Source organism: Anas acuta, chromosome W (genome assembly GCF_963932015.1).
Source record: "Anas acuta chromosome W, bAnaAcu1.1, whole genome shotgun sequence".
NCBI lineage: Eukaryota > Metazoa > Chordata > Aves > Anseriformes > Anatidae > Anas > Anas acuta.
This window is the reverse complement of record NC_089016.1, coordinates 5,059,046-5,128,906: the sequence shown is the minus strand read 5'-3', so window position 1 is coordinate 5,128,906 and position 69,861 is coordinate 5,059,046. Positions and strand designations below refer to the sequence as shown.

General features: G+C 49.3%; 6 protein-coding genes and 1 long non-coding RNA gene across 8 annotated transcripts; 4 read left to right on the top strand and 3 right to left on the bottom strand.

Moving 5' to 3' along the window:
* The first annotated feature begins 3,375 nt into the window (after positions 1–3,375).
* LOC137847275 (olfactory receptor 14A16-like) lies at positions 3,376–4,409 on the top strand. Its single transcript, XM_068665566.1, has one exon. It carries the CDS (start codon positions 3,394–3,396, stop codon positions 4,354–4,356), a length of 963 nt encoding a protein of 320 aa, XP_068521667.1. The 5' UTR covers positions 3,376–3,393; the 3' UTR covers positions 4,357–4,409.
* Positions 4,410–10,377: 5,968 nt separating this feature from the next.
* On the bottom strand, positions 10,378–11,649 carry LOC137847274 (olfactory receptor 14C36-like). The gene has a single exon (XM_068665565.1). It carries the CDS (start codon positions 11,575–11,577, stop codon positions 10,618–10,620), a length of 960 nt encoding a protein of 319 aa, XP_068521666.1. The 5' UTR covers positions 11,578–11,649; the 3' UTR covers positions 10,378–10,617.
* Positions 11,650–15,332: 3,683 nt separating this feature from the next.
* Positions 15,333–21,872, top strand: LOC137847084 (uncharacterized). Of its 2 annotated transcripts, none has more exons than XR_011090787.1 (2): positions 15,333–16,155; positions 19,112–21,872. It is a non-coding gene; the product is annotated as an uncharacterized lncRNA (long non-coding RNA). The 2 variants fall into 2 exon arrangements; XR_011090786.1 differs by having other exon boundaries at positions 15,333–16,159.
* A 2,347-nt stretch (positions 21,873–24,219) lies between these two features.
* On the top strand, positions 24,220–25,206 carry LOC137846813 (olfactory receptor 14C36-like). The gene has a single exon (XM_068664925.1). The coding sequence runs from the start codon at positions 24,223–24,225 to the stop codon at positions 25,204–25,206; it is 984 nt and encodes a 327-aa protein (XP_068521026.1). The 5' UTR covers positions 24,220–24,222.
* A 10,472-nt stretch (positions 25,207–35,678) lies between these two features.
* Positions 35,679–36,665, bottom strand: LOC137846812 (olfactory receptor 14A16-like). The gene has a single exon (XM_068664924.1). It carries the CDS (start codon positions 36,663–36,665, stop codon positions 35,679–35,681), a length of 987 nt encoding a protein of 328 aa, XP_068521025.1.
* Positions 36,666–55,712: 19,047 nt separating this feature from the next.
* On the top strand, positions 55,713–56,692 carry LOC137847540 (olfactory receptor 14C36-like). The gene has a single exon (XM_068665822.1). It carries the CDS (start codon positions 55,721–55,723, stop codon positions 56,678–56,680), a length of 960 nt encoding a protein of 319 aa, XP_068521923.1. The 5' UTR covers positions 55,713–55,720; the 3' UTR covers positions 56,681–56,692.
* A 4,644-nt stretch (positions 56,693–61,336) lies between these two features.
* On the bottom strand, positions 61,337–62,296 carry LOC137846811 (olfactory receptor 14A16-like). The gene has a single exon (XM_068664923.1). The coding sequence runs from the start codon at positions 62,294–62,296 to the stop codon at positions 61,337–61,339; it is 960 nt and encodes a 319-aa protein (XP_068521024.1).
* Between the last annotated feature and the right edge of the window lie 7,565 nt (positions 62,297–69,861).

Genomic DNA, 69,861 nt, shown 5'->3' with positions numbered 1-69,861 from the left:
TCACATTCCAGGGTTAAGAGAACAGCAAGGGCAGCAAGGGAGGGATTGATGTTCTGCTCAAGGTGTCTGTTCAAGGTTTGGGATAAGGGTAAGATCTGATGCTTTTAGTTTAGGTCTGTGTTGAGGGCTAAGGCTGGCATTTTACTCCTTGGTAAGGCTTAATCATCTTTCTGTTTGCCCTTCTAGTAGAAGATGGTTTTGGTGTCTGCTTTTTCCAAGTCCCAAGGAACGTCTCTGATCAATATGCCCTTTCCAAGGTCTTTGAGATAAGTCTTATGATGACGTCTGCAGCTCCACCAGCACCCCTCTCAGCATTCCCACACTACTGCTAAGCAACCTGGGGTCTGACCAGGCGGATGATGAGGGCTTGGGAAAGGGCTTGATCGAGATCTGTGAGGAGGACTGTTCTGCACTTCACATGGACAGTGATGATAGTGCCATAAAAAACAGTGACACTCCTGAGGACAGAAGAGCACGTGGATAAGGCCTTGGGCTTGCCAACACAGGATGAACACACATGAACACTACATGAGAGGAAAGAGGAAGACTCAATCCAAAATAGAGATTCTGAAAGCAAAGACCACGAGTATCACCATGTCACTGCAGGAGACCTCCAGCAATGGGGCAAAAGCATAGAAGGGGTCCACAATAGTGGGGCCACAGAACTGTAGCTGGGAGGAGGAGAAATGATTCCTGTACATGAGAGAAATTCCCCTGATTTACTAACAGCTGCCTTCTGGAGTCAGACCTTCTACTTCACAGCTCTTCAGGGAACAGAGATGGCATACAGCCCAGGACTGACCATAGGACATGGCCCCCAGCAGGAAGCACTCACTTCATGCAGAAGGTGCAGCTGATAGCGCTACCACCTCTGTGAGCAAAAGAGGTGCAGTCTCCAGCCAGGAAGCTGGCCAGCATCTGGCACAGGGTGGTGGAGCTGTACAAGGTCTGCAAGGAGGACAAATCTTCCCCAGGAAGAAAGCCAAAGGCATCTGCAGGTGTTTGCTTGTAGGCACTAGCACAATGATGAGGGTGTTCCACATCCCAGTCACTGTGCTGGTCATGCAAGTGAGAGGAAGAAGAGGCTTGTCTATGAGTAGAGGTCCTTCCATATGGACCGCAGGGGAAACTCAAGCAGTGATGTCTTTGTGTCCCATTCCGTTCATAGAAACCATTTGAGAGCATTCTGGTCCCCCCTGTCTTGTTAGGACACCAATGAGCAAGATGTTTCTTTCTCGGTTTCTAAAAGACATGGCAAAGGGTGTTCAGAAGGGTGAAATGATCCCTGGCTGTCATGCCTGAGGTGACCTGCCACACAGTGAGAACACAACAGGGGTTAAATGAGGAAATCATTTGTGCTCGTGTTTGACAAACACACTTTAATAGCACTAATCTCACTTCTAAAATGCATCTCTTCTGTGTTCAGAGAGGAGCAGTCAGTGATGACTTCAGTCTGCTTCAAACACCACGCCCCAGCAGAAACCCTGCTGCTTTCAGGACCTGCCAGCACTGAGGCCTTGGGGACACCTGGAGGGACCCAAGGGCACAGAGCAAGTGATGCCATGGTCAGATGCTGTGCTGCTGAGCTGGGCCGGGCTCCTGGGCCCAAGGGGAGCTCCTGGCAAGCAGGCAGTGTGGCAAAGAGACAGCTCTGCCCAGGAGCAGCTCCTCTGCACAGCGCAGCAGTGCTGGGGGCTCTGACCGCAGGTGGCACTGGGAGAGGAGAGAAGGGAGAGAGAGGTTATGGGCTGAGTGGACTGAGCGTATAGTAAGAGATCATTGGAGATTTAATGACTAAAGCACATAATATGGTAAGTTTCTAGCAGAAGGAAAATGCAGAGAGGCCAGGCCCTGACGGCTCCCTTGTTGCAGGCTGGCTGCAGGCTGTGAAGCAGGGGGTGCAGGCAGGGGTGTCCAGGGCTGTGGTGCAGAGCAGGGTCCCTGCTGTGCCCCAGGGGCTGTGTGCCGGGAGAGGGCCTCTGCCGCCTGCCAGGCTCAGCACTCAGCCTGCCCGGGGAGCTTCCCAGGGCGCTGCGGAGAGAAGCTGTGGATGGAAGGAGCCCCCCCGGCAGGGCAGGGTCCCGCTGCCGGCGGGAGGCTGCTGCCTGGGGCAGCCTGCTCACAGTTCCATAGCACAACCAGGGTGTATTCAATCCGCCTTGCAAGAGAGGAGAGAAGGCAGGAGTTAGCTCCTTGGATCTCTGCTTTCCTGTGCCTTTTCTTTCAGTCTTCTGTTCTTTGGATGAGTGGGAATAGAAATAGACACTGTTATTTCCTAGAAAAGGCTATCATTTCTAAGCCATCACAAGGAGCTTACAAGGATCCCCATCAAGTCCCTTTCTTGCCCCTCAACCCATAGAAAGCTCCAACACCACATGTGCAGGGGCAGCAGGGTCTGAGTAACCAGGGTTCTAGGATGTGCCTCCAGTGAGCTGCCCCTGGGCAGAGCCCTGCTGCCAAGAGGTGTCTGAAGGGCATAGCTGAGCACCCAGCGGGTGGAATGGGGCTTTGAGCTGAAGGCAGGTGTGGGGACAGGGAACCAGCTGCAGGCAGGGACAGCTGCAGGCAGCACAGAAGCTCTCTGTGGGAGTGAGAGGGAGCTGCTCCTAGAAACACCATGGCAGGGGAGATTTGGACATCTCTCTGACATCTATGCACTGCAGACACCTTCCCTGGAGCAACCCCCTTCTCATCCAGTATAGTACTTCAGACATAATGTTTTGGGAACTTGGTCATGAATTTCCTTTGGATTTCCTGGGGTGGTGGTGTGAGAATTCACACAAATTCAAACCTGAAATAGGTTTCTCAAGTGAAAGTTCAAGCTATGGTCTACCTCCAGGGTAGAGGCACTCAATCCTCTATTTGATGCCCGACAGGCAAGCCAGACTGTTGGTAATGCAGGAATAGTGTTTTTATTACAGATTGAGGCTCCTAGAGCATTGCTCTGGAAAAGGTCTGCATGTCTTTAAAGAACCTCAACGAGTTCTTTCATAGCCCTCAGCCTACAGCCAGTGCCGCCATCAATTTTATTGTTTCTTGAGGGATTATCTGACCTGCTGCTCAGGATCTGCAAAGAGGGAGATGCCCCTCGCCAGCAGGCATCTGAGGTTGCACCCAGTTCCTATGCCTTTGGCTGCAGAGCAGAACTGACTCTCCCCGTGCCAAATGGCAGTTTCTCCTGCTCACAGAAGGAACATCACCAACAGAACCCAGCCAGAACTCTGGCCAGGGAGTTGCACAGAGGCCTTCCAGAAAGGAGTAAGGCAGTGCAAGTCTGTTCTGTGTTGGTGAGAGAGAAGTAACTTAAACGACCTATGCAATAGATTTTGTAGATGTTTGACTTTTCACTTGTTTTTCCTTCCTTGGACAGAACCCAATGTCCACAGGCAGCACATGTCCAACAGCAGCTCCATCACCGAGTTCTTCCTCCTGCCATTTGCAGACACGCGGGAGCTGCAGCTCCTGCACTTCGCGCTCTTCCTGGGCATCTACCTGGCTGCCCTCCTGGGCAACGGCCTCATCCTCACCGCTGTAGCCTGTGACCACCACCTCCACACCCCAATGTACTTCTTCCTCCTCAACCTTGCCCTCCTCGACCTGGGCTGCATCTCCACCACTGTCCCCAAAGCCATGGCCAATTCCCTCTGGGACACCAGGACCATCTCCTATGCAGGATGTGCTGCACAGGTCTTTTTCTTCTTCTTTCTGATGTCAGCAGAGTATTTTATTCTCACCATCATGGCCTATGACCGCTACGTTGCCATCTGCAAGCCCCTGCACTATGGGACCCTCCTGGGCAGCAGAGCTTGTGCCCAGATGGCAGCAGCTGCCTGGGGCAGTGGGGTTCTCTATGCTCTGCTGCACACTGCCAATACATTTTCACTGCCACTCTGTGGAGGAAATACCCTGGACCAGTTCTTCTGTGAAATCCCCCAGATCCTCAAGCTCTCTTGCTCTGACTCCTACCTAAGGGAAATTGGGCTTCTCACATTTAGTGTTTTTGTGTTTTGGGGGTGTTTTGTATTCATCGTACTGTCCTATGTGCAGATCTTCAGGGCTGTGCTGAGGATGCCCTCTAAGCAGGGGCAGCACAAAGCCTTTTCCACGTGCCTCCCTCACCTGGCTGTGGTCTCCCTCTTTCTCAGCACTGCCTTTTTTGCCTACCTGAAGCCCCCCTCGCTCTCCTCTCCATCCCTGGATCTGGTGGTGGCAGTTCTGTACTCGGTGGTTCCTCCAGCAGTGAACCCCCTCATCTACAGCATGAGAAACCAGGAGCTCAAGGATGCACTGCGCAAAGTCATGAGTGGGTGTACATCAGAAGTAATGCACTGCCTGTCTTCTGCAAAGCACTCATAATAGAACTCATGATATGCCAAGCTTGTCTTTTGTTCTTTGGTGGGTTTTGTTTGTTATTAATGAGGGCAACAATGTTTTCCATATAAATTGTCATTATTGATCCTACTCATGTGTTTAAACAAAATAAAGGAACCTGCACTGAAGAGTGTGTCTGAGATGCTTTTTCTGAGAATTTTGCTGGGGGTTCCAGGGTAATGCCCATGGGTGGAAATGAAGAGGAATATAGAGACCCACCATAGCAGCACTGCCAAGAAGCAGCAGGGTTTTGTCTGCTCAGAGCTACTTTCATTGCACTTCCACACTCTCCTTCTGAGCCTTTTCTGTTGGCATAAGCCTGATTGTTCCTGCAGCTTGGTCACAGTACTGCTGTGTGGCAATCCTGTGACCACAGGCAGGGACTGGCAACGGGCATTTTTGTGGCACAGCTGGCCTCCAGAACAGCATTTCCAGGGTAGTGCCTGGGGGCTCAGGTCTTCCTTCACAGTTTCTGTCAAGAACGTTGCAGTCCAGAAATAGATTCTAAAGGGGGACCTGGCTTTGCCTGTTTCTCCATGGGCTCAGGGTGAAGTGATCAGAGCCCCAGCTGGGTGTTTGAGGGTACGGGGGCTGGCTCAGGTGTTGCTTGTTGGTGTCCAGCACTCAGGCAGATGGTGAGGAGTCTCCAATTAACCTGCCTGGGGCACTACAACATGAGCTGGGGCTGGTGGCAGGTGAGCAGTTTTTGGAAGGAATCAGGAGAGCCCAGAGGAGCTGCAGGGACAGTGTGTCCCAGGGGGTCAGCAGTGAATGGAGCCCACAGAACATGAGCCTCTTCCAGGTGGAGTCCCCCTGCAATGAAGTGTTAAATCTGGATGTGAGCAGGAAAAGAAGAGCCCCGTGACCCAGGGGACATAGCAGGAACAGGGAAAGAAGTCTGGTGAGCGAATGTGGAATGTGAATAGTGGAATGCCATAGGGTGCAGCACCCAAACACTTCTTGTGGCACTGGAAAGAAGGCAGGCTACCTCTGAGCACCCTCGACAGCCACAGAAGAGCTGGTGTGGGAAGCAGTCAGTGGAAGAGCCTCATGAGCTGTCTCTGCCTCCCAGCCTGCCCAGCACAGCCCTGTGAGTGCCCCTGTGTCCTGGACACCACAGCCCCCTTGCTCTGCAGAGCATCACCGCCGGTTGGGACTGTGGGGAGCATGGGGAGAGGGTGCAGGAATGGCTGGCCAGGCCAGCGCAAGCATGCTCCTTCCTGGGAAAGGCTCTCTGTTGATGTGGAAAGTCCTGGGAGGAGAGTGGGGCTGTGTGTGTGCAGGGGATCCCTAGAAAGAAAAACCCCTCGGTACTTATGGAGCTTGGGGCAGGCTGCCAGGGCTCAGCAACAGCAGAAGTTATGTGAGGAGTCCTGGGACTTGGGCTCTCAGCCCAGCTCAGAGAGGTGGTTTATTCCTCCATATTGGGACACAGAATGGCTCAGTCAGAAGTCCAGATGTGCCTGGTACAGTTGAGGCTTCAGCATGCACAGTGTACATGTGCTGAGGCAAACCTGAGTGAGCACAAATGCCCTCAGCCAGTGTCCATTCCTTATGCCGTGGAGGACTGGGAGAATTAAGGCTGGTCAGCCTCACCTCAGTCCCTGCAAAGGTGATGGGGCAAGCTTTTCCACAGCCACCTTCAGGCACTTGAAGGAAAAAAAACAAACAGGATTGCTGAACCCATAGAGGAGGGGAAGGAAAGAGTAGCAAAGGGAAGAGAAGGTGCCTACCTGTCTTTAGCAAGGCCTTTGGCTTTGTCTCAGAGAATTCTTATAGCCAGAATGGTGCTATGTGGATTTAACAAATGAATGAGGCTGTGGGTGGGGCACTTTGCTGGACAATCAGGCTCAGATATCATCCATGACACATAGTGCTGTCAGCCAGTTCTTAGCATCATCCCTCAGTGATCAGCACTTGGGCCAGCACTGCTGAATGTCGTTATGAACTCTCTGAATTACCGGATGGAGCACACTTTCAGATCTTTTCTGGATGCTGTCCAGCTCGGAGAAGCCCTTGAGCAATCTTATCTATATAGTCTACCTCGATCAGAAGAGTTGAAGAAGATAAAAATAAGAGTTCTTTTGGAACATTTATTTAGTTGTTTATTGTGATTCAATGACCTTTCCTTCGGAGAGCTCTCTGAAGACATAACAGGCAGAGGAAGAAGAAATGAGAGAGATTGAGAGGCAGAGATATGTCTTGTGTTACTATGACCACAGTAGATCCTGCATAGAATTATTCTATATTTGAAGCAGTGATAGAAAATTCAATTCATAAAGTAAGGATAGAAAATTTACTTGATAAGCTTACTTTTTTATCTCCTCAGGTCCTGGCAGACACTGACAGTGCCAGGTGAATAAGTTGAGGTCTGTGGTGCCTCAGAAACTTAACAACTAGTAGGAAGCCTCTGGTCACCTCAGTCTCTGGAGCTGACAGGCCAGCAGCAGTAACATGGCTGGGGACAAGGCCTGTGAGGTGACTTCTTCCTGAAGCAGCTGCTGTGTCAGCCCTTGCCTCCTGGCTGACATCTGTGCTTTCCCACTTACACCTGCCAACATCCCTGATAAGCCAGCAGAACACACCTGCTTGGCACACTGGTTGTGAGATGCCCTCTGTCTGAGAGCCTGACAGGCCCCATGCAGGAAGAGGCCTTGGGTGTGGGTTTTCACATCCCTTCTGCCTGAGCACATGGTGGGACAGGAACGGGTACACAACTTGGTCACATATACATGAGAAGCTGGAAGGCCAACAGGAGGCATGTGGCATCGAAGATCCTGGTGAGGATTCTCTGGTGGTAGGAAATAGCAGGAGAGAGTCACAAGTGGGACAAAGTGCTGCTTGGAAGGTGAAGAGTGGGAATGAGGAGGAGGAAATGTCACTGAAAGGGTAGTGCTGTGGGACCTGAATTCACCCGGAAGGAGTCTATGGTCAGCCCATGCGATTTTGTTTCAAAGGACAGCCAGGGAGGGTGGGAAGACCTCAGTGAAAGTAAGGAAATGCCAGGGTGAGAGCAAAGTGGAAAAGTGAAGTGCATGCCTATAGCCTGCAGGGAGAATAGGGCAAGAATTGGACAGTGCAGGATAGCCTGTGGTGATGAAGACCACATCTTTGTCCCCTTGGCTATGGCAGTTGTCTCTGCTACTGAGGCTCACGAGGACACATGCTGTGCTCATGAAAATGGGGCCTTGTGGCCTCCTTGAAACCCAGTGGGGAGGCCAGCAGGTGTCGTAGCATTGTCCTTCACACAGCATCACACACCCCACATCCCACTGCCCCAGGAAGAGCCCTGAGCCATGGGTGAGGAACAGAACCTCCCTGCCCAGGGGCTGGGGGACAGGGCTTGGCCTTTCTGCTTCAACAAACAAACCAAGGCCTTTACTCAGCATCAGAGTCTCCTGCACAGTGCCTTTGCCTACCTGCAATCATGGCCTCCAATTGTCTGTTCTAACAAGTCCATGGGGAGGCCTTGTCAGTAATGACCCTCACTGGGGCCCATTAATACTCCTAGACTCTTCAAAGTTTCCTTCTGACTTTAACTTCTCCTGCAGTTACATCATTCTCTTCTCACTACCTGAAGTTTATGGACTCAGCACCAAATGCACCATGGGGCTCATTACAGTTCAGCCATTTTCATCCAGTCTTCCAGACTTGTACAGTTAATTAGTGAGGTTTCAAGAGTGCAGTTTAAAGAGAAAGTATTCAATGACCAGATTTCTAAGAGCATTTTCCTTATTTAAGATTATTTTCCATTAGTTTGGAGTTTTCAGAAGAACTGCTAACATCATTCTCTTGTTGTCATAGATCCAAAGTGTCTCCTAAGGAGGTCTGTATGGGTGGAAAAGCAGTCCCTTGAAGTCCTAGACTGTATGGACAACCTTGCTGCTCAGCTCTCCATCCCCACCACTTCTCTCATCAGCCACCTGGGACTTGCATCACTTTTCCTTACACCAGACTTCTCCACTGTAGTCCACAGAAGGGTGTTACAGCATCTTTTCACCAAGACCCACCTCCTTTCTTCAGACAACTGGCTGCACACAGGCAGTTTTGGATGTTGTTATTAACATTTAACAACAAACAAGCAAACCCCATAGTCCTCAACAGTGAGCCAAATTCAAGTTGCCTCCGATGAGGTGCACCTTCCACAAGGGATGACTATACAAGAAATGTTTGACATAGATAGGAAATGATGAATAGAAATGCAATTGCAGAGTTGGGTATTGGGATGATGTGATAGAAAAGTGAAATATGGGCATGGTTGAAGATCCCCCAGGTTCTGAGAACCAACTGTGCAGGTGAGAGGTATCTGAATGATCTAAGAGTGAGGGGAGGGGAATCTGGAGAAGAATGTGGAGTGCATATGTCCAGAGAGTATGCTGGAAAAGAGACTTCCAACATGGTTTGTTTCATAAAGCCAGGTGGAAATACCAGAAAGACTAGGGAGATGACGTGCAGTGCATAAGAGACAGAGTTCTGGCAATGCTAGTACAGGGGAAGATCGGTATTTTTTCTCTTGCTGTAATAAACATCCAAGAGAAAAAAAAATGTCATGGGACAACTCAAATATTGTATTAGGAGTGTTCAATCATTTCAGCTGATTGAAGTGTGCTGATTGAAGTGAAATGTTTGAAATGGTTAAAAAAAATTGGAGGCAGTGGGCCTACAGCCCATCTCAGGTCTTTAGCCTAACTTGGGCCTACAGCCATAAAATGACGATTTTCTGTCCTGCATGGAGCCCAGTTACCACAAAACACTCCCTGCCCTGGAGTTTTCATGCCACCCCTCACTCCTTGCACAGAGCAAATCTGTGACATGTCGACCTCTCCTGCCTGTTAAAGGACCAGATGATGTAGGCAATGGTATCTGAATTACCAAATGGCAAAGGCCTCACTGAAATCTAGGTAGACTATGTGAACAGGCTTTCCCTCATCCCCCAGACACGTCACTGTGGTGGTTTTACCGTGCTGGGCAGCTAAACCCCACAACCGCTCTCTCACTCCCCCTCCTTTAGATGAGGAGGGGGAGAAGTAAAGCAAAGAACAACTCATGGGTTGAGATAAGGATAATTTAATTAAAGGGAAATAATTATAATAATTAAATAAAGACTACCATGAACTAAACAATTTAACTAAGGGGAAATAAAAAGGGAAAGGGAAAAAGGGAGGGGAAAAGGAAAAATAAAAAGAAGGGAGGAAAACAAACAAACAAAATAAATGAAGGCTATATGGAAGTGCAGAGGAAAGAAATTACTCTCTACTTCCCACAAATGAGCAATGATTGACCACGTCCTTGAAGCAAGGCCTCAACACACACAGCCGGTGTTCGAGAGGAGGACCGACATTTTCCCAAGAAGAGCCCACCCCTCCCCTCTTCTTCCTGTTTCCACCTTTTATTGCTGAGTGTGACATCACATGGTATGGAATATCCCTTTGATTGGTTTAGGCCAGCTGCCCTAGTGATGTTTCTCTCCTCACCTTTTGCCCACCCCCTAGGAGGGTTAGAGAAAGGCCTAATACTGTGCCACTGCTGCTCAGCAGCAGACACAACACTGGTGTGATAACACTGCTGTTCCAGCTACAAGTACAGAGTACGGCACTGTATGGGCTGCTGCCGGGAAAGTTAACATTCCAGCCAGACCCAGTACAGTCACTGGTCATAAAAGGAGATGAGGTTGGTCAGGCAGGACTTGCCTTTCCTGAACCCATACTGACTGGGCCTGATCCCTTGGTGGTCCCGCATATGCTGCATGATTGCATTCAAGATGACCTGTCCCATCACCTTTCCTGGCACCGAGGTCAGGCTGACAGGCCTGTAGTTTCCTGGGTCTTCCTTATGATGTTTCTTAGAGATGGGCATCACATTTGCAAGTCTCTACTCACCCAGAACCTCTTTGGAGGACTATGACCACTGACACATGATGGAAAGCATCTGATAGGTGACGGAAAGTGGCACAAGCTTCTGGAAAGCTTGGTAACAACCTTGAAAAAACATCCAAGCCTTCAGACAGTGCACTGTGGAGATCCCATTTTATTTTGCAGATGCTATGTAAGAGTCAGCTCTGACCTTCTGTTGGACACATATTTGTAGAGCCTCAAGAGCAAACAGAGAAGTGTCAATCCTCAGCAGAAGTAGGCTGAAAAAGAGATATTACTCTAAGAGCATAATAAATCAAATGATACCAAAGAGAACAATGACAATATTGACAATGAAAGATGGACCAGGATTGAGGGGAGGTACCAAGTTAAGTCATTTCTGGAAAAAGAGGGGAAATTTGTCTGTATTCAGAAGCATCCATGAAATCACTTTCCTAATAGCCCACTTGAGCTCCCTGTTTCTCATGCTGTAGATGAGGGGGTTCAATGTTGGAGGCATCACTGAGTACAGAACGGCCACTACCAGGTTCAGGGATGGAGAGGAGATGGAGGGGGGCTTCAGGTAAGCAAAAAAGCCAGTGCTGATAAACAAGGAGACCACAAACAGGTGAGGGAGGCATGTGGAAAAGGCTTTGTGTCGCCCCTGCTCTGAGGGCATCCTCAGCACAGCCCTGAAGATCTGAACATAAGAAAAAAGAATGAAAACAAAGCACACGGACGCTAACCAGACACCAACCACAAGCACCCAAAAACTCCTCAGGTAGGAGCGTGAGCAGGACATCTTCAGGATCTGGGGGATCTCACAGAAGAACTGGTCCACAGCATTGCCTCGGCAGAGGGGCAGGGAAAATGTATTGGCTGTGTGCAGCAGAGCATAGAGAACCCCACTGCCCCAGGCAGCTGCTGCCATCTGGGCACAAGCTCTGCTGCCCAGGAGGGTCCCATAGTGCAGGGGCTTGCAGATGGCAGCATAGCGGTCATAGGCCATGATGGTGAGAATAAAATACTCTGCTGACATCAGAAAGGGAAAAAGAAAGACCTGTGCAGCACATCCTGCATAGGAGATGGCCCTAGTATCATGAAGGGAATTGGCCATGGCTTTGGGGAGAGTGGTGGAGGTGCAGCCCATGTCGAGGAGGGCGAGGTTGAGGAGGAAGAAGTACATGGGGGTGTGGAGGCTGTGGTCATAGGCTACAGCAGTGAGGATGAGGCCATTGCCCAGGAGGGCAGCCAGGTAGATGCCCAGGAAGAGCGCAAAGTGCAGGAGCTGCAGCTCCCACATGTCTGCGAATGGCAGGAGGAGGAACTCGGTGATGAAGCTGCTGTTGGACATCTGAACCTCCTGGACAAAGGGGACTACCTAAGGAAGAAAAGACAGTGATCATTAGGAGAGAAAACCTATTTATCTTCCCGTCCAAATACCCCTACAGTGACTTTCCCCTTTCTGAGGCATTTCTTTTGCTCCCTTCCCTGAGGTCTGGTTGGTGCTGGAGGAATGTGGCCGTGGGAGCAGTGGTCTCTGCTGTGTGTGCTGGAGGATTCAGACCTGTCCTACAGCTCTACATGAAAAGAAACCAGGAGTGATATCTGATTAAATCTCTCTCTCTGTTGTATGTGGACTTCACAACATTACCACTGTCAACACTCTTTACTGATGAACAGTACTTGTGATTTACTTTGGTCCAGTTGTGTCTCCCTCAGAAGCATTTTTAGAGGGTAGAAAACACTGGCATTTGTAAGGTGTACCAGGTGAGCTCTTGACAGGCAAAGTGACTGTCCTTATTGCAGTGAGGATAGCCAGTCTGCTATCTACCCTGGTCTCAGACAGACTCTTCTAGGGCTCAGTCGAGTTGCCCACATTGAGCTGCTCAATGATTGTGAAATTGGAACAAAATTCCCTGGAAGGAGATGCAGCTCTCTCCCTGCCTCATTGCCCAGAGCCCCACAGGTTAGAAGGGGAACTCTGGGCACCTTCCTCCTACAGACACATCTGCGTGGTGGGACCCAAAGGGTCAGTTCTTGAGCTGCAACTGAAAGCCCCATCTCCTCATCTGCAGGGAGCCATAAAGCAAGAACAGCAGCTGCAGGTCTAAGAAGAGAGAGGAATAGCACAGGGCTTCTGCCAGGGAAGGCAAGGCGAGGGACCAACACGAACTCAGAGGGGTCTGCTGTGAGTGAGGTTCTGCTACTGAGGTTATGAGTCACGTCCTGAATCCTGTGGGATAGAGGGCAGACAGAGAGGTGCCAGACTATTCTGTTAGCACTGTCCTGCCATTCCCTGCCCATGGCTGTAAAGCCTGCAGATGTCCTTGCCTGCAGCTGGGTCTCTGTCCCCACGCCTCCTGCCTGCAGCTCACAGCCCCCATCCCACCGACTGGGTGCTCAGCTCTGCCCTGCAGACACCTCCTGGCAGCAGGGCTCTGCCCAGGGGCAGCTCGCTGGGGACATGTCCTAGAGCCCAGGTCACACAGACCCTACTGACATTTCAAGGGTGGTGGTGGTTACAAGGAAAGTGTCCTTGTAACCCTCACTCTGACAGATTGTGAGTCTCAGACTCTTCTTAGAAACACCAGGGATTGCCCTCCATGGGACCCCTAATTTCATCCTCCTCTGGCCATCTGGCATCCACGGCAGCTGTGATGGAAAGTCTGTGCATGCCCAGGTTCTTGGCACGAGGTCTGGGACAAGTCTGAGTTTGGCCCTTGTGCCACAGCTGAGGTGCTGCAGCCCAGATGTGCCCCAATGCCCTCAGCCTGGGGCACAGGCAGGAGGAGCTGGATCCCCGCCTGCTGTCACAGGGCTGGGACATTGATGGAAGAGCTGCTGCGGTGTGGGGGGACAGGTCCCCCAGCTTGGGGTGCTGTGCTGGATGGGGGCAGATTCTTCAGAAGAGACAAGCACGAATGAGAAACAGCGAATACGTTTGCCATTCCCTCATGTACCACCTCTGCCTCCTGCATGGCAGACCGGGGGACGGTGCTGAGGCCTTCTGAAATCTCAGAGTCCCTTGTGATATCTGGGAAGGAAGGCCCTGGCATGCGCTGCAATTCCTCCATATAAGACCTACTACTTCTCCAAGTGAGCGACATGCAGTGAAGAGGAATTCAGGTATACTGAGGGCCTGCTGCATCCCAGGTGCCTTCACTCCCATCTTTTGAAAAAAGCCCAGTGCCAGGACAAGCTTCAAACCCCAACTTCCTGGGAGGGCTCCCAGAAACAGAGGCATGTTGGTGCAGGTACACAGCAGGGACTTCTCCAGTGCTCCACTTCCTTTATTCCGTGGGTTTTGTCAACATTTGAAGATGCTCCTGGCAGATTTGTCAGGAAATGCTGGAATATAACAGGGTAGAAAGGAGGTATTTTTTTCTCAGGAGAAGAAGGCAAACCCCTCATTTCTCTCCCAGGTTGTTCTGTCTCCTTGCTGCTGACCTTATAGGACTTCAAATGACACGTGCTGATGTCACAGGGGGTGCACTGCATCACCAGGATATCATCACTGGAGCAGCGGCAGTGCCGGCACTTCCCTGCAAGGCCTGGTCCCTGCTGGGCACTGCTTGGGTGCTCCCCAGCGCTGTCCTTGTGTGGCCAGGAGTGGGGTCAGCAGGCAGCAAGCTTGCACTGGGCAACCCTCACTGACGGGTGGAGGAGCAGGGGCACCTTGCAGAGGAGCTGTGGTTGAGGAGCCAGGGCGGGCATCCCTTGTCCTGAGCTGAGGGCCAGCAGCAAGCGAGATGGAGGGCTGCTGGAGCGTGACCATCGCCTCTGACATGAATTCCTTGTTCCCAGTGCTCCTGCATCTCTCCCCCAAAGGTGAGGGTGTCAGGAGCCCCTTCCCAAAGGGGTGGTCCTGTGGCTGTCAGGTTTTGCTGACCACTAGAGCAGGCTACCCAGAGATGCATCCAGCCTAGCCTTGAATGCCTCCAGGGATGGGGCATCCTCAGCCTCTCTGTGCAACGTGTCTCACCTTCCTCTGAGTGAAAAACTTCCTCCTAATACTTAACCTAAATCTCCTCCATCTTAGTTTAAAACCATTTCCCCTTGTCTTATCGCTATCAACACATGTAAACAGGCATTCCCTCCCTGTTGAGGTCTCCCTGAGCCTTCTCTTCTCCAAGCTAAACAAGCTCAGTTCCCTCAACCTTTCTGCATAGGAGAGGTGCTCCAGCTCTCTGATCATCCGAGTGGCCCTCCTCTGGACCCGTTCCAAGAGCTCCACATGGTTCTTGTGCTGGGGACCCTAGGCCTGCATGCAGTATTCCAGGTGGGGTCTCACAAGAGCAGAGTAGAAGGGGACAATCACCTTCCTCTCCCTCCTAGCCACTTTTCTGACCCTGTCAGGATTCTTATGCATTTGACATCACAAAGAAAAGGTGGTGTCTCCTTCCCTGTGAGGAATAACCCTAAGCACCAGTACAGGCTGAGTAGAAGGGGAGGATCACCTCCCTTGGCCTGCTGGCAACACTTTTCCGAATGCACTCCAGGATCCCGTTGGCCTTCTTGGCCACAAGGGCACACTGCTGGCTCATGGTCAGCCTGCTGTCCCCTGAGACTCCCAGGTCCTTCTCTGCAGAGCTGCTCTCCAGCAGGTCATTCCCAGCCTGTACTGGTGCTGGGGGTTATTACTCCCTAGGAAAGAGACAGGACCCAGCACTTGCCCTTCTTAAACTTTTTGGGGTTCCTCTCAGCTTATCTCTCCAGCTTCTCAAGGTCCCTCTGAATGGCAGCACAGCCCTCTGGGGTATCAGCCACTCCTCCCAGCTTTGTGTCATCAACAAAGTTGCTGAGGGTGCACTCAGTTACATCATCCACTTCACTGATGAATAAGTTGAACAAAAGAGAGGAACTTTGGCACATCCCATAGCCCTGCACACCCAAGTAGGGCACTTCCTGCTACAGGAATCAGTCAGCACAGTGTTTAGAGAGGGCCAGTCAGTGTTTGCTTTGTCTGCTTCCAAGTGTTTTCCCCAGGAGAGACCCTGCTGCCATCCGGGAGCCGTGAGCCCTGGAGCCCCAGGACCATGTGCAGGGAGCCTGGTGGGGGGCAGAGCAAGGGAGGCCTTGGGCTGGGCCTCTGCTGCTGAGCTGGGCCGGGCTCCTGGGTGTAATACACAATAAATGTTTGTTCATTGTCTTTTGTAAAAACAAGGAGTTCTGTTTGAGGAACGTGAGTTGTGAAAACTCCCTGCTGAAGTAAGGAGCTGTATAATGCTTAGCTAGACACTATGAAAATTCCTTTGCTTAATGTAACAAAAAAGAGAACCCTCTCCCCTTCTCTCCTTCTGCATCTCAGTAGCCTCTTTTGTTCAAAAAACACTGCTGCAAAGTTCATGTAACCATCTCCTGATAAGTTGCTCAACTAGTGTATCAACATCTTGCTTTCCTGTCTCACGCTGGGCCAACATGACCAAATAAAGAAAGAAGTTGAACCACAACGCCGAGGAAGACTACGGCCTTCATCTTCACGACCACCAGAGGGACAGAGACGACCCCCTAGCAACAGTGCGCGCAGTCGCAGAACATACCCGGACGTGCTGCGTAATCCTGAAATCACCAAGATATAAAAAGGGACCCTGGGGGGGGTGAGGTGCGCGCCGTTGGCGGAGCCGAGACTCCCCGGCCGCCCAGCGCTGTTTTGCTTGCTGTTGCTTACTCAATAAATTCCTTTCTATTATTAATGCAATGCTCTCTGAAAATTAAGGGGGCAACTTATAACAAATTTGGTGCCGTGACTCGGATGAAGGCAATCTGATTGAAAGACCTTCGGAGGGGGCGCCCCGCTGATTTCAGCGGCCTTCGCTAGGATTACTTTCATTCAAATCCTTCACCGACGAACCCTAAATTCGGCAGCAAGCAAATAAAGCCGGCAACCCCTAGTAATCTTTGTGCACGAAGACCGAACGAAGACTCAGGAGTGAGTAAGTATAGGCCGGTGATCCGTTCGGTTGGGGTTGGGTATCCTGGAGCGTAGCGTTGTGAGACGTCCAATTGCGGACGAAGCGAGTGCGGACCCCTCGGTAGTGCGGTTCCCACATCCCGCGAGGGACTGGGCCACGAAAAGGGGGAAGCGATTTGTGTGTGTGTGTGTGAGGGCGCTCCAGAAGATGGGACAGAAGAAGAGTAAGCCTTCTGGTCCCATGGGCGGGGTAACGACAGATGTTAGGTTACCCCGGGATTAATGATTAAAAATTGGGAGGATTCCCCTTTTAGGCGGGGAAGGAATAAAGTAAAAATGATACATTATTGTGTTGAAGTTTGGGGTGGTAAACAGATTCGAGGAGACCACCTTTACTGGCCTGTATTTGGGTCCTTTGAAGATTGGGTTTGCCAGGCCCTAAATATCTATGTAAACTCAAAGGAACCTTTTAGTTTGGAAGAAAGTGAATATGCACATTTGTGGATCAGCTCGGAAACTCGAGCCAATTTATATCCTCTAAAAGAAAAAGGAGGGGATGGGAGGCACAAGAAAAAACGAGAATTAGAGACCCCAGCCCCACTGCCTCCCTATATTTCACCACCACCACCTGCAGCCCCTCAGACTCCCGGGCTTCCTAATCTGCAACCCCAGGGAGACTCTGATAGCGACTCTGACTCTAGCGTTCAGGGACCAGTGACTAGGAATATGTGGCTGTCCCCATTAACTCTGGGGACGTCCAAGATTTTAAGAAAGACAGGAGGAGGGTAAGCGAGCTTTAATGGCAACTGGCATAATGTTTCCAGCTGCTGAGGAATAATTCTAACTGGAATAATAACTGTACATTGTATATTGTATATATAAAAGCCCGGGCATTTTTGTTAAAGTGTTCTTTTATACATATGTTAATATGTAAATATGAAAATATAAGAACTGCCATTGAGGTGTATGTTTAAGGGAACAAAATTTTCCCAGGCATATTATCGGCTCATCAGGTTTAAATGTTCCCAGTGTAATTGTCTACAGGCAGTTAATTTACAGTGGTCTGATTTTACTTGTGTATCTATATATTGTGGATTTTGGAGGGATTGGGATTGACTAGTAAAGAGCTTCTAGGAAAATGGTGGAATATTAACCACTGCAGATTACAATAGGAAAAGTTCAAAGCAAAGAAATCCCGAGGAAAAGCCCCCTAGGATGTATACTAACACATTGGAGGGATATAGTGGGATGAGAGGGTACAGAGAGTAAAAGAACCCTTATCAAATATTGTAATCAGTGGTGGCCACTTTATAAACTAGAGGATGGAGCGGAGTGGCCCCTAAATGGAAGTATTAATTATAACACCATATTACGGTCAATGTTGTTTTTGTGGAAAGAAGGAAAACAGGATGAAATGTTGTATATTGATGTTGTTTCAGCATCTTGGAGGGAAAAGGTACAGAATTAAGTTGGCCCCTGACTGAGCCTTTGATGTCGGCATTAGAAAAGTAAAGGCTAGAGAAAGATAAAGGAAGTGTTAAAAGGTTTGTTGAAAGTGTTAAAGGTATTCGAAGTTGAATGAGCAGGGAAAGGTGATGTAGGCATTATCTAAGTAACAGTCGAGAAGTTTTGGTATATTTGCATATTTGCTGTGGTGTTTGTTCAGTTTCCCAAGCATCGGGGAGGGGGACGGTGGGGGGGGAACAGCCTGCTTCACCAGGGGCCTCTCCAGCGGCCGCAGGGGGGCTTCGGCTCCAGTGCCTGGAGCGCCTCCTCCCCCTCCTTCTGCACTGACTTTGGTGTCTGCGGGGGGGTTTCTCGCTCTCCCAACTGCTGTTACTTGTAAAGTATCAGGGATTAAATTAACTAATGAAACCCTAAATGTGATGGGGGTAGAAGGGACTGGGATAACAGTGCCACTTTTGGGGGATACCAAGCTGAGACTAGGGGATAAAATGATCACTGGGCAATTATTGTATATATCCAAGGCAGAGACTAACTTGTTGGGAAGGGATTTGATGATTAAATTGGGCATTCAACTAGTAAATTGTTAGACTGGAATAACAGTGTTATTAATGGAGTGCTCTCTGGCCCTGAGAGCAAACATACATGTATATTCACCTCTGACTGGAAAGACCCTGAAATGGGGGCGAAAGCAACAATATAGATGGACAATTTTACCTCAGGGGTTTACAGGGCCACCTATCTATTTGGGTAAATTCTAAAAAAAAATATTTCGGAGCAATTACAACTTCCCAAGGAGGTATTAATGTTACAAATATGTGGATCATTTTAAGGAAAATCGATACTCTCTGATGGGAGAGAAATGCTGAATAAAGTGATAATGAGGCAAATATTAACTGTTTTACATCAGAAGAGTCATTGGGAGGTGCAAGCAATGTGTGATGTTGTTCTAAGAAAGCATGTCTATGTAGGAATATATACTTTAGAGAAGCACACATGCAGAGGATGTACTATATGTCAAAAGGTAAATAACAAGGCCTTCTGTAACCTGTCTAGAGGGGGACGGGAGCCAGGGCTTTGACCTTTCCAAAGTATACAGGTAGACTTTACTGAGTTACTTGTTTGTCCTAATTGACCACGTGACTGAATGGGTGTAAAGCTTTACTGCAAGGATCAAAGCAGGCCTTAGAGATTGAGTGGGATTTTCACAGCCCCTGGCACCCCTCCTCTTCTGGAAAGGTAGAGCGAATGAATGGTGAAATTAAGAAACAACTAACAAAACTTGTGCTGGAAACTAAGGCTTCTTGGGTAAAATGCTTACCCCTTGCACTGTTAAACATATGGACACAGCCCAGAACTGATGTAGGAATTTCTCCTTTTGAAATGCTATATGGTATACCCTATGACTTGGAATTGCCACTTGATCACCCTCAATTCTAATTAAGACTTGGAAAGAGACTGCTTTAAAACCACGATGGGGAAGACCCCTATGTTGTTTTGCTTACCACAGAAACGGCTGTTCGAACTGCGGAGAAAGGATGGACGCATGCCAGCCGTGTGAAAGGACCAATCCGGGAAGGTAAATGGGAGGCAGCTCCAGGCCCTGACGACTTGAAGCTGACACTAAGACGGACTCGATAAGTATTTTATATTATCTGTGTATCGTGGGAAGGGGAGGAGGCCCTGTTTCAAAGGCTCCCTAGTAGGTTCCCCTGAAGAACACTGCTGCTGCCAAGAAGAACTGATACCTTGTAGTTCGCTGCAACCGAACTGACAAGCGAGGCAGAGAAGTGAAAACGGTGGGGGACTGAGGGGCCGACAATTTAGATGGGCTCCAACCACCTCCTACGATACATGGGAGTCAGTATCATCGTTTTGGTCAGCTATGGGTCTGCGCATCCCCATCAGCCTTTTAAATGGAGCTTGATCAGATGGAAGGATCAATTCGTCATCCAGCAAACGACAGCGGGTGCTCCCAGTTTCCGCATCACATTATGTGACCTGGTGTCAGTGCAGCCATGCTTTAACCGATCAGGATTTTATTTCTGCCCAAGTTCTAACCCAGGAAAGGGGTACTGTAATTACCCGAACATGTATTATTGTGCATACTGGGGGTGTGAAACCATTGCTATGGACTGGACACTCGGGGCTGGTCGGAATAAATTCTTACAAGTGGGATATAGGCTGCAAGGTTGTAACCAACAAGCAGGTCCCCGTTACAGGTGGTGAGGGCATGGTATAGGGTATACAGGAACCTTCCATGGAAATAAAGAAATTTGCAAGGTTCTATATATAAATATAACAAACTTGGATGATACTAGCTGGGTACTAGGAAAAATGTGAGGTGTCAGATTTTACAAACACAGAACAGATAGAGGAAGACTCGTACTAATAAAAAGGAGGATGCTGATAGGCCCCAGGCAGTAGGACCAAATGAGGTATTGTCAGAAAATGTCCAGGGAATCCAGCTTGCGGAAAATACTACAGTGCCAACCCTCGGCAGCCCTACGAACTCAGGTAAAGCCGAGAATGATAACATAGCTGAGAATAACATATGGGGGGGGGTCATGAATGCCAGCTACCAATTATTAAACAAAACAAACCCAAGTGTAACAAAACACTGTTGATTATGCTTTAGTATAAGGCCTTCATATTATGATGCTATTGGGAATCCTGGGGAGCCCTCCCGCACAAATGAGAACAGCCCTCTACATTGCAGTTGGGGAAAAGACATAAGGGTAACACTAACACAAGTCACTGGAGGTGGTAGGTGTGTGTGCACGGTTCCTAGTGGGAAGTGTCACCTATGTAATATCATGGAGAATGGAAAATAATCAGCCAAGTGGTTAATCCCAGCCAACAATGCTAGGTGGGTTTGTTTGTGAGTGGGCATAACTCCTTGTCTATCACTAAAACTCTTTAGTGTGTCTCGTGATTTCTGTATACAGGTGATAATTATACCAAGGATTCTATACCACCCTGAGGATTATATGTACACCCAGACACAGTGGAAAGTCATCATCTGGAAAGATGGGAACCATTCACGGCTCTAACTTTGGCCACCCTAATAATCCTGGGAGGAGCTAGAGTGGGGACCAGGGTAGCCTCATTGGTTAAACAAAATCAAGAATTTACTTCCTTATGCATTGCTGTGGACGAGGACCTGACCCAAATTGAACGATCCATCTCGGCCCTGGAAAATCTATCAGGTTGCTTTCAGAGGTAGTGTTACAAAATCATAGGGGATTAGATTTGGTATGTTTTTTTACAACAGGACGGGCTGTGTGCAGCCCCGAAAGAGGAATGCTGTGTGTATGCTGATCACACTGGAGAGGTAAGAGATACAATGGCAAGACCCAGGGAAGGGTTGAAAAAAAAAAGGAAACGGGAGAATGAAGCCCGACAGAGCTGGTACGAATCTTGGTTTAATTATTCACCTTGGCTTACTACTTTATTATCAACAATAACAGGACCTTTGTTGTTCTTAATAATAGCACTAACTTTTGGACCATGTATTTTTAATAAATTGATTGCGATTGTAAAGGGACATTTAGAAGCGGCACATTTAATGCTCATACATGCCAGATACGAGCCAATAAGTACCAACGAAGGAATCGAGGAAACATTAGTTCTTAGTAGCCAGGCATTGCAGAGCTTCAATGAACAAAATGAGTAACTAAAAGAAAAAGGAGGGATTGTAATACACAATAAATGTTTGTTCATTGTCTTTTGTAAAAACAAGGAGTTCTGTTTGAGGAACGTGAGTTGTGAAAACTCCCTGCTGAAGTAAGGAGCTGTATAATGCTTAGCTAGACACTATGAAAATTCCTTTGCTTAATGTAACAAAAAAGAGAACCCTCTCCCCTTCTCTCCTTCTGCATCTCAGTAGCCTCTTTTGTTCAAAAAACACTGCTGCAAAGTTCATGTAACCATCTCCTGATAAGTTGCTCAACTAGTGTATCAACATCTTGCTTTCCTGTCTCACGCTGGGCCAACATGACCAAATAAAGAAAGAAGTTGAACCACAACGCCAAGGAAGACTACGGCCTTCATCTTCACGACCACCAGAGGGACAGAGACGACCCCCTAGCAACAGTGCGCGCAGTCGCAGAACATACCCGGACGTGCTGCGTAATCCTGAAATCACCAAGATATAAAAAGGGACCCTGGGGGGGGTGAGGTGCGCGCCGTTGGCGGAGCCGAGACTCCCCGGCCGCCCAGCGCTGTTTTGCTTGCTGTTGCTTACTCAATAAATTCCTTTCTATTATTAATGCAATGCTCTCTGAAAATTAAGGGGGCAACTTATAACACTGGGCCCAAGGGGAGCTCCTGGCAAGCGGGCAGCGCTGCAGAGAGACAGCTCTGCCCAGGAGCAGCTCCTCTGCACAGCGCAGCAGGGCTGGGGGCACTGCCTGCAGCTGGCACTGGGAGGGGAGAGAAGGGAGAGTTGTTTAAGACTGTGTGGAGTGTTAGAAAGCTGAGAATACACTGGAGGAGCAATTCTAGCAACCTTTACATGGTAAGTTTAAGTGCATTGCAATGCACTGGAATATCCTGGAGGTGTCCTAGACATGGATTGTCCCAGAGCAGGACAGGCTGGAGACACTGCGTGTTTCTTTAATACAGAGAAGGACATGCTCCAGAGCAGGGCTTCCGAGCTGCAGCGTCAGCGTGGAGGCCCTGAGAGCTCCCTTGTCACAGGCCAGCTGCAGGTTGTGAAGCCGGGGGTGCAGGCAGGGGTGTCCAGGGCTGTGGTGCAGAGCAGGGTCCCTGCTGTGCCCCAGGGGCTGTGTGCCGGGGCAGGGCCTCTGCCGCCTGCCAGGCTCAGCACTCAGCCTGCCCGGGGAGCTGCCCAGGGCGCTGCGGGGAGAAGCTGCGGGTGGAAGGACCCCCCCGGCAGGGCAGGGTCCTGCTGCTGGTGGGAGGCTGCTGCCTGGGGCGGACTGCTCACAGACACACAGCACACCCACAGGGCATTTCACATTTATTTATTTATTTATTAATTAATTTATTTATTTATTTATTTATTCACGAGGATGGTCAAGGCAGGGATTTTCTGCTTCCTTTTCTCTTTCCAGCACTCGCAGGATTGGGTGAGGTTGCAGAAAGAAATGGAAAAGGAACTGTGAAGTTCCAACACATCTCTAAGATTCCTGAACTGTTCCTTTGATGATCAGTGGGCTTGTAAGAAGGCTTATAAATTGCCTACAGCCTCTCCTTTGTTTATGGCCAGCTTCACTGGCAACTTTGCTGTACCTGTCGGGGCTTTCTGACAGGCTGTTTTCTATCTGCAAAGATGGATATGCACCTAGGCAGTGCTCTGGGAACTGCTGGTTTCTGAAGGGCAAAGAGGTTGGCAGGAGGGCTCTGAACACAGATGGGGAAAAGACAGTGGGACATGGAAACATCCCCCAGTTATAAAATCTTCAGGCAGAAGATAAAACGGATATGTTGTCAGAGGGAGAACTTCTCAGAAAAGTCTGTATTATTCCCTACATTGCAGCCCCCTTCCTCTGAGCAAGCCCTCTTGCCTCCTGTCCCACACAGGAAAGCCCCTGCAGTCACTGCTGTGTGTCCAGGGCATGAAGCACGTCCTCTGCAGCCACAGTTCCAGCAGAGCAGAGGTGCATCTCTCCAGCCACGTGCCCATTTCCCTCTGTGGTGCAGGGGGACTGAGAGCAGCAACCTGGGGCTGTGGGCAGTGCATTCTGTGAGGCTGGGGAATGAGCTGACTTTCCCTTAATGAGACACCATCATTAGGACACTTGTCTGTCTCCCTGGGATGTCCTTCCAAGCTGTGTGCTGCCCTGCAGGATAGAAATCTTTTCTGTAGTATCTCTGTTATGTGAATGCACCAGGAAGAAGCAAAGAGATACTGCATGCAAGGATGTGCTGCTGGACTGGTGAAATGAATGATAGGTGTCCTTGGCAAGAGGTGTGGTGCTGAGACCTTGCTTAGGTACCTTGAGAAAGGCTGCACATGGAGGGATTGGCAGTGAGCGCCTCTGCTCTCAGCAGTGTCTGCCCTCTTTTCAGGGTACCATAAATGTGATTGCCCTCCATTAACAAAAGCTGGAAGATCAGGGCCGTTGGGCACAAGCCCAGCCATCTCCCCTCACCCTGCTTTCAGCCAGAGTGAATCCCTTTGGCTCTCAGCTCTCGTAAACATTCACTGTGAGTGCAGCAGAAATCCTCAGGACTTCTGATTTCAGAGGACATTCCTTGGGCAGGATGAGGTTGTGTAGGAAAAAACAAAAAGTCCTAGAAGTCCTTTCAGCCCTCCACATTCTTTAGGCCTGTTAGGACACCAGCCCATATGCCCTTCTGCATTGATTTCATCTGAAAAATTCTAAAAATATAACTTGGAGCCCCTGCCAGGTTCTGATGTACCTACTGCAGAAGGACAAGGCTGCTTCCTCCTGAGCCTATAGGCGGAGGTCCCTGATCCTTAAGTATCATATTTAACCTCATAAAATGTTACTCAAGAAGCTGAAGAAAAAGTGAGGGAGTGTGGTAGGGAGAGGGTCAAGGAGAAATGAAGTAGATTTCAGACTGGGGAGCCAGTATTAACATGTCATTGTTTTTTCCATCTTGAAAGCTCCCCAGGCTCAGAGGCATGAGATGTCCAACAGCAGCTCCATCACCAAGTTCCTCCTCCTGCCATTCGCAGACACAAGGGAGCTGCAGCTCCTGCACTTCGCACTCTTCCTGGGCATCTACCTGGCTGCCCTCCTGGGCAACGGCCTCATCCTCACCGCCATAGCATGCGACCACCACCTCCACACCCCCATGTACTTCTTCCTCCTCAACCTCGCCCTCCTCGACCTGGGCTGCATCTCCACCACTGTCCCCAAAGCCATGGCCAATTCCCTTCATGATACCAGGGCAATTTCCTATGCAGGATGCGCTGCCCAAGTCTTCCTTTTCCCCTTTCTTATGTCAGCAGAGTATTTTCTTCTCACCATCATGGCCTATGACCGCTACATTGCCATCTGCAAGCCCCTGCACTACGGAAGCCTCCTGGGCAGCAGAGCTTGTGCCCAGATGGCAGCAGCTGCCTGGGGCAGTGGGGTTCTCAATGCTGTCCTGCAAACTTCCAATACATTTTCGTTGCCACTCTGCCAAGGCAATGCTGTGGACCAGTTCTTCTGTGAAATCCCCTCGATTCTCAAGCTCTCCTGCACAGAATCCTACATCAGGGAAATTGTGCTTGTCATTGTTAGTGCCTTTTTTGGGTTTGGGTGTTTTGTTTTTATTGTACTGTCCTATGTGCAGATCTTCAGGGTCGTGCTGAGGATCCCCTCTGTGCAGGGACGGCACAAATCCTTTTCCACGTGCCTCCCTCACTTGGCCGTGGTCTCTCTTTTTCTCAGCACAGCCATGTTTTCCTACCTGAAGCCCCCCTCCATCTCCTCCCCATTCTTGAATGTGGTAGTGGCAGTTCTGTACTCAGTGATGCCCCCTGCACTGAACCCCCTCATCTACAGCATGAGGAACAAGGAGCTCAAGAGAGCTGTTATAAAAGTGATTTCATATATTGTTCATATCTGTACATGTTCCCAATTATGCTATCAGGAAAGTGTTATTCTGGATTGTTTTCAATAGTCGTAACGTTCCTCCTTCTCTCCCCAGTATTTGCCATTTGGTCCTTGAGTTTTTGTTGTTGAGTTTTTTTTTTTTTCTCCCCTCATTATTAGTATATTTCTATTAATTGATTATTAATTAATAATTATCAATTATTATTAGTATTTTTTTCTTTATGCTTCTTCTGCTCCTACACCAGTATCTGTATTCCTTCCACTGCTACCAAGGAATGAACCTGTATTTTCTCACTTGAAGCCTATCTGAGTGTCCTCTCCCATTGCATTTCTGTAAAAAAACAGATTTCCCCAGTTCAGTGCCTGAAGGTTTGCCTCTTATTCGAAAGTGAGAGCAAGGAATTGCTCCCCAGAAGGGACTGTTTCTCTTTGCGTTCATAAGCAAATAGTTCATGGTCATGTTTAATGGTCACAGTATTACATACTGAGGACTGTCATACATATGACATGCAGATGAGGAGAAGAACCTATATCTGCCAGGAGAGCCCAGGAAAACCTCCAGGACAGTGTGAGCCTGTGGTGACCAGATTCCAGCAAAGTGAGAGATCAGACAAGGTAGTGGCAAAAAAGAAAGCACTGAATCCATGCATCTGTGTGGATAAAGTGAGTTCTAACCTGAAGTATTCCCAGGTAAGCAAGGACTATGCAGCCCTAGAGGAGAGGGTGGGAGCACAGCAGGCACAGGGAAGGGAAACTGGCAGTGACTCATGTCATCGTTAGTGAAGTACCACCAGCGGTCACATCTAGAGTCACTGGCAATGCACCATCATCTCTTCAGTCTCCTGCCATATCCATAGGCCTTGGGGAGAGGGATTAACAGGAGGGACCCCCACCTGGCTGGCTTTGTTTCCCACCCAGACCAGCACTGCCATGCGGGATCACCCCATGGGCACCACAGCCCACTTTCAGGCTTTCCTGTTCAGGTGAAATTACTGATGTTTCATTTGGTACCCATTGCCTCATGTCCTGTCACTGAGCACCACAAAAAAGACTCGGGCTGCCTTATCTGATATCCTTTCATCAGGTCTTCACATAACATGGACAAGAACCCCCCAGACATTCTCCAGGCTGAACACTCCCAGCTCTCCCAGCCTCTCCTCATCTGACGATGCTTCAATCTCTCAAGCATCTTTTTGGCATTTACTGGAAACATTGCACTACATCCAGGTCTTTCTTGCACAGGGCAGACCAGATCTGCACACTGCACCCTGGGTGTGGCCTCAGCAGGGCTGAGTAAAGAGGTAGGACCAATTTCCTCAATGTGCTGGCAAGGCTCATAATAATGAAGCCCAGGGTGCTGGAGGCCTTCTTTGATGTAATGACACATGGCTGGCTCCTGTTTATGTTGTTGACCACCAGAAAACCCAGGTCCTTCACTACCAAGCTGATTTCTAGCTGGTTGGCCCCAAGCAATGTCTTGGTGCTGGGTGTCCTTCCTGCTGGAACATTTTACTTCCTGCTGGAACATTTCACTGAATTTTACGTGGTTCCTCTCTGCCAGGTTCTCCAGCCTGCTACGGTTCCTCTAAAGAACAGCACAACCATCTTGTGTGTCAGCCGCTGCTCTCAGATCCATATCATTTGCAAATTTCCTGAGGGTGCACACTGTCCCATTGTACAGATGGTTAATGAAGGCACTAAACAGAGTTGGCCAAGTATTGCATCCTTGTAGGCTGCAGTCATGAGTGACCTCCAGCTGATTTGTTTCTATCTGGTCACAACCCTCTGAAACCAGACATTGAGCAAAGGTCCAGTCCACCTCATTTTCCATTTGTCTAGTCCATACCTCATCATCTTCTCTAGGAGGGTGTTAGGGGAGAGTGTCAGAAGCCTTACACAAGTTTAGACAACTTCTACTGCTTCCACAACTTCTACTGTGCCCTTAAACCACAAAATTCCATGATCTGAGGACATCTTTTAGTGGAAGTCTGCAGGTGGGTTAAACATGGTTTCCACTTCATAAATTCTCACTGACTCCACCCAGTCACGTTCTTTGGAATTTGCCCAAGGGTTCCCTAACGAGAACTCAAAGGTTCCCTTTGAGTTCCTCCACAACTCAAAGTCAGGCTTCCTTGCTGCAGTCTTTTTTTGTTCTGATCTCAAGGACTTGACATTCTAGAAGGAAGGGTTGGAAAAAGTGTGGCAAAGGGGGCACTGTGTGCCTCATCCGTCTCGATGTCCTCTGCTTCCAGGGCCCTACCTTCATTTAGCAGTGTGCCTGCATTTTCTCCAGCCTTCCTTTCACTGCTGATCTCCTTGTAGATGTCTTTCTTGTTGTTCTTCATGTCCTTAGCCAGATTCAATTCCTGGAGGGCTTTGGCTCTCCTAACATTATCTCTACATGCTCATAAATTCAGCATTGATGCCCTCCAGAAACACATTTGTTGTGGTTTAACGTTGCCAGCAGCTAAACACCACACAGCCGTTCGCTCACCCTCCCCCCTCCCGCTCTGGGATGGGAGAGAGAAACGGGAAAGTGAAGCCTGTGAGTTGAGATAAAGACAGTTTATTAAGACAGAAAAATAATAATTACAATAGTAATAATAACAATAATAATAAAAACAATAATGATGATTATACTACTACTAATAATAATGTGTACCAAACAAGTGATGCACAATGCAATTGCTCACCACCCACTGACCAATGTCCAGCCTAACCCCGAGCAGTCCCGGCCTCCCCACCCCGGCTGGACACCCCTACATATTGTTTAGCATGATGTCAGATGGTATGGAATACTGGAATACCCCTTTGGCCAGTTTGGGTCACCTGTCCTGGGTCTGTCCCCTCCCAGCTGCACCCACAGCCTGCCCGCTGGCAGGACAGAGTGAGAAGCTGAAAAGTCCTTGGCTTGATGTAAGCACTGCTCTTCAACAATTAAAACATCGTGTTATCAGCACTCTTCTCATCCTCAGCCAAAACATAGTACCCTACCAGCTACTAGGAGGAAAATTAACTCTTTCCTAACTGAAACCAGGACACCATTAAATGGCTTGTGCTCTGTTGTACGGGTATTCTAGCAGAATTGGTGTCTTTCAGTTTCCCTCATGAGGACCTTTGCCTGTAAACATGAGGCATTTTCCAGTTGTCTGAGGAAGGCCATGCCTTCTGCTGCTTTTTTTATTAGAGGACGTCTCTAGGTGACACCAACTACAAGGTCATGTGTATTGGTCTGCCTGCTAAATCCACACCCCTGAGCTCTCATCACCAACACCAGGGCAGAGCTCCTTGCGTTGCTGCTGCTCTCACACAGTAATGTCTGCTCCCCTCTGTGCCTTACAAGCTTGTCCAACCCTGGCTGCACTCCTGTTGCTGGCTGCCACTCTGCTATCCAAAATGAGATTTCTGTAACCACACACAGACCTCTGGTTCCTTCTTCTCTTCTACATCCTGTACACATCAGTGCACTGGCACTTCAGGGAGATGCCCAGGAATTCTGATTTCCCAAAAAGGATCACAAAATTATAGAATAATTGAGGTCTGAAAGGACAGGTTTGGAGACAGTATTGATCCATACAATGACAGACCTCCAAATAGACTGTGAACCACAAGGCTGTGAGCCCAGCTGTCTGGGCATGTTTCATTCCGCCTCACTGGCTCCTCATTCTGCCCAGGCTTCATCAGCATCTCTGTCAGAATCTTATGGGAGACAAGTGAAAAGCCTTTCTGAAGACAAGACAGACAATATTGCCTGCTCTCCCCTCATTTACCAACACGGTCTTTTCATTGGAGAAGGCTATCAAGTTGTTAAGTCACTACAAAGCCTTGGTGAATCCATGCTGACTCCTGATCTTCCATGTACTTGGAAATGTTTTCCAGGATTAGCTGCTCCATCACCTTCCCAGGAACCAAGGAAAGGTTGTCTAGCCTCTATTTTCCTGGGTCTTCTTTGAAGGCAGGGGTCACATTTGCCTTCCTCAGCTCTGCTCTTGTCCTCGGAAAGGAGGTTCAGGGGAGACCTTACCACACTCTGCAATCACTGTAAAGGGGCTACAGTGAAGTGGGGATCAGTCTCTTCTCCAAGCACCAAGTTATAAGAGGAAATGTCTTTAAGTTGTGCCAGATGAGGTTTAGGTTGGATATTAGGAACAATTTCTTCTCTGAAAGAGTTGTGAAGTATTGGAACAGGCTGCCAAAGGAAATAGTTGACTCATCATCCTTGGAGGTCTATAAAAAAACATGAAGATGTAAGGCTTCATGACAAGTTTTAATGGGGGACTGAGCAGTGCTAGGTTAAAGGTTAGACTGGATAATCTTAGAGGTCATTTCCAACCTAAATGATTCTATGATTCACTGATAAGTCTGTGCTCTGGGCTTTTGGGTATTGTTTGGAGTCTGCCACTTGTGCCATAAAGGTTTGGCTGGCTCATAAACAGGAAGGATGAGAGGGAAGTCCTAGCACAGGTGTGGCCATTGCTTGACAGCAAAGAGATAACAGCAGGACGTATCCAACCTCTCTAACCTTCACTGCTCTCTGCTCTGCTTAGACCTGAGATGTGCAATGTGCCAACACGTGCATATCCTGGTAATATAATCTTCCTGTAAAGTGTTAGGAAGAAATTAATTTTTGTAAAGTGTTGCAATTTTTTTTTCCTTTACATAAAGGGGGGGGGGGGGAAGGAGGGGGGGAGTGTCATATCTCACTGCTCCATGTATATCACCTCTTAAAAAATGATAATAACTTGTAGATGAGTATTAAAAAAAATCTGAAATTGAAGTCATCTTACAAATTTATTCCATTAACGACTTTTCCACATACATTTCAATTTGGCCTAACCATGTCCTTCAGGGCTTGATTCAGCTGCCCACACAGATATTGCTGCTGCCTCAAGTATACTCTGGCATAGCTGGAACCCCTATTTGGGGCTAGGATATGACACAGGACCTTCTGTCTTCAAAACACGTGTTTGGAGTCCCATAGGAGATATTCAGGATCAATACCAGTTCAACAGGACGAGGGGGAATGGGTTAAAGTTGCACCAGGGGAGTTTTAGGTTGGACCTTAGGAAGAACTTCTTTACCGAAAGGGTTGTTAGACACTGGAACAGGCTGCCCAGGGAAGTGGTGGAGTCACCATCCCTGGAAGTCTTTAAAAGATGTATAGATGTAGAGCTTAGGGATATGGTTTAGTGGGGACTGTTAGCGTTAGGTCAGAGGTTGGACTTGATGATCTTGAGGTCTCTTCCCACCTAGAAATTCTGTGATTCTGTGATTCAGTGACTTTTCTTTCAGAGAGCTCTCTCAAGACATAACAGGCAGAGGAAGAAGAAAAGAGAGATAGGGAGAGGCAGAGATACATCTTGTGTTCCTATGACCACAGTAGATCCTGCAAAGAATGATTCTATATTTGAAGCAGTGGTAGAAAATTCAATTCATAAACTAAGGGTAGGAACTTAACAACCAGTAGGAAGCCTCTGGTCAGCTCAGTCTCTGGAGCACACAGGCCAGCAGCAGTAATAGGGCTGGGGACAGGGCCTATGAGGTGACTTCTTCCTGAAGCAGCTGATGTCTCAGCCCTTGCCTCCTGGCTGACATCTGTGCTTTTCAGCTCACACCTGCCAGCATCCCTGATAAGGCAGCAGAACATACCTGCTTGGCACACTGGTTGTGAGATGCCCTCTGTCTGAGAGCCTGACAGGCCCCATGCAGGAAGAGGCCTTGGGTGTGGGTTTTCAAGTCCCTTCTGCCTGAGCACGTGGTGGGACAGCAATGGGCACACAACTTGGTTATGTCTACCTGAGAAGCTGGAAGGCCAGCAGCAGGGATGTGGCTTTGAAGGTCCTGCTGAGGATTCTCTGGTGGTAGGAAATAGCAGGAGAGAGTCACAAGTGGGATAAAGTGCTGCTTGGAAGGAGAAGAGTGGGCATGGGGAGGAGGAAATGTCACTGAAGGGGTAGTGCTGTGGGACCTGACATCACCCAGAAGGAGTCTGTGGTCAGCCCGTGCCACTGTGTTTCAAAGGACAGCCAGGGAGGGTGGGCAGATATCAGTGAAAGTAAGAAAATGCCAGGGTGAGAGCAAGGGGGAGAATTAAAGTGTGTGCCTAGAGTCTGCAGGGAGAATAGGGCAAGAATTGGACAGTGCAGGACAGCCTGTGGTGGAGAACACTGACTACACTGGCAAGGCTGCAAGGCCCCAGCACAACCAAGGGCTTTGTCCCCTTGGCTATGGCAGTTGTCTCTGCTACTGAGGCTCATGAGGACAGATGCTGTGCTCATGACACTGGGGCCTTGATGCCTCCTTGCAACCCAGTGGGGAGGCCAACAGGTGTCATAGCATTGTCCTTCACACAACACCACACACCCCACATCCCACTACCCCATGAAGAGCCCTGAGCCATGGGTGAGGGACAGGACCTCCCTGCCCAGGGCCTGGGGGCCATGGCTTGGCCTTTCTGCTTCAACAAACAAACCAAGGCCTTTACTCAGCATCAGAGTCTCCTGCCCAGTGCCTTTGCCTACCTGCAATCATGGCCTCACATTGTCTGCTCTAACAAGTCCATGGGGAGGCTTTGTCAGTAATGACCCTCACTGGGGCCATTAATGCTCCTAGACTCTTCAAAGTTTCCTTCTGACTTTTACTTCTCCTGCAGTTACATCATTCTCTTCTCACTACCTGAAGTTTATGGACTCAGCATCAAGTGCACCATGGGGCTCATTACCATTCAGCCATTTTCATCCGGTCTTCCAGACTTATACAGTTAATTAGTGAGGTTTCAATCCTGCATTTAAAGAGGAAGTTTTCAATGACCACTTTACAGAAAGCATTTTCTTTATTTAAGATTAGTTTCCATTAGTTTTGAGTTTTGCAAAGAAGTGCTAGCATCATTCTCTAGTGGTCATGGATCCAATGTGCGTCCAAAGGAGGTCTATATAGGTGAAAAATTTGGTTTCAGTATTTATAAAAAATATATAAAAAAGAAACAAACACCAACAAAATGAAAAGAAATAAACAGAAACCAGAGCCCACAATGGTGAGCCAACTCCAAGTTGCCTCCAACGAGGTGCACCATCCACAAGGGATGACTGTACAAGAAATTTTTAACATAGAGAGATAGGAAATGGTAAAAAAGAAATACAGAGTTGACTGCAGGGATGATGAGAAGGACTACTGAAATACAGGCAAGCTCAACCTCCCCAAAATCCCTAGGAGCAACTGGGTATATGAGAAGCATTTAAATGAGCAAAGAGCAAGAGCAAGTGGAGGGGAACTCTGCAGAAGAGTGGAAAATGCACATGTTCACACACTCTGCTGGAAAGGTGACTTCCATCATGGTCTGTTTCGTAAGACCACATAGAAATACCTCAAAGACTGAGGAGATGAAGTTCAGTGCATAAGAGAAATTCTGGCAATGCAAGTACAGGGGAAGATCAGTATTTGTCTCCTGCTGTAATATGCATTCTGAAATATGATAATTTTGATGTCATGGGAAACCTTTCACATTGTATTAAAGCTATTCAGTGATTTCAGCTGACTGTAATGTGCTGCTGGTGGTGAAATGTTTGAAATGCTTTAAAAACAAGTAGGTAGTACTCAGGCCTACAGCAATAAACTGACAATTTTCTGTCCTGCATGGAGCTGTGATGCCACAAAACCCTCCCTGCCCAGGACTGTTCATGCCACCCCTCACTCCTGGCACAGAGAAAATCTGTGGTTTGTTGACCTCTCCTGCCTGTTAGAGCAGAGAAAAACAGAGTTAAGATTGTTCCCTGAAATGCTCCATCTTTGAATGGGTAAATTTGTGACAATCATACCCGTACTATCTGCCTTTCTTGGTGGGAATATTCACATTTTCTGTCTGTGTAGTGAGATATATATTTGTATAGCTACAGCTGTAACTACAGCTATATGTGCAAGTAAAGGTAAATGTATATACAGAGTTACACGTGTACACATGGATAACTGGGAGAGAGGCAGGCAAGTGGCTGTTATTCTACAATTTTTCATCACCTGAATTATCAGGAAACCAACCCAGCAATGATGGGTTTGCTGGCTAAGTTCAGGTGGGGCTCGATGGATGAAGAGGGAAGGCTCTTGAGACAGCCAGGGTCGGAGCTGCCAAATGGGGAACAGCCTATAGCCTGGGCAGGGCATCAGGGTGTTCCCAAAGCCCAGGCCCACACTCAGGGGGCCGTGGGTGTGTCTGTGCCCATGGGTAAGTGCTGCAAGGGAAGCACAGAACACTGGTGACCTTCACAGCAGAACAGGCTGAGGTGGGGCCAGGTGTGTTGCCCAAGGCTCTGTGTGTGCTGGTAGTGGTGTGGTGGCTGTGAAGGTGCTGTTCCCTGTTGGAGTTGGTTTGTACATGCTTGGCTGTGTCCGTGCCTTCTGTGCATCTGTGCGTCTGTATGAGACTGTGTTTGTGTGTGCACATGTGTTGGGAATTCAAGGCCAATTTCTCCAGGTTGCTGATACATTAAGAATGTGGGCTAGAGCTTTGGACCATTCTTGAGAGCCCTATTGACAATAAGCTGGTGACCAGAGCATCAGGACATCCTCAGCGTGCTTCTTTTTCCTGTGGGGCTTTTTCCACTGGTCTCAGCTTCCTTCCAATCTTCCAGATGGACCGAAGCTGAGGAACCCTGTGTGGGGTGACATTTGGGTAAGGGACAGCACGCAGGTTGGGGGAGACTGTCTCGAGGACATGTGCTGCACTCAAGTACTGAAGGACAGCAGCAAGCTCACATGGCTGCTGGGTCGTGCTTCCATCAATGCAAGATCTGACAGAGGATTCAAGCCTCCCCTTCAGGAGGCAATGGCATTAAGAGATGGGGAGTTTAGGTCACCAGTCCTTCTTCAGCCACTTCCCAGGCACAGTGGTGCATTGGGGAATGACCTTATGGCTCTACATGATGAGCATGAGTTCGGGTACCCACAATCCAGACCTTGTCTTGCATTAGGTGAACACCAGTATTTGAAGCAACTTCCAGCCAAGGTCAGCTCCCATCTGATCTCTCCCTATCCCTCCTCTCACATCTCCAGCTCTTCCATGTCTCCACCTCCCCATGTTCCCCATAGGGCCTTGAGCTGGTGGTGGTATGAGTAGACCAAGCATGCTGTGGTACCCAAGAGATGACTGCACACTGGCTGTGCTGCACAGGATAGACCCAGCTGGATCAGGATCACTGCTGCTAATGCCCCTCTCAGGGGTCAGTAGCTGTGGCAGGTGCTCAGAAAGGCTAGGGAACATTTCCAAGGACACTAGATGTTTCCAGGTGTCTCCTTCTAGGTCCAGCTGGTGGTACTTTGCTGAGGGCCACAGGAATCCTTCTCCATCATCCCTTCCTTGAGCAGATTGGTCTCCCCCAGAATCTCACACTGTAGAGTACTTCTTTTGCTGTGGACATCTAAAGTTGGCAGTATCCCTGTGGAAGGTTCCACCTTGGGTGATCTCTCACTTTGTGGGGCTTCAGTTACTGCCCACCCTGGCTCACAGAATGGCAATAAGCTACTTGTCTTCAGTTCCAGCTGGCTGAAAAAGGACCAGCCATTGGCCAAAGCTGAGCCAACGAGCAATGCTGGTTGTGTCTCTGTGACAGGATATTAAAGAAAGGAGAAATTCTACTGCACAACAGCAGCTGGGAGAGAGGAGTGAGAACCTGTAGATAGGATCAGCCCTACAGACACCAAGGTCAGTGCAGAAGGAGGACAGGAGGTGCTCCAGGTGCCGGAGCAGAATTTCCCATGCAGCCCATGAAGAGGCCCCTCGTGGAGCAGGCTGTGCCCCTGCAGCCCATGGGTCCCACAGCAAAGCAGATCTCCATGCTGGAGCCCGTGGAGCAGGTGGACGTGGCCTGAAGGAGGCTGTGGACCATGGCGAGCCCCTGCAGGAGCAGGCCCGGGGCTGGAGCTGCAGCTTGTGGAGAGGAGCCCATGCAGAGCAGGGGCACTGAGTGACCGTGAAGGAGCAGCAGATACAAAGCATCATGGAGTGACCACAGGCCCCGTTCCCCTGCACTGCTCCAGGCAGGAAAGAAAGTACAAAAGAGTGGGGAGGAGGGAAGCTGTTTTTATTTTGTTTTTAGATCCTCACTGCTCCACTCTGTTAGTTAAAGCTCAATAAATTATCCTAATCTCCCTACACTGAGTCTGTTTTGCCCATGACTGCAATTGGTAAGTGTTCTGCCTGTCCTTAAAAAAAAAAACTGGAGTCCTTTTCCACTGTGTTTTCTCTGGCTGTTCCTTTGAGGAGGGGCGAAAGCGCGGTGTGCTGGAGTTCAGCTGCCCATCAGTGTGAAACCACCACACTCCTCAGCCATGTTATTGGCACGAGCTTTGAGAGAAGAAGCATGACTTCAGGCAGTCAGTTGGGAAGACCCTGTTTTATTAAGCAGATGCAAAGAGAGAGAACTGACAGAGCAGTTTCATTCCTCAGTGGACAGTAGATATATAAAAACCATTTTCCTAAGAAACTAATGAACGGGAATGACAACAAAGATAAATGTAACAATAATGATCATGAAACAAATACCCAGGAAGTCATTTGTGGAGAAAGAGGGGTAATTTATCACTTTTCAGAAACATTCCTGAAATCATTTTCCTAATGGCACCCTTGAGCTCCTGGTTCCTCATGCTGTAGATGAGGGGGTTCAGTGCTGGAGGCATCACTGAGTACAGAAATGACACCATCAGGTCCCGGGCTGGAAAGGAGGCTGAGAAGGGCTTCATGTAGGCAAAAAGTCCAGTGATGACAAACAGAGAGACCACAAACAGGTGAGGGAGGCACGTGGAGAAGGCTTTGTGCCGGCCCTGCTCAGAGGGCATCCTCAGTACAGCCCTGAAGACCTGCACGTAGGAAAAAAAAATGAAAAAAAAGCACATGGATGCTAAAAAAGCACCAATCATAAGTACCCAAACATTCCTGAGGTAGGAATTTGAGCAGGAGAGCTTGAGGATCTGGGGGATTTCACAGAAGAACTGGTCCACAACATTGCTTCGGCCCAGTGGCAGTGAAAATGTATTGGCAGTGACCAGCAGAGCATAGAGAACCCCACTGCCCCAGGCAGCTGCTGCCATCTGGGCACAAGCTCTGCTGCCCAGGAGGGTCCCGTAGTGCAGGGGCTTGCAGATGGCAACGTAGCGGTCATAGGACATGATGGTGAGAAGGGAATAGTCTGCAGAGAGGAAGAATAGAAAGAGAAAGACCTGGGCAGCACATCCTGCATAGGAAATGGCCCTGGTATCATGAAGGGAATTGGCCATGGCTTTGGGGACAGTGGTGGAGATGCAGCCCAGGTCGAGGAGGGCGAGGTTGAGGAGGAAGAAGTACATGGGGGTGTGGAGGCGGTGGTGGCAGGCTACAGCGGTGAGGATGAGGCCGTTGCCCAGGAGGGCAGCCAGGTAGATGCCCAGGAAGAGCACAAAGTGCAGGAGCTGCAGCTCCCGTGTGTCTGCAAATGGCAGGAGGAGGAACTCGGTGATGGAGCTGCTGTTGGACATTTGATGTCTCTTGACCTTGAGGCTCATCTAAAAGGAAGAAAAAACAACATTTCTGTAGACATGATATATAAAGGAACTTTTCATCATTGTTGCAGAAATTCACTCAACTGCAGAATAGGGCTTGGTGTATTGTGTATGTTTCGTGTATTTTTTTTGTACTTGTCCTACACACCTGAGAAGTCCTTAAAGGTAGAAATCCTTGGTGTACTGCCCACCAAGTAAAATCCTGGGGGTCCTGCAAGGCAAAGGGACTGTCCCTCAGGGCAGTGTGCAGACAGAAGTTGTATCAATCAGTCCTGGTCTCAGCTGCCCCATTCAGGCACCTCTGGAGGTTGGTCACACTTAGGTGTTCCTCTGACTTGACCCTTAATGCTACTGAGAGCAGAGGAATCCAGGTTCAAAGTGCGCATCTCCAAACCCCTCACCCATCTCATCATATCTGAGGAGGATCTCAGCACTCTGCTTTTCCCCAGGGACACACAGGGATCACAGCAGCTGCCCATATACAACCATTCAGCAGCATTTGTATGGCCTCAGGACTGACGTGTCTTCTCCATGGGGCTGTTAGATAACACAGAGCTGCTAGGGCAGAGTTGTGCCCTTCTGCATGGCAGCCTGCAGCCCAGCAGAAGCCCCACGTAGAGTCAAACGTCGTTAGATGTGATGTCCTGAACAGAGAGCCAGCTCATTTCCAGCCACACAATCACTTCCCAGAGGCCCAAAAGTTTGGAAGAAACATTGATGTTTTTTTCATGGACATACCTGAGCGACAGGAACATCATCAGTATTTGAGCTGCACCTGAATTCTCGTCCCCAAAACTGCAGTGAGTACAAAGCAGCTTATAAAATTTCAATGATATTACGGCTGGAGATCTACGCTCGATGAGAAAGGAGACCAGGGAATTGCTAAGGGAAGGTGTCTGCACTGCAGGGATGGCAGGGAGGTGCCCAAATCCCCCCTCCCATGTTGCTGCTGGGAGAAGCTCCCTCCCACCCTCTGACCATGGCTGTGCTGCCTGCAGCTGTCCCTGCCTGCAGCTGGGTCTCTGTCCCCACACCTCCTGCCTGCAGCTCACAGCCCCCATCCCACCTGCTGGGTGCTCAGCTCTACCCTGCAGACACCTCCTGGCAGCAGGGCTCTGCCCAGGGGCAGCTCGCTGGGGGCACGTCCTAGAGCCCAGGTCACACAGACCCTGCTGACACTGCAAGGGTGGTGGTGGTTACAAGGAAAGTGTCCTTGTAACCCTCACTCTGACAGATTGTGAGTCTCAGACTCTTCTTAGAAATAACAGCATCTATTTCTACACTCATTGAGCCAAAGCAGAGAAGACTGAAATCTCATGAAGCTCAGGAAAGAAAAGACTGAAGCCAAAATCCCCTTCCTTCTTCCAGTTCTTTTAAAGTCCCCTTGGATACACCCTGGTTGTGCTGTGGAGCTGTGAGCAGGCTGCCCCAGGCAGCAGCCTCCCACCAGCAGCAGGACCCTGCCCTGCCGGGGGGGCTCCTTCCACCCGCAGCTTCTCCCCGCAGTGCCCTGGGCAGCTCCCCGGGCAGGCTGAGTGCTGAGCCTGGCAGGCGGCAGAGGCCCTGCCCCGGCACACAGCCCCTGGGGCACAGCAGGGACCCTGCTCTGCACCACAGCCCTGGACACCCCTGCCTGCACCCCCGGCTTCTCCTGCCTCCAGGAACTGCGGCTGCATTGCCCTCCAGCCAGAGACTTACCGGGTGCAGGGCTGGGAAGTCTTCTCCCGCAGGGAGCTCTGGGCATGCTGCCACTTCTGCCTGCCTTTAAGCACTGTGTCTCTGCAGGCAGTGCCCCCAGCCCTGCTGCGCTGTGCAGAGGAGCTGCTCCTGGGCAGAGCTGTCTCTCTGCAGCGCTGCCCGCTTGCCAGGAGCTCCCCTTGGGCCCAGGAGCCCGGCCCAGCTCAGCAGCAGAGGCCCAGCCCAAGGCCTCCCTTGCTCTGCCCCCCACCAGGCTCCCTGCACATGGCCCTGGGGCTGCAGGGGAACCTGCTGGGAAACAGCCTGAAGGGATCACTGGGCTTCCCTCCTTCCCCTGGCACACACATTTCTTGACAGAAGGATCATTTCTCATAATGAAAAAACAATTATCTGTAACAATCACCTCTTCTCATCCCAGTTGATAGTGGGACACACAGACATGGTCATGGAAGTAACTCCTTTAACCCCCTGCTTAAGGAAGGGATGCAGCAGCAACACTCAAGGTATCTCATGCTGGATTTTTTCCTGGGGCAGCTGGATTGGGGCTCATCTCTCTACCATGTCTGCCACAAACCCACAGTGTAATACATACACCATAGATGTTTGTTCATTGTCTTTTGTATTATAAAACAAAGAGTTTTGTTTGAGGAGCGGGAGTTGCAAAGGTTTCCTGCTGAAGTAAGGAGCTGGATAATGCTTGGCTAGACACTATGAAAATTCCATTGCTTAATGTAACAAAAAAGAGAATCCTCTCCCCTTCCCTCCTTCTGCATCTCAGTAGCCTCTTTTGTTCAGAAAACACAGCTGCAAAGTTCATGTAACCATGTTCTGATAAGTTGTTAAACTAGTGTATCAACACCCTGCCTTCCTGTCTCACGCTGGGCCAACATGACCAAATAAAGAAAGAAGTTGAACCACAACGCCGAGGAAGACTACGGCCTTCATCTTCACGACCACCAGAGGGACAGAGACGACCCCCTAGCAACAGTGCGCGCAGTCGCAGAACATACCAGGATGTGCTGCGTAATCCCGGAATTACCAAGATATAAAAAGGGACCCTGGGGGGGGGGTAAGGTGCGCGCCGTTGGCGGAGCCGAGACTCCCCGGCCGCCCAGCGCTGTTTTGCTTGCTGTTGCTTACTCAATAAATTCCTTTCTATTATTAAAGCAATGCTCTCTGAAAATTAATTAAGAGGGAGCTTATAACAAATTTGGTGCCATGACTCGGATGAAGGCAATCTGATTGAAAGACCTTCGGAGGGGGCGCCCCGCTGATTTCAGCGGCCTTCGCTAGGACTACTTTCATTCAAATCCTTCACCAACGAACCCTAAATTCAGCAGCAAGCAAATAAAGCCGGCAACCCCTAGTAATCTTTGTGCACGAAGACCGAACGAAGACTCAGGAGTGAGTAAGTATAGGCCGGTGATCCGTTTGGTTGGGGTTGGGTATCCTGGAGCGTAGCGTTGTGAGACATCCAATTGCGGACGAAGCGAGTGCAGACCCCTCAGTAGTGCGATTCCCACATCCTGCGAGGGACTGGGCCACAAAAAGGGGGAAGCGATTTGTGTGTGTGTGTGTGAAGGCGCTCCAGAAGATGGGACAGAAGAAGAGTAAGCCTTCTGGTCCCATGGGTGGGGTAACGTCTGATGTTAGGTTACCCCAGGATTAATGATTAAAAATTGGGAGGATTCCCCTTTTAGGCGGGGAAGGAATAAAGTAAAAATGATACATTATTGTGTTGACGTTTGGGGTGGTAAACAGATTCGAGGAGACCACCTTTACTGGCCTGTATTTGGGTCCTTTGAAGATTGGGTTTGCCAGGCCCTAAATATCTATGTAAACTCAAAGGAACCTTTTAGTTTGGAAGAAAGTGAATATGCACATTTGTGGATCAGCTCGGAAACTCGAGCCAATTTATATCCTCTAAAAGAAAAAGGAGGGAATGGGAGGCACAAGAAAAAATGAGAATTAGAGATCCCAGCCCCACTGCCTCCCTATATTTCACCACCCCCACCTGCAGCCCCTCCGACTCCCGGGCTTCCTAATCCGCAACCCCAGGGAGACTGATAGCGACTCTGACTCTAGCGCTCAGGGACCAGTGACTAGGAATATGTGGCCGTCCCCATTAACTCTGGGGACGTCCGAGATTTTAAGAAAGACAGGAGGAGGGTAAGCGAGCTTTAATGGCAACTGGCATAATGTTTCCAGCTGCTGAGGAATAATTCTAACTGGAATAATAACTGCACATTGTATATTGTATATATAAAAGCCCGGGCATTTTTGTTAAAGTGTTCTTTTATACCTATGTTAATATGTAAATATGTAAATATAAGAACTGCCATTGAGGTGTATGTCTAAGGGAACAAAATTTGCCCAGGCACATTATCGTCTCATCAGGTTTAAATGTTCCCAGTGTAATTATCTACAGGCAGTTAATTTACAGTGGTCTGATTTTACTTGTGTATCTATATATTGTGGATTTTGGAGGGATTGGGATTGACTAGTAAAGAGCTTCTAGGAAAACGGTGGAATATTAACCACTGTAGATTACAATAGGAAAAGTTCAAAGCAAAGAAATTCTGAGGAAAAGCCTCCTAGGATGTATACTAACACATTGGAGGGATATAGTGGGGTGAGAGTGTACAGAGAGTAAAAGAACTCTTATCAAATATTGTAATCAGTGGTGGCCACTTTATAAACTAGAGGATGGAGAGGAGTGGCCCCTAAATGGAAGTATTAATTATAACACCATATTACAGTCAATGTTGTTTTTGTGGAAAGAAGGAAAACAGGATGAAATGTTGTATATTGATGTTGTTTCAGCATCTTGGAGGGAAAAGGTACGGAATTAAGTTGGCCCCTGACTGAGCCTTTGATGTCGGCATTAGAAAAGTGAAGGCTAGAGAAAGATAAAGGAAGTGTTAAAAGGTTTGTTGAAAGTGTTAAAGGTATTCGAAGTTGAATGAGCAGGGAAAGGTGACGTAGGCATTGTCTAAATAACAGTCTAGAAGTTTTGGTATATTTGCATATTTGCTGTGGTGTTTGTTCAGTTTCCCAAGCATCGGGGAGGGGGGAACAGCCTGCTCCACCAGGGGCCTCTCCAGCGGCCGCAGGGGGGCTTCGGCTCCAGCGCCTGGAGCGCCTCCTCCCCCTCCTTCTGCACTGACTTTGGTGTCTGCGGGGGGGTTTCTTGCTCTCCCAAATGTTGTTGAGCAGCAGGTTTTTGTTTGTTTGTTTGTTTGCTTGTCTTTGTGGGTGTGCTCTCACAGAGGCATGGACTGTGTTGCTATGACTTGGCTCTGGGCAGCAGTGGACCCCTTTAGGGCCAGATGAAATTGTCCCTTATCTACCACGGGGAGGTTTCTGTTTTTTTTTTTTTTTTTTTTTTTTTTTTTTTTTTTCCACGGGGTCTGCCACTGCAGTTTCCCACCCCCCACATCCCTCACACCCCCCGAACCATGCCATCAAACCCAATATCCTGGGGCAGCTAAGTCATTACTGACTTGTAAAGTATCAGGAATTAAATTAACTAATGAAACCCTAAAAGTGATGGGGGTAGAAGGGACTGGGATAACAGTGCCACTTTTGGGGGATACCAAGCTGAGACTAGGGGATAAAATGATCACTGGGCAATTATTGTATGTATCCAAGGTAGAGACTAACTTGTTGGGAAGGGATTTGATGATTAAATTGGGCATTCAACTAGTAAATTGTTAGACTGGAATAACAGTGTTATTAATGGAGTGCTCTCTGGCCCTGAGAGCAAACATACATGTATTTTCACCTCTGACTGGAAAGACCCTGAAATGGGGGTGAAAGCAACAATATAGGTGGACAATTTTACCTCAGGGGTTTACAAGGCCACCTATCTATTTGGGTAAATTCTAAAAAAGATTTTGGAGCAATTACAACCTCCCAAGGAGGTATTAATGTTACAAATATGTGGATCATTTTAAGGAAAATCGATACTCCCTGATGGGACAGAAATGCTGAATAAAGTGATAATGAGGCAAATATTAACTGTTTTACATCAGAAGAGTCATTGGGAAGTGCAAGCAATGTGTGATGTTGTTCTAAGAAAGCATGTCTATGTAAGAATATATACTTTAGGGAAGCACACATTTAGAGGATGTACTACTATATGTCAAAGGGTAAATAAAAAGGTCTTCTGTAACCCATCTAGAGGGGGACGGGAGCCAGGGTTTTGACCTTTCCAAAGTATACAGGTAGACTTTACTGAGTTACTTGTCTGTCCTAATTGACCACGTGACTGAATGGGTGTAAAGCTTTACTGCAAGGGTTAAAGCAGGCCTTAGAGATTGAGTGGGATTTTCACAGCCCCTGGCACCCCTCCTCTTCTGGAAAGGTAGAGCGAATGAATGGTGAAATTAAGAAACAACTAACAAAACTTGTGCTGGAAACTAAGGCTTCTTGGGTAAAATGCTTACCCCTTGCACTGTTAAACATATGGACACAGCCCAGAACTGATGTAGGAATTTCTCCTTTTGAAATGCTATATGGTATACCCTATGACTTGGAATTGCCACTTGATCACCCTCAATTCTAATTAAGACTTGGAAAGAGACTGCTTTAACACCACGATGGGGAAGGCCCCTATGTTATTTTGCTTACCACAGAAACGGCTGTTCGAACTGCGGAGAAAGGATGGACGCATGCCAGCCGTGTGAAAGGACCAATCCGGGAAGGTAAATGGGAGGCAGCTCCAGGCCCTGACGACTTGAAGTTGACACTAAGATGGACACGATAAGTATTTTATATTATCTGTGTATCGTGGGAAGGGGAGGAGGCCCTGTTTCAAAGGCTCCCTAGTAGGTTCCCCTGAAGAACACTGCTGCTGCCAAGAAGAACCAATACCTTGTAGTTGGCTGCAACCGAACTGACAAGAGAGGCAGAGAAGTGAAAACGGTGGGGGACTGAGAGGCCAACAATTTAGATGGGCTCTGACCACCTCCTACGATACATGGGAGTCAGCCTCATCGTTTCGGTCAGCTATGGGTCTGCGCATCCCCATCAGCCTTTTAAATGGAGCTTGATCAGATGGAAGGATCAATTTGTCATCCAGCAAACAACGACAGCAGGTGCCCCCAGTTTCTGCATCACATTATGTGACCTGGTGTCAGTGCAGCCATGCTTCAACTGATCAGGATTTTATTTCTGCCCAAGTTCTAACACAGGAAAGGGGTACTGTAATTACCCGAACATGTATTATTGTGCATACTGGGGGTGTGAAACCATTGCTACGGACTGGACACTTGGGCTGGTTGGGATAAAATTTTACAAGTGGGATATAGGCTGCAAGGTTGTAACCAACAAGCAGGTCCCCGTTACAGGTGGCAAGGGCATGGTATAGGGTATCCAGGAACCTTCCATGGAAATAAAGAAATTTGCAAGGTTCTATATATAAATATAACAAACTTGGATGATACTAGCTGGGTACTAGGAAAAATGTGAGGTGTCAGATTTTACAAACACAGAACAGATAGAGGAAGACTCGTACTAATAAAAAGGAGGATGCTGATAGGCCCCAGGCAGTAGGACCAAATGAGGTATTGTCAGAAAATGTCCAGGGAATCCAGCTTGCGGAAAATACTACAGTGCCAACCCTCGGCAGCCCTACGAGCTCAGGTAAAGCCGAGAATGATAACATAGCTGAGAATAACATATGGGGGGGTCATGAATGCCAGCTACCAGTTATTAAACAAAACAAACCCAAATGTAACAAAACACTGTTGATTATGCTTTAGTATAAGGCCTTCATATTATGATGCAATCAGGAATCCTGGGGAGCCCTCCCGCACAAACGAGAACAACCTTCTACAATGCAGTTGGGGAAAAGACATAAGGGTAACACTAACACAAAGTCACTGGAGGTGGTAGGTGTGTGGGCATGGTTCCTAGTGGGAAGTGTCACCTACGTAATATCATGGAGAATGGAAAACAATCAGCCGAGTGGTTAATCCCAGCCAACAACACTAGGTGGGTTTGTTCGTGAGTGGGCGTAACTCCTTGTCTATCACTAAAACTCTTTAATGCATCTCGTGATTTCTGTATACAGGTGATAATTATACCAAGGATTCTATACCACCCTGAGGATTATATGTACACCCAGACACAGTGGAAAGTCATCATCTAGAAAGACGGGAACCATTCACGGCTCTAACTTTGGCCACCCTAATAATCCTGGGAGGAGCTGGAGTGGGGACTAGGGTAGCCTCATTGGTTAAACAAAATCAAGAATTTACTTCCTTATGCATTGCTGTGGACGAGGACCTGACCCAAATTGAACGATCCATCTCGGCCCTGGAAAATCTATCAGGTTGCTTTCAGAGGTAGTGTTACAAAATCATAGGGGATTAGATTTGGTATTTTTTACAACAGGGCTGTGTGCAGCCCCGAAAGAGGAATGCTGTGTGTGCTGATCACACTGGAGAGGTAAGAGATACAATGGCAAGACCCAGGGAAGAGTTGAAAAAAAAAAAAAAGGAAACGGGAGAATGAAGCTCGACAGAGCTGGTACGAATCTTGGTTTAATTATTCACCTTGGCCTACTACTTTATTATCAACAATGACAGGACCTTTGTTGTTCTTAATAATAGCACTAACTTTTGGACCATGTATTTTTAATGAATTGATTGCGATTGTATAGGGACATTTAGAAGCAGCACATTTAATGCTCATACATGCCAGATACGAGCCAATAAGTACCAACGAAGGAATCGAGGAAACATTAGTTCTTAGCCAGGCATTGCAGAGCTTCAATGAACAAAATGAGTAACTAAAAGGAGGGATTGTAATACATGATAAATGTTTGTTCATTGTCTTTTGTAAAAACAAGGAGTTCTGTTTGAGGAACGGGAGTTGTGAAAACTCCCTGCTGAAGTAAGGAGCTGTATAATGCTTGGCTAGACACTATGAAAATTCTTTTGCTTAATGTAACAAAAAAGAGACCCCCCCCCCCCCCCCTTCTCTCCTTCTGCATCTCAGTTGCCTCTTTTGTTCAAAGACCCTGCTGCAAAGCTCATGTAACCATCTCCTGATAAGTTGCTAACCTAGTGTATCAACATCCTGCCTTCCTGTCTCACGCTGGGCCAACATGAGCAAATAAAAAAAGAAGTTGAACCACAATGCCGAGGAAGACTATGGCCTTCATCTTCACGACCACCAGAAGGACAGAGACGACCCCCTAGCAACAGCGCGCGCAGCTGCAGAATATACCAGGGTGTGCTGCGTAATCCTGAAATCACCAAGATATAAAAAGGGACCCTGGCGGGGGTGAGGTACGCGCCGTTGGCGGAGCCGAGACTCCCCGGCCGCCCAGCGCTGTTTTGCTTGCTGTTGCTTACTCAATAAATTCCTTTCTATTATTAATGCAATGCTCTCTGAAAATTAATTAAGGGGGCTACTTATAACATTTTGTGTTGAAAGTATTTGTGTAAGTGTAAGGGTTTGAAACAAAGTGTTACAAGTCACTTCACGAAAAACACAGTCAGAGACAATATTTGTTTGGTTGGTTATCATTCTAAATTATATTCCTGTGGTATGAATGAGATGTGCTGGAGGCCTCCGTGTGCGATTGTGCTGTGTGAGTGAGATGCAGCGTTGCTGCAAAACGAGTGCAGAGTTCCGATCCGTTGTTCCGTATTCTCTACAAGGGGAGTGGGCAGAGACGAACGAAGTGCTTGACAGACTGAAAAGAAGTGCTGTTTTATCCAAGTTTTGAGTGGTGGTGCCTAATATATGGGCCCGGTGTATCTTGTGTATCCTGTGTATCCTATTTTTGCTCTTAAATGTTTTGACTGTGACAAGAAAAAGGCAGGAGCATGACATGACATGCTTCCTGCAACATCTGAGGCCTGCACAGGCTGAGACCTGGACTCGCTGAGACCTGAACAGGCTGAGAGACCGGAACGGCACCGAGAGACTCGAGACAATACGGAGGGACTACCGCTGGACGGAGAGAGCCCTGAGAGACGCTGCAGAGCCACGGACGGCTCTGAGAGACACAGAATAGACCTGACAGAAGCTGCAAAATGTGGGGAAATTTAAGTAATTGCGGAACATCCGAGATCGAGTTTCTACAGGAGACCAGAAGTGTCAGTGGACACCGGTAGCTGACCCTCACCGTGTGGCGAGTCGGCACAGAGCAGAGGGGCGGACATCAGGACCCTGCAGCCTGTCTGACGTGACCATGGAGGTAGCGGCAGCAGCGGCTGTGCTGCTTCACTCTAGCATTCTTTTTATAAAAGGTTTATCTTGCAATGCAAAAAAGACTATTAGTCCTCAGATCGGTGTTATAACTATTACTAATGACGACTTAGCTCTATTGCAGGGCAGGAGTGCAGAGACGCAGATTACACTGCCAAATGACCACCGGCAGGCTCTTTCACAAACCTAAGGTTGCAGCTGGCACTGCCTGCAGCCGTATAGCAGACATTACACTCTCTTTCCTAACTAGTAATCATGTGTCTCATCCATTTGTGGTGAATGGTCAGTGGCAGAAAGAAAAGGAGGATGCCACTGACACTAACAGCATGGGTAATAGGAGTAGTATAAGTGACACAGGTGATGGTGCGGGGTGCTCTGCCTGCTGCTCTCCTTCACCTGACTGTGCACTGCTGCCAACGGTGCTAGAGTAAAATGTGAAGACTGCTCAGATGGCAGTGATGAGAGTGTTTGTGTGAAGAAGATATGTGAAAAAGATGTGTGCTGAATCTGACTTTGTGTGCAACAGTGGTCAGTGTGTGCCAAACAGATGGCAGTGTGATGGGGATCTGGATTGTGAAGATGGGTTTGACAAAAGTGCTGAGCTGTGTCATATGAGAACAGTGTCATGGAAATGTGATGGTGAAAAAGACTGTGACAGTGGAGAAGATGAAGAGAATTGTGGCAATGTGACTTGTAGTGCAGCAGAGTTCACATGCAGTAGTGGACAATGTATTTCCAAAAGCTTTGTCTGCAATGGTCAAGGTGACTGCTCCGACCACTCGGATGAATCTTTGGAGCAGTGTGGCTGCCAGCCTGCACCTCCGGTGAAGTGTTCTGTGAGTGAGGTGCAGTGCGGCTCAGGTGAAAAAGACTGTGACAGAGATCCTGATTGCAAGGATGGAAGTGATGAAATTATCTGCCCTTCTTGGACTTGCAGGCCAGACCAGTTCAGATGTGAAGATGGGAACTGTGTCACTGTGTCCATGGAAGTAGGCAGTGCAGTGGTGTGAGAGACTGTCTGGATGGCACTGATGAAGCAAACTGTAACGATGTTATTCAGTGCTCTGGACCTGACAAATTCAAGTGCAGAAGTGGAGAATGCATAGATATCAATAAAGTGTGTAACCAGCAGAGAGACTGTAAGGACTGGAGTGATGAGCCCCTGAAGGAATGCAACATAAATGAATGTAACTGTCCAGCTGGGAAACTGTGGAGATAGTGATGAATGCCAAAACCCTGGTATCTGTAGTCAAATCTGTATCAACCTGAAAGGCTATCAGATGAATCCTGCTACAGGAACCTGGAAAGGGCCATATGGCAAAGCAAATTAGATAACTGTTATTTAACTTGTCAGAACATAAAAAAGAAAGTGTTTCAACAAGCAGCCACGGGACGGAAGAATCACTGAACCCTCAATGTGAGGGACTGTACCTTGTTTTACTGACTACTGAAACAGCTGTGAGAACCGCAGAAAGGGACCCATGCATTCAGAATAAAAGGACCAGTAACTACTGAAACTTGGAGAGTTGAGCCCGCTCCTGGGAAACTGAAACTCAAGCTAAGGAAGAACTAATATTCTGGCAACGAGGCTCTGCATGAATTAAGGATGCCAAATAAAGGGGACAAGCTTGAAGGGAGGAAAGGGAGAAGGCAAGACCAGGGCAGGACCCTCCACTGCGGTGTGTATGGTCTACCAAGGGAGGCAACCCCTATGGGTATTGACTGCCGAGTGAGAGGGCCTCGACTGGACTTCTCCCACACTAAGGTCAGGTTGTCCTGAGAAAATAACATAAGAACCTTTTTTTTTAACCTATATAAAATTGTGATTCGTTTTCCAGGAGCTGGATCACCCTGACTGGCCGAACGGTAACACAAGCCTGAATCGACCCTGAAGGCGTTTGCCTATTATGATCCAGATACGTGGGCAGAAGACAGATCCTGGGACTATAGGACCCCAGTATATATATACTTAATAGAATAATTAGGTTATTAGCTGTAATAGAAATAGTTATAAATGATGAGAACTGCTTTGTATCAAAATTGCCTAGCTTTGGATTATTTACTAGCACAAGAAGGAGAAGTCTGTGGAAAAGTTAGCTTTAGTAATTGCTGTTTAAAGATTGATAAAAAGGGTGTTTCTTCCTAGTAGCTAATAGAATGTTATGTTCTGGTTTAGGATGAGAAGAATGTTAATAATATGCTGATGTTTTAATTGTTTTGAATTGTTACAGAGCAGTGCTTACACCAAGCCAAGGACCAAGCCAAATTCAGCTTCTCACTGTCCTGTCAGCAGGCAGGCTGGGAGGAGGGCCGGACTGCTCGGGGTTAGGTTGGGCATCGGACAGCAGGTGGTGAGCAATTGCATTGTGCATCACTTGTTTCGTACACATTATTACTAGTAGTAATATTATCATCATTATTGTTATTATTATTATTGTTATTATCTTCTTGTTTTTATCTCAACTCACAGGCTTCACTTTCCCATTTCTCTCTCCCATCCCAGAGAAGGAGGGGGGGGAGGTGAGTTCTGTTTGAATCCTGTCTGCCTCTGGGCCCTGCACTGGCAATTTAGTTCTTGAACCACAGATGCAGTGTGTCCCAGTCTCCCCCTCATTCTAGTCAATTTATCACGTCTTCAGAAAACACTCCTTAAATTTATGAACCTGTTTGCTTTTGTTATTCCAGACTTCTATTTCTAACAGTTACAGCCTTTTTTCCTGTCTTCTTCGAGATTAACTTAACACTGCTATAGATGTGTCTGTGAATGGCTGGGGAAGAATGTTTTACTTACTCGTGAAGCGTCAAATAAGAATGCTGTTTGTGATTGATGTCTGGGAGTTTCAGAACAACTGATAACAACTAGTGACTGTTATGGGAGACTATGAGGATCCTTGGTATCTGGCCAGGGGGGCCAAGAGATTAATAGGAAGAAAAAGAAGCTGAAGGACGGCTGGGAGACAAGAACTGCAGAAAGTGTTCCATAAACTTGGAATTCTGCCAAGTGAGTACAAAGGCTGAGAGGAAGACTATGAGCCTTCAGCATGAAAGACCCCTAGAGACCCCCAGAGGAGACTCATGCGCATGCTCCAGTAGGAGGGACTGGACCCCAGAAGCTAATTATAATAATCTATTTTTTTAGAAGTAGTAATGAATATGTATTAGTCTAGGTGCATAAAAATCAGCTGCTTGATGTAACTGGTGTGCGTCCTGGTGGAGCGGAGACTCCCGGTGCACCCAGCGCTGTTTGCTTACCTCTATTCCTTTATATTCTTTTAATAAATCCTATTTTTTTATTTAATCTTAATTTGAATCCTGAGCCATTTATAACAACCAGTTATTTTATCACAACATAAGGCAGTGTTAGGCCGTGGAGTAAACTAATAACCATAAACCAGCCCCCACAAAGGATAAACAGCACAACAGGGAACACACACAATATGTAATGTGCTACCCAACACAGTTCTGAGACCAAACACAACTACTACACCAACAACAAATGAACATTGTGGTCAGCAACTATGAAGCTGATCTATTGTTTCTAACAACTTTATTTTATCATGATCCAGTCATATCTGTCATTATCTGAACTGTTTATGGCCCAACGCAGGATGCATTTGTGAAGGAGGGCATCCCACAGGAGGGACTCAGAGAGGGCAGAGATTGACCATCAAGGAGCAGTGGAAACAATGTCAGGGACTCACTGCAATTGCCAATTCTCCTGTTCCACCCAGGAGAAGGAGTTACAGGAGGCTGGATGGGGGGAATGGTGTTTTTAGTTTGCTTGTAGTTCCTCAAGGTTGTAGTGCACCAGTGATAGGCAATAAAATATATTAATCTGCCTATGCTAAGTCTGTCTTGCCTGTGATGATAATTGGTACCCATGAGGATATTTGGTGGATGACCTCCTGTTCTACCTCAAGCCTTGAGCTACTTTCATCATAATTTTCCCCCCTTTTCCTTGTAGGTGGGGAAGTAAAAGAGCGGTGGCCATGGAGTTCACCTGTTTACCTGTGTAAACCCACCACAGTAGGGAGATTGGAAGGGTCCAGCACCAGGGCTGTGGCCATCCAGGGATGGCATCTCAGCACCCAGAACACGCTCTGCCAGCCTGGTGGCCCAGGAGGGGCTGGTTCCCCTGAAGGAGATCAGTACAAGGGGAAGGCTTGATTTCCAACACAGGCATTTCTGGCACATTCCTGAGAGGCCTGTGGAGCTGCAGGACACACCAGTCTCTGGGACACCGGACGTCCTTCCTCCCAGAGCCAGATCCTGAAGAGGCACCAGCTCCCAGGGAAACCTGGCCCTGGACTGTCCCCATCACAAGGAGGCTGAGCCATGCCCAGAGGAGCCCTGGGGCTTAGGGCACCCCTAGCATCAGGACCCAGGAATCCTGGCTACCACATACTCCCCTGAGCCCAGAGGGACACTCAGGCAAGGCTCTTGCAGCAGCCACCAGCCATTTCCAGCCCCCTGCAAAGCTTTGGACAGCTGAGAGCCCTCGTGACACATCTTGGAAAGGGGCTCCTGACACCCTTACCTTTGGGGAGAGCTGCAGGAGTACTGGGAACGTGGGAGTCATATCACAGGTGATGGTCACCCTCCAGCAGCACTCCATCTCACTTGCTGCTGGCCCTCAGCTCAGGACAAGGGATGCCCGCCCTGGCTCCTCAACCACAGCTCCTCTGCAAGGTGCTCCTGCTCCTCCGCCTGTCAGTGAGGGTCGCCCAGTGCAAGCTTGCTGTCTGCTGCCCCCACTCCTGGCCACAGAAGGACAGCGCTGGGAAGCACCCAAGCAGTGCCCAGCAGGGACCTGGCCTTGCAGGGAAGTGCTGGCACTGCCGCTGCTCCAGTGATGATATCCCAGCGATGCAGGGATTCCCCTTGTGACATCAGCCCATGTCATTTGAAGACCTATGAGGTCAGTAGCAAGGAGACATATTTTCCAGCATTTCTTGACAAATCCACCAGGAACATCTCCAGATGGTGACAAAGCCCACGGAATAAAGGACGTGGAGCACTGGAGTAGTCCCTGCTGTGTTCTTGTACTAAGATACCTCTGCTTTTGGGAGTTCTCCCAGGAAGGTAGGGTTTGAGTCTTGTCCTGGGGCTGGGCTTTTTTCAAACGATGGGAGCGAAGGCGCCTGGGATGCATTATATGTGTTAGGATGCATTAGGATGTGTTATATGCAGGGAATTGCAGCACATTCCCGAGCCTTCCTCCCCTCATGTCCCACAAGGCTCTGTGCTCAGAGAAGGCCTCAGCACCCTCGCCCAGGACATCCCCGCTGCCATGCCACAGGCAGAGGTGGCACACGAGGGAATGGCAAACTTACCTTCAGCACCTCATGGTAAGGGAGAGGGGTAGTGCAGCACTGCAGAGGAAGGGGAGAGTAGGGAGAACAGCTTGGACAGAAGCAGTTCACTCCTTAATGCTGACACAGCTTCCTTTCAGTGGGGATCCAGCTCCTCCCGTCTGTGCCCCAGGCTGAGGGCATTGGGGCACATCTGGGCTGCAGCACCTCAGCTGTGGCACAAGGGCCAAACTCAGACTAGTCCCAGACCTTCTGCCCAAGACCCAAGACATGCAAAGGCTTTCCAGCAGGGCAGATATGCTGCCGTGGATGGCAGATGGGCACAAAAGGATGAATTCAGGGGTCCCAAGGAGGGCAAGCCCTGGTGTTCATGAGGCCAGAAGGAATCAGGCCTGGGCTGTGCCGCCCTGACAGCAGAGGGCATTTGTGGTGTTGGTGCAGCCCTGAGGGCCAGTGCTGGAGCTTTGACCGATCTCCAGGCATGAGAATGGGCTGCTGACAATGTCTTTGGATATGGGTATCCTGTGATCCAGGGACACAGAAAAAATCACTGTGTCTGGATAGTACCATCAGAGTGATTAACGGGTGGGGATGAGAAGCAGCAGCAGTGTTTTGCAAGCTGAATGACATAAATGGAAACTCTGGTGTGATGTGCCTCATATCTGTGCACTGCCTGCCTCTACCCGATAGAAATGGGACAGGCCTTGGCTCTCTGGGAAGCAGTCACTTGCTCATAAGCACCAGGTCTACCAGAGATGCCCTCAGGGGTGCCCTCTAAGTACCAGCTGTGAATGGCCAGAGCTGTCCTGTGAGTCCTGTGCTGCCCATGTCAGCTCCATGCTCCAGTGGTGCTGGGCAGCGTTGGCATCTCAGGTAGCACTGCAGGCCTGCAATTGGCTTTAAATGGAGCAGCTGTCCCCAATTTCATTAGGCAATGTAGGGATGTCCATGAGACAAGTGCCGTTACAGTCCCTGGAGATGGAGGGAAAACCAGATGGAGAAGAGGGAGAGAGAGACTCAGCTCTCCCTGTGGCACAGTTCTCCATTGGGTCAGGTGGATGCCTCTACAGGCTGCCCTGAGCCTACTGAGGAGGGACAGGTTTAGTTGTCTTAAATGGGTGCATTTGCTGTCATTTCAGCTGGCCAAAGGCATTCCTCACCAGCCTCCAAGGGGATGCCCCCAGGTGCTGCCCTGTCCCTCATGATACCTCCATGAGAGCTTGCAGATGCCTGCACGTACCTCTGCCCCCTGACATGTCACCAGGCATTTGCAACCCACAGATTTCCTCCATCTCCATTAATAATCCTGGAGATGAGACAAGGAGCTAACCTGCAGGTGCCCATGTGGTGCACACCTGAAGTGAGGGCAGAAGAATCCCAGTTCCGGAGTGCCTTGGGCAGGCATGGGTGTGAGCTGAGTGCCCTCCTAGCAACAGGATTAAAATCCAGCATGAGATGTCTTAACGGACTCTGCTGCCTGACTTTTTGGAGAAATGTACTTGTTGTCAATAAGTGTGTGTGCCCAGCTGAGGGAGGGAGCCCCAGGGATTCCTTCAGGCTGTTTGCCAGCAGGTTCCCCTGCAGCCCCAGGGCCATGTGCAGGGGGCCTGTTGAGGGGCAGAGCAAAGGAGGCCTTGGGCTGGGCCTCTGCTGCTGAGCTGGGCCGGGCTCCTGGGCCCAAGGGGAGCTCCTGGCAAGCGGGCAGCGCTGCACAGAGACAGCTCTGCCCAGGAGCAGCTCCTCTGCACAGCACAGCAGGGCTGGGGGCACTGCCTGCAGCTGGCACTGGGAGGGGAGAGAAGGGAAAGAGAGGTTATGGGCTGCATGGAATATGAGAGAACTAAGAGCTCAGAGGAGGAGAAATCTTGCTAGCACATAACACGGTAAGTCTCTTTCTGCAGTGCATTGCACATGAGTATCAGGGAAGATTTCCAGACTGAGTACTTCCCATAGAAGATCAGGTCAGATGCACTTGGTATTTCTTTAGTGTGGAAAAGCACAAGCTCCAGCACAGGGGTTCCCTGCCATAGGGTCATTGTCCAGTCCCAAGGGCTCCCTTGTCGCAGGCTGGCTGCAGGCTGTGAAGCCGGGGGTGCAGGCAGGGGTGTCCAGGGCTGTGGTGCAGAGCAGGGTCCCTGCTGTGCCCCAGGGGCTGTGTGCCGGGGCAGGGCCTCTGCCGCCTGCCAGGCTCAGCACTCAGCCTGCCCGGGGAGCTGCCCAGGGCGCTGCAGGGAGAAGCTGCGGGTGGAAGGAACCCCCCCAGCAGGGCAGGGTCCTGCTGCTGGTGGGAGGCTGCTGCCTGGGGCAGCCTGCTCACAGCTGCACAACAAACCAAGGCAATTTCAAAGGGAACTTCACTCTCATCTTTCCTTAGCCTCTGCTTTCAGTTTTCTCTTCTTTTGGCTCACTAGGAATAGAAATAGAAGCTGTTATTTCCTGGAAGAGCCTAAGACTCATACACCACCAGAAGGAGGTTTAGAAGAATCTCCAGAAACTCTTTCCTGCCTCTCAGCCCATAGAAAGCTCCACCACCACTCTTGCAGTGTCAGCAGGGTCTGTGTGACCTGGTCTCTTGGACCTGCCCCCAGAGAGCTGCCCCTGGGCAGAGCCCTGCTGCCAGGAGGTGTCTGCAGGGCAGAGCTGAGCACCCAGCGGGTGGGATGTGGGCTGTGAGCTGCAGGCAGGAGGCGTGGGGACAGAGACCCAGCTGCAGGCAGGGACAGCTGCAGGCAGCAGAGCCCTGGTCAGGGAGTGAGAAGGAGCTGCTCCAATAAACTTTATGGCAGGGGGGATTTGTGTACTTCCCTCCCATCCCTGAAGCGCCAACGCCTTCTCACAAACTTCTTGGCTACTTTTCTCATCCAGCCATGTCATGGAAATTTTAACACGAGTTTCTTTGGAATCCCTAGATTTTGGGGGATGAAAATTCATCTGGAGCTCAAAATCTGATGATGATGTTCCTAAGTGTTAATTCTGTCCTTAAATAAAAATCATCCATATTTTCTCCGAAGTGTTGGGTCTCAGAGAAATGCTATGTGGGGAAGGAGCTGACTCTCCCTTCAGTACATAGGCCATACAAATCCTGCTGGATGGCTGCATGTGGGCAGCTGCTACGATCCCTCTGTGTCCGCGGTGAAAAGCAGGGAGCTGAGATCCTCCTCAGGTTTGGTGAGATGGGTGAAGGGTTTGGAGATCTGCCCTTTGAATCTGTCTTCATCTCTTCACAGCAGCATTATGGTTCTTTTTAGGGGATCACCTAAGTGCAACCATCCTCCAGAAATGCCTGCAAAGGGCAGCTGAGACCAGGACTGGCTGATAAAACAGCTGTCCTCACTCTGTCCTGAGGAACAGTCCCTTTGCCTCGCAGGACCCCCAAAACTACCTTATTGGGGAGTACAAACACCAAGGTTGTATGCATAAATGCACCCCTCAGATGAGGTGGAGAAACTAGAAAATACCCCTAAAGCCTGGACAATGGGTTTTCACAAAAATGATGATTTGTTTTGAATTTTCAGCAAGCATTCTGAAATTAGTTTGATACCTCATCTGTATTTAATACAACAACAGCCCAACTCCTCATTTACGTAACTGCGTGGGTCAGGACTGCCTCCTCCAGCGCCCTACTTATCCCAGTGGCACTGGGATCAGCATCAACTAGCACAAACAAGCTCTTGTGAAATGGACCTGCAAAGATCTTCCTGAAAAGGGAGAGGCAGGAGGGAGGATTGTATAAAAAATTGAGTAGGTTTGATCACAGAGTTCTGTCCTAATGTTGTCCTGATTTTCTCTCTTCAGACTGCCCTCTATACCCAGAGGCATCAAATGTCCAACAGCAGCTCCATCACCGAGTTCCTCCTCCTGCCATTTGCAGACACACGCGAGCTGCAGCTCCTGCACTTCGCGCTCTTCCTGGGCATCTACCTGGCTGCCCTCCTGGGCAACGGCCTCATCCTCACCGCTGTAGCCTGTGACCACCGCCTCCACACCTCCATGTACTTCTTCCTCCTCAACCTCGCCCTCCTCGACCTGGGCTGCATTTCCACCACTCTACCCAAAGCCATGGCCAATTCCCTCTGGGACACCAGGGCCATTTCCTATGCAGGATGTGCTGCACAGGTCTTTCTTTATCCCTTCCTGATATCAGCAGAGTTTTCAATTCTCACCATCATGTCCTATGACCGCTACGTTGCCATCTGCAAGCCCCTGCACTACGGGACCCTCCTGAGCAGCAGAGCTTGTGCCCAGATGGCAGCAGCTGCCTGGGGCAGTGGGGTTCTTTATGCTCTGCTGCACACTGCCAATACATTTTCCCTGCCTCTCTGCCAAGGCAATGCTGTGGACCAGTTCTTCTGTGAAATCCCCCAGATCCTCAAAATCTCTTGCTCACACTCCTACTTCAGGAAAGTTTGGGTTCTTCTGGTTGGTTTCTCTTTAGCATCCGGGTGTTTTTTTTTCATCATGCTTTCCTATGTGCAGATCTTCAGGGCCGTGCTGAGGATGCCTTCTGAGCATAGCCGGCACAAAGCCTTCTCCATGTGCATCCCCCACCTGTTTGTGGTCTCCCTTTTTCTCAGTACTGCCATGTTTGCCTACCTGAAGCCTCCCTCCATCTCCTCCCCATCCTTGAATGTGTTGGTGGCAGTTCTGTACTCAGTGATTCCTCCAGCAGTGAACCCTCTAATCTACAGCATGAGGAACCAGGAGCTCAAGGTTGCTGTTAGGAGAGCAATTTCACAGATGTTTCTTAAGAATGATTATTTTCCCTTCTTTCTCCAGAAATGACTTTCTGCATATCCTCTTGCAGTCTTGATCCTTGTATTGTTATCATTATAGCTATTGTTATCTTCAGTGCCACTTGCATTTATAATGTTCTAAAAAAAAAAAAAAAAGAAGTCATTTATTCATCATCCTTTTACTGAGGAGGTACTTCCTTTTTGTACATCCTTTTACTGAGGATGTACAGTAAACACTGCTCTGTTTACTGTTGAGGTTCTGTAAAAGTCTGTCTAAGAGCACATCATCACTGACTCATCTGTGTAATAAAATGGGGTGTCCCCAGTGCACTGCCTGAAGATTTGGCTAGTCTTTCAAAGCTGGTGCCAAGATCAGGGCTGTGTAGCTGCTCCCTGGAAGGCCTGTTGCTGCATGGATCTGGGAGAGAAATAGGTCATTGTGTGAGCTGTGAGAGACCACAGGTAGGATTTAGGAGCAGCCTGTTGGTGTCTGATGACAGTGGAGATGGTGAAAGGTCACTGAGATACAGAGCCATGACCGTCCCAAATGTGGCAGGGCAGAGGACAGCCTCCAGGACACAAACGTTGAGCTGTGTGGAGAGCCCAGGTGTTCTCCATGGGCAGCATGTGCCCAAGGCAGGCAGTGACTGGAGGCCAAAAAAGAGAGAAAATGCCCAAGATCTTGTCACAATTCCTGTGGGATTCTGTGGAGTACCAGAATGCACAGGGAAGGGAGGTTGGAGAGAGATTAATGTCACCCTTACAAAGTTATCACCAGCTGGATCTAGAAAGACACCGGGAAACCCCTAGTGTCCTTGGCAATGTTCCCTGCTCTTTCTGAGCACCTGCCAGAATGACAGACCATAATAAGTGGGATTAGCAGCACTGATCCCAACCCAGCTGGATTTACTTCCCACGCTGTGCAGCTCAGCCCATGTGCAGTCACCTCTGGGGCACCACAGCCTGCTTGGTCTGCTAATAGTGCCACCAGCCCAGGGACATGTGGGGAGCATGGGAGGTGGCCAGGAAGAGCTGGACAGATCAGAGGACACATGGGGAGAGATCAAATGGGAGTTGGCCTTGGCTGGAAGTTGTCTGAAATACTGTTGTTAACCTAATCCCAAGACTAGGTCTGGACTGTGGGTACCCTAATGCGTGCTCATGAGTTAGAGTAGAAGATGAGCCAGAAGTCCGCAGTTTCCTGGTGCTGTACTAGGTTGGGAAGTGGCTGAAAAAGGACTGGTGCCCTCTATTCTGCATCTCATAACTCCATAATCTTTCCTGAAGGGTGGCATCGAAAGCCAAGTCTGGGGCCCTGTGCCAGGGCTTCCACTGACGGAAGCATGACACAGCAGCCATATCAGTTTGCTTCTGTTCCTCAGTCTAAGTCCATCACATGTCCATGTGAGAGTCTCCCCCAGCCTATGTGCTGAACAATAGCCCAGAAGTCATCAGCAAGCCCTCAGCTTGGGTCCACCCCAAGGCAATGCTGTGAACCAGTTTTTCTGTGAAATCCTACAGATCCTTGTTGTGGTTTAACCCGGCCAGCAGCTAAGCACCACACAGCCATTCACTCACCTTCCACCCTCCCTCTCTGAGATGGGGGAGAGAATCAGAAAAAAAATGAAGCCTATGGGTTGAGATAAAGACAGTTTATTAGGACAGAAAATAAAGGAAAATACTTATATGTACAAACGAAGAGATGCACAATGAAATTGCTCACCACCTGCTGACCAATGCTAAGCCTATCCCTGAGCAGCCCACCCCCCACTCTGGCTATTCCTTCCCCCCCCCCCCCCATAATTGTTGAGAATGACATCATATGGTATGGAATACCCCTGTGGCCACTTTGGGTCAGCTGTCCTGGTTCTGTCCCCTCCCAGCTCCTGCTGCACTTCCAGCTTGCCCGCTGGCAGGACAGAGCAAGAAGCTGAAAAGTCCTTGGCCTGGTGTAAGCAGTGCCCTGCAACAATTAAAACATTATTCTCATCCTAAATCCAAAACACAGCACCATACCAGCTACAAGGAGGAAAACTAACTCTATCCTAGCTGAAACCAGAACAATCCTTAAACTCTCCTGCTCACAGTCCTTCCTTGGTGGGTGAAGGGAATTTATCACATGACTCCAGGCTGGCGTGCAACTGAAGCATTTATTGAGTATACATTCTTGCATTTATACCCTTAGCATCTCTGCACGTGCCAGTTATGCTACCAGGCAAGCTCGCTCATTGGTGGCTATACTAGTGTTCATGCAACTATCACACTCTTATTCCACTCGTTGATTTGTTGTCATGCAGACTGCTTGTGCTGGTTGTTTTCTCAACTCCTCAATTGATGCTTCTTCTTCGACCTTGTGCTACTTGTCTTGTACCTTATCTTGCATTTTTCTATTAGCTACTTTATTTTTGTGACTAGCAGATACCACAGGCTTCCAAACTGAGCTCCCATAGGTGGGTGCTTGTGGGTGATGTTTTTGTGGACTCTGGGAGTGCAGCTGTGACTGCAGGAAGGACGAGTCCTCCCCTTGATCTTGTCCATGACTAGATGCCTCTGCATGCTGCACTGGAAAAGGGAGCATATTGATGACATGCTAACGCCCCTTTCACTTTCCCCATGTCTGTGGGGTCCTCAAAGAATGTGCCTCAGTCCTAAGGTCCAGCCCAGCTCCTGCAAGCATCAGGAGCCTGGAGAAATTGCCCCAGAAGTCTCAGCCCTCTTGTGGACTCAGGCAAATACACACAAGTGTATGCACAAGCACACAAACACACAATCTCACATACACAGAGATGTGTGCACAAGGCACACACTTCTGTGCATTCTTTACCTTCTCATCTGTTTCTCTAGGTGATCCTGTGAATCACATCAGGCAGACCACATGGTTCAAATGGCACAAGCTTCCATCTTACTGCCTTTTCTCTTTTCTAATTATAACTAGCAATGTACTGTTCCCAGGCTGCAATGGTAGACCTGCTACTTCAAAGCAGCCTATCCTGCAAGGGCATTTCCCATATTTAAGGATGAGCTGCCCCATTTCAGATCAGAGCCAGTCCCTCCAGCCTGAAAAGGAACCTGTCAGCTGCTGGCCAAACCTGAGCCAATGAGCAATGCTGGTTGTGTCTCTTTGTCATAATTTCCTGGCAGAGGAGTGAGAAAATGTGAGAGAAGCAGCCCTGTAGACACCAAGTTCAGTGCAGAAGGAGGGCAGGATGTGCTCCAGGTGCCAGAGCAGAAGTTCCCCTGCAGCCTGTGGAGGAGCCCATGTGGAGCAGGTAGATGTGGCCTGAAGTAGGCTGCAGCCACTAGAGAGGAGCCCACATGGGACCAAGTTTTCTGGTGGGATCTGCAGCCCATAGGGAGGAGTTGACACTGGAGCAGACCACTTCCAAAGGCCTTTCCCCAGCCCTGCACAGATCCATGTTGGATAACATCTTAAGAACTGCAGTCTGTGGAAAACTCATGTTGGATCATTTTGGGAAGAGAATTCATGCATCCCATGGGAGGGAGGGACCCCACCCTGGAGCAGCAGAAGAGGGTGAGGATGGAGATGAAGTGTTATGGACAGACGACAACACTCATTGCCCAGCCCCACGCATCGCTTGGTGGGGAGGAGGTTGAGGAAGTGAGGTGGAGGATGGTTTTTGTTGGCTTTTGTTAACGCTCTAGATTCTTATTAATTCGCATTAAATGACATTAATTCTCCCCAAGCCAAGTCTGTCTTGCTGTGACAGTAATTGTGAATGATTTCCCGCCCCTTACCTCAAGCCATGAGATGTTTACTTGTATTCTCTCACCCTGTCCATAAGGAAATGTTCCCCCAGCACAGCCCCCTGCCAGCCCTCACTGCCCTGGCCCTCACTGCCCTCCTGCTTTAACAGCCTCCCCCCTTCACCCAGCCTTGCCTCAGCCCCATCATGTCCCTCACAGGGGTTCACAGACAGCCCTGCCCTGGGGCTGGCTGGGCCCTGGGCCTGGAGAGGGACCAGGCTGGGCTGGCCGTTCCCCCGGTACAGGCCCTGAGCCCAGCAGGAGGATGGGAGTGCTCACATTTCAGTGATTGGCCCTCCCCAGACTGAGGTGGAAGGCTGGTGCTGGGAACCATGAGGGATGGGGGCTGGTGGTAGCTTTCTCGGGCAGTTTCTCCTTTTTGTTCGTGCTACAAGCTGGGCTGAATCTGTGCCCTGGGACACCCTGCTCGAAGACACTGTGGGTGTAGAGATAGTCTTTATTGTCTGACCACCCTCATGTTAAAGAAATTTTTCCTAATGTCCAGATTGAACCACCCCTGGTGCAGCTTTGTGCCAATCACTTGTGCCTGAGGATGACTTGAATCCTTTTCCAGACCCACCTTCCCTGTGCCTGCTGGGTCCGCATTACCTCCATGGAGACTGCAGACATCTCATTTGCCTGTAGAAGCCAACATACCAAAAAGACACTAAGAGAGAGTCAGCTCAGTCCCAGTGGCACACATATTTTATCGGGGCTACAGAGAAAGAGAGCAGGTTGATGTTTCAGATGAAATGAGACAAAGCCAAATGTGTGTAGGAACATCACAATGGTACTTAACAACAACAACAACAATAACAACAACAACAATATAATAATAATAATAATAATAATAATAATAATAATAATAATAATAATAATAATAATAATAATAATAATAATAATAATAATATGCACAGGACTGTCATGAATATACTGTGAGTCAGTTGTGGAGACAGGTGAGAAGTTTACCAGCAGTGAAAAATGTCAATGAAATCACTTTGTTCAGTGCAACTTTCAGCTCCTGGTTTCTCATGCTGTAGATGAAGGGGTTCACTGCTGGGGGCACCACTGAGTATAGAACTGCCACCACCAGGTCCAGAGATGGGGAGGAGATGGAGAGGGGCTTCAGGTAGGCAAACATGGCAGTGCTGAGAAACAGGGAGACCACGGCCAGGTGAGGGAGGCACGTGGAGAAGGCTTTGTGCTGCCTCTGCTCAGAGGGCATCCTCAGCACGGCCCTGATGATCTGAACATAGGAGAGCACAATGAATACAAAACACCCAAAGTCGACGAAAACATTACCCACAAGAACCCAAACTTCACTGAGGAGGGACTGTGAACAGGAGAGCTTGAGGATTTGGGGGATTTCACAGAAGAATTGGTTCACAACATTACCTCGGCAGAGGGGCAGTGTAAAGGTGTTAAAAATGTGCAGCAGAGCATTGAGAAAAGCAGAACCCCAGGCAGCTGCTGCCATCTGGGCACAAGCTCTTCTGTCCAGAAGGGTCCCATAGTGCAGGGGCTTGCAGATGGCAACGTAGCGGTCATAGGACATGACAGTGAGAAGATAATACTCCGCCGATATCAAGAAGACAAACAGAAAGACCTGGGCAGCACAACCTGTGTAGGAGATGGTCCTGGTGTCCCACAGAGAATTGGCCATGGCTTTGGGGACAGTGGTGGAGATGCAGCCCAGGTCAATCACAGAGAGGTTGAGGAGGAAGAAGTACATGGGGGTGTGGAGGCGGTGGTCGCAGGCTACGGCAGTGAGGATGAGGCCGTTGCCCAGGAGGGCAGCCAGGTAGATGCCCAGGAAGAGCGCGAAGTGCAGGAGCTGCAGCTCCTGTGTGTCTGCAAATGGCAGGAGGAGGAACTCGCTGATGGAGCTGCTGTTGGACATTTGAGTCCTTTGGGCATGGGGACGTGTCTGGGGAGGAAAATATAGCAAAATATTATGCCAGATTCTGTGAGGAAAATTCGATTTCTTGTACAAACCTTGAAAGAGCATGCTGAGGTCAAAATAATCCAATTTCAATGTGAAGATCTCCAGTCTCCTCAGATCTTGGGGATCATCTCAGTTCTCCCCACATAGCAAGAGACAGACAGATCATTGCAGCTGACCTATTCGAGATGTCCAGTAGCATTTCCATGCCTTTATCTCTCACATGTCTTCTCCATGGATAGCACAGAGCTGCTATGGCAGAGCTGTGCCCTAGTGGAGGACAGCCTGCAGCCCAGCAGAACCCTTGCAGGAAAAGAGTGGAATGCCCTAAACATGGGGTGACCTGAACACAGAGACAGCTCATTCACAGCCCCACACACAGCATTTCCACAACCCTACACATCAGGAGGGGACATGGATCCATTTCCTCCATTAACATATGTGCATGGCAGAACGTGCAGGCTCCGTGTCTGAGCTGCACCTGAATTACATCGCTGACTCCAAAGGCGACTCATGAACAAGTTCCCATGCAATTATGTACAGACCTCTATACTTGGGGAGGGGAAGAGTCCAGGGGGCTATATTATGAAGGCATCAGCAGTGCAGGGATGGCAGGGAGGTGCCCAAATCGCCTCTGCCATGGAGATACTGGGAGCAGCTTCATCCCACCCCCTGCCCATGGCTCTGCTGCCTGCAGCTGTCCCTGCCTGCAGCTGGGTCTCTGTCCCCACGCCTCCTGCCTGCAGCTCACAGCCCCCACCCCATCAGAGCTGGGTGCTGAGCTCTGCCCTGCAGATACCTCCTGGCAGCAGGGCTCTGCCCAGGGGCAGCTCAGTGGGGGCAGGTCCAAGAGACCAGGTCACACAGACCCTGCTGACACTATGCAAGGAGTGGTGGTGGAGCTTTCTGTGGGCTGAGGGGCAGGAAAGGGACTTACTGGGGGTCCTTGTAACGTCCTCAGGATGCCTTAGGACTGTTAGGCTTTTCTAGAAAATAACATCATATATATCTATTTCCACTGAGACTAAAAGAGAAACTGAAAAGAGAAGCTAAGGAAAGATGAGAGTGAAATTCTCTTAGTATTCTGTGGATCTGTGAGCAGGCTGCCCCAGGCAGCAGCCTCCCACCAGCAGCAGGACCCTGCCCTGCCAGGGGGACTCCTTCCACCCGCAGATTCTCCCCGCAGCGCCCTGGGCAGCTCCCTGGGCAGGCTGAGTGCTGAGCCTGGCAGGCGGCAGAGGCCCTGCCCCGGCACACAGCCCCTGGGCCACAGCAGGGACCCTGCTCTGCACCACAGCCCTGGACACCCCTGCCTGCACCCCCGGCTTCTCCTGCCTCCACGAACTGCGGCTGCATTGCCCTCCAGCCAGACACTTACCGGGTGCAGGGCTGGGAAGTCTTCTCCCGCAGCGAGCTCTGGGCATGCTGCCACTTCTGCCTGCCTTTAAGCACTGTGTCTCTGCAGGCAGTGCCCCCAGCCCTGCTGCGCTGTGCAGAGGAGCTGCTCCTGGGCAGAGCTGTCTCTGTGCAGCGCTGCCCGCTTGCCAGGAGCTTCCCTTGGGCCCAGGAGCCCGGCCCAGCTCAGCAGCAGAGGCCCAGCCCAAGACCTCCCTTGCTCTGCCCCCCACCAGGCTCCCTGCACATGGCCCTGGGGCTGCAGGGGAACCTGCTGGGAAACAGCCTGAAGGGATCCCTGGGCACACACACTTCTTAACAGCAGGCTCATTTCTCTGAGCAGAAAACCAATTGAGTGTAACAATCACATCTTCTCTGAGAATTAGTTTGTCATGGACATGTCCAAATGGCCTCATCCAACACCAGCAAGGTCTGTCTGCCTTTTATGCCCTGACACAAGACTGCCTGGGTAGAAGAGGTGCTGGGTGGGTATAAAATCACTGGTGCTTTGCAAACTACATCCCTATAGTGCATGGGACAGTAGGGCTTTCATTGAAGAAATCTTGGTTGTGGCCAGGATGTTCTGGTTCATTATGATCCCAGGAGAAAGGCACAAGGCACTCTACATCTTGTGCGAGGATAGTTTGCACATTGCACACCCCCTTGCACTGCATTGACCGTGGCTCCACAAGTCAGATGGGTGATGGAACACCTCATTGCTGTGCTGACACATCTGTGGCAGGATGTTCAGGGTCATTTTTGGAACTGTGCCTGAATCCCCCATCCCTAGGGAGCCTGAACACTATAGCAGGAACAGGATGAACAGGTGGAGAAATGTGGGGAAATACCACAGTGTCTTCCTCACTCTGAGGAAGACAAAGAGTCAGAGAAAACCCTCAAAGCGCCTCACCCAGCTGTGCAGAGCCCCCAGGGATGGGCACAGATGGCCAGTCACTGGCAACCCCTCTGTCATGCAAGAGGCAAGGGGAGCATGCCCACAGAGATGCACCTCTCCTCTTCTGGGGCTTTGGTTGTAGACATGGCAGCTCATGCCCCGGACACCATGACCAGGTTGACATGACCCAGCAGTGTGCACTGGCAGCATAGACACAGGACCACGTGTATATGTGTGCAGCACAGTCAAGGGCAGTAGTCCGGCCTTCAGAATACCACAATCCTCCAGAAATGAGAGACTTGGTCAAGCTACAAGAGAGAGCCCAGACTGGTGCAGAAGAGGAGTTCAGGCACCGTGAGGGGCTGCTGCATCCCAGGTGCATAACGCTCATCTTTTGAAAAAAGCCCAGCCCCAGGACAAGCCTCAAAACCCAACCCTCCTGGAAGGGCTCCCAACAGCAGAGGCGTGTTGGGGCAGGGGAAACTGGAGACTTCTCCATTGCTCCATTTCCTATATTCCATGGCCTTTGTCAGCATTTGGAGATGTTCCTGGCAAATTTGTCAGGATCCTTTGGAAAAGACCTGGGAAGAAAGGAAGTGACCGTATCTCCAGACAAGAAGGGAAATCTCTCATCTCTCTCCTGAGCTGTGCCATCTCCATGCTGCTGACCTCACAGGCCTTCTAATGACACGGGCTGATGTCACAGGGGGATGCCCTGCATCACCAGAATATGGTCCGTGGAGCAGCGGCAGTGTTGACACTTCCCTGCAAGGCCTGGTCCCTGCTGGCCACTGCTTGGGTGCTCCCCAGCGCTGTCCTTCTGTGGCCAGGAGTGGGGTCAGCAGGCGGCAAGCTTGCACTGGGCGACCCTCGCTGACGGGCGGAGGAGCAGGGGCACCTTGCAGAGGAGCTGAGGTTGAGGAGCCAGGGCAGGCATCCCTTGTCCTGAGCTGAGGGCCAGCAGCAAGTGAGATGGAGGGCTGCTGGAGGGTAACCATCACTTTTTGCCTGACTTCCATGTTCCAGGTGCTCCTGCAGCTCTCCTCCAAAGGTGAGGGTGTCAGGAGCCCCTTTCCAAGATGTATCACAGGGGCTGTCAGCTGTCCAAAGCTGCAATTCCTGGGCTTTGGAGGGAGGCTGGAGAAGGATGTTGGATGTTGCAAGAGCCCTGCTTGAGTGTCCATCTGGGCTCAGGGGACAATGTGGCAGTCAAGATTCCTGAGTCCTGATGCTAGGGCTGTCCTGAGCCCCAGGGCTCCTCTGGGAATGGCTCAGCCTCCTTGTGATGGGGACAATCCAGGGCAAGGTTTTCCTGGGAGCTGATGCCTCTTTGGGTTTTGCAGTCTCTGGGAGGAAGGACGTCTGGTGTCCCAGACACTGTTGTGGCCTGCAGCTCCCACAGGCCTCTCAGGAATGTGCCAGAAAAGCCTCTGTTGGAAATCAATCCTTCCCCTTGTCCTTCTCTCCTTAAGGGGAACCTCTGTTCCTTCTCTTCTGTGAAGCCAGGCTGGCAGAGCATGTCCTGGATGCTGAGATGCCATCTGTGGATGGCCACAGCTCTGGTGCTGAACCCTTCCCATGCCCATGCTGTGGCGGATTTACCCTGCTATGCAGGTGGCCTCCTACACCACCATTCAATCCTTCCCTCTTCAAATAGAAAAAGGGGAAGTAAATATTTTTTGAGTGGTCATTTGGGGTCCCAGGATTTGAAGTTTTCTTCAGCAATAGCTCTCCATTGGCCACAGCCTTCTTTAAGCCATATTCATCTAATCCACTGTCAGCTCCTCCACAGGCTGCAGCATCAAGATCTGCTCCACTGAGGACACATGGGTTGCAGGGGGACAGCCTGCTCCACCAGGGGCCCCTTCATGGGCTGCAGGGGAACTTCTGGTGTCTGGAGCACCTCCTGCCCTCTTTCTGCAGTGACCTTGTTGTCTGCAGGGCTATTTCTCACACCTCCCTCTCCCAGCAGGTTTTTCCCTTTTTCTAAGTCTGCCCTCAAAAAGGGACAACTAGCATCACCCATTGGTTTAGCTTGCCAGTGGCTGCTCTGGCCTGAATAAGTCCGGGCATTTTTCAGCAGGTGGCGAGCAATTACATCACTTGCTTTGTGCATTCTACTATCATCAGCATCAACAACAATAATAACATTTTTATTATTATTATTTCCCTTTCATTTTTTGTACTATTAAACTGTCTTTATCTCCATCCACAAGATTTTCTTTCTTTCTTCCTTTTTTTTCCCCTAATTATTCTCTCCCCCATCCCACTGGCAGGGTGTGGAGCAAACGGCTACGTGGTGATGAGCTGCCAGCCAGGTTAAACCACAACACTCCTTTTGGCACTTAAAGTAGGGCCCAAAGGGTAGAGATAATGATTAAAATAAAATAGTTATAAGCATTATATCTTCTTATTATTTGCTGAAAGCAATGTTGATTTTTTGGGGGATCTCAGGGTTTTCGTCATGTTTGATGTCAGAACTATGTTGGATAGTGCATTACAAATTGTGAGTGTTCCTTGTGTTTATCATTTCTGGGGGCTGGTTTAAGGTTATTATTTTGCTGTCTTGTGTAACACTGTCTTATGATAAAATTATTGGATGTGAGACTGATCTGGTAGTTGTACTCAGCATTGCTGTCACCACTGTACTTCAGGAGCCATCTATGAGAATCTATTCTGCTCTTGTGAGGCCCCACTTCGAGTACTACATCCACATGTGGGAACCCCAGTACAAAAAGAATGTTGAACTGTTAGAATGGATCCAGAGGAGAGCCACGAAGTTGGTCAGTAGGCTGGAGAAGCTCTCCTATAAAGTAAGGCTGAGAGAGCTGGGAATGTTGCGCCTGAAGAAGGGAAGGCTCAGGGGTGACCTCATTGTATCTTTTCAATTTTTAAAGGGGGCAATAAAAAAGATGGAGAGTGACCTTCTCCTCATGCAGCCAATGAGAGGGCAAAGAGGGATGATATTAGAATAAAAGTGGGAGATTTAAAGTAGAGATTAGGAGGAAATTCTTCATGGCGAGGCACTGGAACAGGTTGCCCAGAGAAGTTGTGGATGCCCCATCCCTGGAGGTGTTCATGACCAGCTTGCATGAGGCCCTGAGCAACCTGTTCTAGTGGGTGGCATCCCTGCCCATGGCAGGAGGGTTGGAACTGGGTGTTCTTTAAAGTCCCTTCCAACCCAAGCCATTCTATGATTCTGTGATTCTCTTCTGGGACTTCCTGTGGTTGCAGCACCCTTTCAGTCTTCCAGGTGGACCTGAGCTGAAGAACCTTGTCTGGGGCTGATCTCTAGGGTAAGGGCCAGCACATGGATTGGGAGAGACTGTCTGACTGTCTCAAGGACATGTGCTGCATACAAGTACAGCAGAAGAGCAGGAAGCTCACATGGCTGCTGGCTCATGCTTCCATCAATGCAAACCCTGACACAGGATCCCAGCCTTGCTTTCCAAGACTCCCTTCACACAGGGCAAGGGCATTAAGAGATTGGCAGGTTAGGGCACCAGTCCTTCTTCAGTCACTGCTCAGGCCGGGTGGTGCACCAAGAACATGGACATGTGGTTCTGCATGAGGAGTACAAGTTAGGGTACCCACAGTCCAGTTCTTGTCTTGGATGAGATGAACACCAGTATTTGAGGCAACTTCTAGACAAGGTCAGCTTCCATCTGACCTCTCCTGATCCCTCCTCTCACCTCTCCAGCTCTTCCTGGCTGTCTCCCCATGCTGCCCATGTGGCCCTGAGCTGGTGGTGCCATGAGTAGACCAAGCAGGCTGTGGTGCCCAAGAGGTGACTGCACACTGGCTGTGCTGCACACGGTGGGAAGTAGACCCAGCTGGACTGGGATCACAGCTGCTAAGCTCTCACTCTGGGTTCAATATCTGTGTCTGATGCTCAGAAAGATTAGGAAACCTTTCCAAGGACTCTAGGGTTTTCCAGGTATCTTTACAAATCCGGGCTTTTCATCCTCCGTACTTCCTTGAGGATGAGAGGAACCACTGTAATGGATTTATGTGGCAAGGTTTTGGTAGCAGGGAGCCATAGGGGTTGCTTCTGTGAGAAGACTCTAGAAGCAGCCCCATGTCAGGTTAGGGCCGTGCTGCTGACCAGAGCTGAGACAATACGTGATGTTGTTTGCTCCTCTGTGAGTGCATATTTAAGAAAGGGAAAACAAACAAAAACAAACAACAACAGCAACAAAAACATGCTGCTACATAGCAGCTGGGAGAGAGAGAGGAGTGAGAAACAGCCTTGCAGGTGCCAAGGTCAGTGCAGAAGGAGGGGGAGAGGTGCTCCAGGCACCGGAGCAAAAGTCCTCTGCGACCTGTGGTGAGGAGCATGGTGAAGCAGGCTGTCCACCTGAAGCCCATGGAGTACCATGGGGGAGCAGGGTTCCACACTGCAGCATGTGGAGGAGACCACAGTGGAACAGGTGGACTCGAACTGATGGAGGCTGTGGCATGTGGAGGACCCCTGCCGGAGCAGATTCTGGGCCGGACCTGTAGCCCGTGTAGAGGAGCCCACGCAGGAGCAGGTGACCTGGCAGGAGCTGCTGCTCGTGGGGGACCCAGGTTGGAGCCGTGTGCTGAGGGATGGACCCTGTGGTACAGACCCATATCTGGAGCTGTTCTGGAAGATCTGCTGCCTGTGGGAAGCCCACGCCAGATCAGTTCACCTAGGACTGCATCCCATGGGAGGGACCCCACAGCACCGGGGACGGGAGTGATCACAAAGGAGCAGCAGAGACAAAGTGCTATAGACTGACCACAACCCCCATTCCCTCATTCCCCTGCACCACACGGGGAGGAGGTGGAAGAGGGTGGATGGTGGGGAGGCATTTTTGGTTTCTTTCCTGTGTTTCTCACTTCTCTAGCTTGTTAGTAATAGGCAATAAAACTTACTATCTCCCTACTCTGAGTCTGTTTTGCCCATTACGATAATTGTTCAGTGATCTCCCTGTCTTTATCTCAACCCTTGAGCCCTTTTCATCATATTTTCTCCCGCTTTCCTCTTGAGGAGCAGGAATGGGAGAGTGGCTATGGTGGAGCTTGGCTGCCCAACTGAGTAAAACCACCACATGTCTGACACTCTCATGGTGAGGAAATATTTTCTAATGTCCAGTCTGAACTGTTTCTGGTACAGCTTTGTGCCAATCACTTGTGCCTGAGGATGACTTGAATCCTTTTCCAGACCCACCTTCCCTGTGCCTGCTGGGTCCACATTTCCTCCATGGAG

What these genes read in the sequence shown, in the direction of transcription:
- LOC137847540 (XM_068665822.1), top strand. Translation starts at nt 55,721, where the DNA reads ATGTCCAACAGCAGCTCCATCACCGAGTTCCTCCTCCTGCCATTTGCA.
- LOC137846813 (XM_068664925.1), top strand. Translation starts at nt 24,223, where the DNA reads ATGTCCAACAGCAGCTCCATCACCAAGTTCCTCCTCCTGCCATTCGCA.
- LOC137846812 (XM_068664924.1), bottom strand. Translation starts at nt 36,665, where the DNA reads ATGAGCCTCAAGGTCAAGAGACATCAAATGTCCAACAGCAGCTCCATC.
- LOC137847275 (XM_068665566.1), top strand. Translation starts at nt 3,394, where the DNA reads ATGTCCAACAGCAGCTCCATCACCGAGTTCTTCCTCCTGCCATTTGCA.
- LOC137847274 (XM_068665565.1), bottom strand. Translation starts at nt 11,577, where the DNA reads ATGTCCAACAGCAGCTTCATCACCGAGTTCCTCCTCCTGCCATTCGCA.
- LOC137846811 (XM_068664923.1), bottom strand. Translation starts at nt 62,296, where the DNA reads ATGTCCAACAGCAGCTCCATCAGCGAGTTCCTCCTCCTGCCATTTGCA.